Raw genomic sequence first — 64,368 nt, forward strand, 5'->3', positions numbered from 1 at the left:
GGGCCCTGGGAAGTTCAGAAAGGTAAACTAAAGCAGCTTTCTTTCCTCCCTCCTTTTCCCAACGAAGCCAAATGGTCCCCGATGGAAGATGATTAAAGAGCTGGAGGAACTAGTAGGGTTCACACATGAGTGGGGCTTGGTCCCCTGGGTGCTGCCACATCACAGCAGAGTCAGGTGGGGTCTGCCTTTAGCTAGGCGCTCCACCCCCTTCAAGAGGGAGAAGACCTGAGGAGCTGGCCTGGGACCACTGTGGACTCTTCCGGAGGGAGGGACTGCCTCTCTGGTGCTGGGGGCAGGGTGCATGGGGGTTTGCTTCTAGCCTATTTTAAGGGGAGGGGTGGGGCATGTGCAGGAAAAGGCTGGGGGGTGGGGAAGGGTCGCTTTTCCTTTGGGGTTAAAGGCTGTGCGGCACGTTTTACAGCAGCTCTGGAGCAGAGCTGTTTTTATATTCTTGTGAATGAAATTGCTCTTGCTAAATGATTTTTTTAGGGGGGGGGTGCACTTTCATTTTCAACTGAATTTATTAAATGAAAATCCGAACCTTCCATTCCTCCCCTTCCATTGTCCCCTCCCCGCCCTCCCCACCTTCCTTCTTATCCTCTTGCTAAGGAGGGGATCTTGAGGGTGGATTCATTATCTTACCCTTGCACCCACCCGTACATCCCACACTGTCTTCCAGGTCTGAGACATCTCCATTTTCATGGCCAGTCTTAGCATGTTTTCTTAATGTGACCTTCTCACCCAGGCCCAAGAGAGATTCTATGACATATATTACAGAGAGAATTCTATATAAATATATAAATATTATAGATTATATACACACGGGCATGGGCTTGGATGCTCATTGCCAATCTCCCTACCCAGGCTCAGTCTCTGTCCCTTGGCCTGGGGAGGTGGAAGGGATGCCACGAGGCTGGAGAAGGCCAGAGCTGTGTTCAACTACACTAAACAGACTGTGGTGGTACCCTCTGACTTCAAGTGTCTTATTTGGGGGATGGAAGAGACTGGGCACAGGGGAGGGGCAGGAGGAGAATGCTGGGGAGAGGACACAACTGCAGAACTAAATAAGGTAGGCAGGGAGGGAGGGTAAGGAGCCATGCCCTGGGGAGAGGAGCGGAGGTTCTGGATGCTCGGCGCACCTGGCATCTCTTTTAGGAAGGCAGGCTAAGGCATGCTCCACAACCAAGGAGGAGGATGTGACCGCCCCAAGAGTGGGAAGCACTAAAACAGCCTGCCATCTTCAGGGTGCCCTTGAACTCCACACCCCTAGAAGAATCCAAGGAGCTGGTCTAAGAGGGGGCCAAGGATGTCAGAGAGACCCCAGCCTTGGTTCTTAGCAGCAGCTTTAGCAGAGGGTTCTAGGGGAGAGATGACCCTTGTCAGACAGGTCAATCACTATAGTGGGGTAAGGGAAGATCCATTTTGTAGGGAGGAACCTGGAAACAGAGGGAAACAAGGAAATGGGGCCTTCTGCTAGAGGGAGTCAGGCAATACCATGGAGCCAACCATGTTATTTGACAGTAAGATACCTGCCCCTTCCATGTGGACCCTTTAGCAACCTTTTCCAGGCATCTGCCCTTGATGGTCTTTTGACACTTTTAACTCACTGCTTGAAGCAGGGGACAGAGGAAGGGAGGTGTGGTTGGCCTTTCCTGCCCTAGCAATGACCCTAGAGATAGGCAGTGGATAGGATCTGGTGGCCCATGGTTGGAGTAGATGTGTGCAAGCTGGGGCTTCCAGAGAAGCAGCTGTGGACAGTCTGAGGACACATTCTGGGGTGATCTGTCCACAAAGCCAGGAGGTAGTCCCATTTCCCTCTCCAATATGGCTCTTGCAAGGCCACCATCATTCTGGGCCATTGCTTAGTCTCCAGCTTTGGAAACAAAAGGAAAAGCAAGACCAGGAAGGTGCTGGGACAAAAGCACTGGAGAATTGGAAGGTGGTGAGGGGAGGCAGAGACCCCATCCATACAACAGGAAAACCCAGGAAGACCCATGGGAGATCAGGGGACCTTCCTAGGGATTAGAAACACCTGCCTGGGAATGGAGAAGTGTCTGAATAATTGACCCAAACTCTTCCCTGCCCCAGTTCTGACTCCTCCTTTAAGAACATCACATTTTAAAATTTCTGGGAGGGGCAAAATACAGGTGTCCCTTCAGGACATTCTGCCCACACAAGTCCACCCTCTGGCGTGGGCCTCTCAGCAGTCGCTCGAGGGCCTGGAAGGTGGTCAAAGGATCAGTTCATCTTCATCCTCCTCGTCCGTGGATCGCAGACTGGGGCCCTGCAAGATGTCAGCCAGCTCCTCTTCTGGTCCTGGGCTCTCCACCAGCTCCAGCTCCTCCAGCTCACCCTCTGCTTTGGCTAAGGCCATGGGGCGAGGAGTCTCTGGGGACGGGGGTGGCACAGGAGTCTCTGGGGAGGCAGGAGCCACATCCCCAGCTCCAAGGACTCCAGCTCCATCCTCGGGCAGGCTCCAGCCCTCTGCAGGAGGCGGGGGTCCCCCAGGGCTCTTTCGAGTTGAAGTTGTGTTCCGGAAGCTGGCAAGGGGAGGGCGGAGCTGCACCCCAGATTTGGTGTGGCCCTCAATAGCCTTCTGTAGCTGGTGAGGAGTAGGAGAGGGAAAGAGGCACAAAGTAGCAAAGAGAAAGATGAGGGCAGTGGAGGGGGGAGACAGGTGAGAACAGACTCACAAAAGGAAACAGTAATGGGAAAGAAACAGGGGGGCAGGGAAGGAGAAGTGGAGAGACAGACATCAGGAACAAAGGAAGGAGAAAAGGAGGAGACAAGAGCATGACTGACAGCTCTGCCTGCGGAGCGGCAGTGACTCTCCAGCTCCCCTGGCTCAGGCCCTCTGTTGACCCTTCCTTCCTAGTGACTTTCTTAGTCTCATCCACCTACCTCTTTCCCTCCCATGGCACATTCTTTGAAATGTGACTCAAGCCATCAGTGGAAGGTGATGTGGAGTCTCACCTGGCGTGGAGAATCCTGCCCCCTTGGCAACTGTAGCCATGGTAGGCTTTGTACCTCCCACTGGTTGCTCCCCCCACTTCCTCCAGTCTCTGAGTGAGAAATGGAGAAACCTGGAGGGACTTCCAAGATATCAATACCATCCCTTCCTCACTCCTACCCCCTTGTCCTAGGCACATCTGCCCCTCTGCTCCTCACGGGGGACCCATCATTGTCCATTACCTCTTCCAGTGCCAGGACACCCCTGAGCTTTCCCATGCTGGTCACGTAAGCAAGATGGAGGCCAAGAAGCGAGAAGAGGGTGTGAGTCTGAGTGGGGAGAGCACAGGTCAGTGCACCCGGCACACCTGCCTGTCCTCCCTACAGCCCTGAGCAGCCAGCAAGGCCTTGCCTTGTGCAGGGTCGTTTGCTCCACCAGCTGGAAGGGAGACTGGTCGATACAGCAGCAATCGAAACAGACAGGCTGGCTCAGCTGCTCCTGCTCCCAGGCTTCAATCTGTCAGGCAGAGTAGGACCGTCACCAATATCACAGAGGCCCAGCTTTGACCCGAACTAGCCTCCTTGTCCCTGCTCAGAACCCTGAAACACAGGTGAACCACTACTGACCCTTGTTCCCAGAGGACAGTGCCTCTCTCTCTCTCTCTCTCATCGGGCCCTAGACCCACCCTGCACTCTTGGATACCAAGGAAAGGGTTCCTTCTTCTAGTCTCCCAAGCCTTCATCCATGGGACCCCAAACACTGACTTCTGACCTGTCTTTCCAGCCTTATTTTCCACTATTCCCATAGACCCCCTGCTCCAATCAAACCCAATCGCTTTCTGTTCTTCAAATGCACCTTCTGGTTGTCTTTGCTGTTCTCACCAACCTCCTCCCCACATCATGTCATTCCTGCCTTTCCCAGCCAGACGTACTTTCCTTCTTTTTCTTCCCTGTGGATCTCTGCAAGTCTTTCCTTTTCAGAAGTGGCATCGGTTATGCTCACCCTTGCCTGGCATTTGTCTTTCCTCTGCTACCAGACACCTGCTCCTTGATAATGTTGCATGCACCAAGTGCTATATACATGAAGAAGTTAGCACAGCAACCTCTGATGAAGTCAATCACGCTGAATATGTGTTGAATTTGAGCAGACTGGCATCTCATGGCACTCAGGTAACTTGAGGAAAGCTGGTTTTAGTTTGTTAGTTTTTGAGTTTGGTCTATGATAGGAGCATTGAGGCACAAAGGCCAGTATAATAATCTTTTGTTTTTTTTTTTTTAAACTGGGGATCAAATGCAGAGCTTAAAGATGCTAGGCAAGCACTCTACCTCAGAGCTACATCTTCAGTCCTTTTTACTTTTTATTTTGGGTCTTGCTAAATTGCCCAGGCTGGCCTCAAACTTGCAATAGTCCTGCCTCAGTCGCCTGAGCTAAGGTTATGGCATTTTAGCCTGGCTCCAGCAATTCTCTTGACATTCGATGAACACATTGGAAACTCCAAGATTACAAACGAACCATTATGTCATAAATGGACCTAAGAGTTTCTAAAATTGTTCTTCAGTCTGTATTCTCTGAGTGATGTAGTGCTTTACCTACTTATTTCCCTTTGTGTCCAAATCTGTACCTCTAAGCTTCGGAGAATAACAACAAAGGCTGTCACTGAATTCTAGGGTCTAGTGTGTGGTCCACAGAGAGGCTCCCTCCATCTGTCCTTTCCTGAGGCTCCTGGACAGTGACAGTCATGCCTCCTCTAAACTCCTGAATAAAGGTTCCTACAAGGTTTAACCAGCACTCAGCACAGGATGGACGAGCACTTAGCAGGACTGCTGCAGGCAGGATATATTATAGGATGGATAGGGTGGGTCCTGTCCTCTTCCATGATCATTTCTGGCCTGTTCAGCTTCCTTTTTTGCCTCTCCAGCAGCAGTAATACACGCACTTCCTCTGTGCCAAGAATCATTCTAATTGCTTTACGTGTCTTAGCTCACTGAATGCTCTCCCACAACCCTATCTTCATCTTCATGTTGCAGATGAGGAAGCAGAGGCACACAGTGCCCAAGACTCCACAGTCAGCAATGGGTGGAGCCCGACTTCTAGAACTGTGTGGTGACCAAGGTACAGCCCCTGATTCTGTGTAAAGGGAAGAGGATGCTGCTGTAGGGTCTTGCAAAAAGCTCAGGACCAGTTAGAAAGCAGACCTCTAACCGTGTATACTCTAAACAGAATATGCAGAATTGCTGGGACATTGAATGAATTCTTACCATATTGAATTATTTTCATAATTCCCTTAGTTCCCTTATATTTTTTGTCAATACCAACATCTTGATATTGTCAAGGTTGTCATCTCATCTGATTTGATCTGAGAAATGTGTTAAAAATATCCTGAATTTGTACCTTATCTTTCCAAAATACCTCCATAACTTGTCACATGGGAGTGGGTAGTTTCTTAAAGTTTTCCTTGGGAAAGACAAGCTAGAAATATATGATCTATCTTCTTTTTATGTCTGGCTGAACTTTATTTCCAACAATCATTAAAAAGCCATATTGATCAGCTGGGCATGGTGGTGCATGCTTGTAATGTCAGTGACTCTGAAGGCTGAGGCAGGAGGATCAGGAGTTCAAAACCAACCTCAGCAATGATGAGGCACTAAGCAACTCAGTGAAACCCTGTCTCTAAATAGAATACAAAATAGGGCTGGGGATATGCTTTAGTGGTCAAGTGCCCCTGAGTTCAATCCTCAGTATAAGAAAAAAAAAAAAGACCACATTGATCAAATTAGCTGCCTTTCATTAATTAATTAATTAATTAATTTACTATCATACTGGAGATTGAGCCCAGGGGTACTTTACTACTGAGCCACATCCTCTTTTTTTTTTTCTTTTAAAACTCTGAGACAGGGTCTCACTAAGTTGCTGAGGCTAGCCTCAAATTTGTAATCCTCCTTCCTCAGCCTACAGGGTCATTGGGATTATAGACATGTGCCACCACATCCAGCTCTGGTTTTCACTTTTTGGTACAATAAAAGCATATGTATTCATATTATCGGATTTAGGAACTTAACAAAATACTCCTAAAATGTAGTCATAGCCCACCTGATTCCTTTTTGTGTCCCAAGGAAGGTTTCTTCTCTTGCCTCTGTGATCATCTATTTAACTTTTCCGCAAGTCATGTATCAGCAGGGCGTGTGTTTGGAGGAGTGGCAGGGGAGAAAGGGAAGGTTTCTTTCTTTCTTCCCACCAACCCACAACCTCCTCCCCTGAGCCTGCAGTACTTCTGATATGTAGCACATACTCATTGTGGATGTCCAATAAGATGTTTATTTTAAAATAGAACCCACCGTGGCCTTTTGTCAGCTACCCACTTTAAAAGCTCTGCCTCTTCAGGATTTGCAGCCAGCCTGTACTCTTCTATGCTACACGGAATAGTTGCTAATGGATTTTTTTGCTCCTCTACAACCCCTAGGGCCTGTTTTGATCAGGCTCCCAACCACTGCTCCACATTCTGTTCTCTCCTCACAAACAAGCACAGTCAGTATTGGGTTTTCTCTGGTGGACTTGGTAACTGCCTCTTTAGGAGATAGGCACCTGTCCCCACACATGATTTGTCTTCCATTTGCAGATCCCAGATTCACTGTCTGACAGTTTCAGGGCCTGATGGGTCTAGTACCGTATCCACCACCAGGGAAGATTCATCCATGATAGTTTTGATGTGGTTCTTCTCCATCCTTGCGGTTAGAGCTGGATCCATGGTGCCATTTTACTTCAGTTAAGTGCCACCCTTCTGAATGGCCTTTGCCTGTTCTAAAATGTCCCTTAACTCCAGAAGATTCAAAGCTCATCTTAGTACCATGGCCCCATCTTCCCACAGAGGCTCAGAACTTTAACAATTCTGTTCCTCAGAGAATACTGTTGGGCCCATCACATGCTCCCTACTCTCCACAATTATACCTTACTCCCACCTCTCAAAATGCTTCCTGTCTAGGAAGCATTGTTTTATCCTTAACAATAACACAATGAAGAAAGTAGGAAAAAAATCATCAATACCTCCATGGGGCAGAACCATCCACCCAAGGTTGCAGTTTCTCTTACTTACCTCTTCAGGTGACATGTTATCCACCAAATCTGTTGAATCCTAGAGAAGAAAGACATGAGTCAAGGTCTTTTTCTTCTCACACTAGCAACGGTTTCCCAAGAAGCAGGAGTCATCTCTTCCTGGCCAAGGCCACAGAAACCTCCTTTCCAAGTCATCTTCCCTGCAGGCATCTCTACCCCTGTTTATGGACCATGGTTTCCCACTTCTCAAAGACAAGATCCCTTTCCCCTAGTCCCTGTGAACACATCTCCTCTCACCTGGGTTGTTTTCTTTTTTGCAGGGCGAGCTCTGCCCAGCAAGCAGCGTAGCAGGCAATGGAAGATGGAGAATCTTTGACCTGAAAGGAGTGGTGCATAGAGAGAGGAAATGGCCAGGGGCTTCTGAGCGGTCCCTGACACTTTGTCACCAAAGGACTGCACTCCCAGGTGCCTCATTTCTGTAGACACGTCTCTTCCACCTCTGCCCCTAGGGGCAGTAATACGGAAAATTGGGCAATAAGACCTCCTCCCGCCATCACCAGTCGCATACCTCCTCATAGGAGTAGGCCTTAGGTGGTGAGCTCAGACTCAACCCAAGGCCTGAGTTAGGGGTATGCGAGGAGGTCTTCACCTGCAGGTTCGGGGGCTTCCAGGGACTGCTTGTGGCTGGGCAGGGGCCCATTGGGCTCTTCCGGGGCGGATGGAGCAGCAGGAAAGGGGGGAGGAGGAGGAGGAGGCAGCTGAAAGAAATAACAAAAATTCTCAGCCTCCGAAAAGAGGCCTCCCTGCCTTTCCCAGTGGGTGTCCTGGGAAATCTAACTTTTCCTCCCCGTGGCTCAGGTTCCCGCATCCCTTTGAAGTCCCATGACAGTCACCTACAACCTTATCTCCTTCAGGGACTGGACTCAGAGGACTGCCTTTATTTCACCCAATCCAGAATTCTGGCTTTCTCAGTCATCCATCCACATTTGGTCTCCGGTCTCCTAGTTTCCCTGCACCTGTCACGGTCCAGCCCAGCCATCGCCAAACGGTGGAGATGTCGCTAGCGACCCCTGCCGACAACTTTCTTTCCCTTCGCCCCCTCGGTCCGGCTCCCCCAGGCCCTTCCAGGCTCATCACCTCGATCTTCCCTGAGAGGTCCTCGTCTTCATCCTCATCCACAAAGGCGAAGGACTCGGGCCGCCCCAGGGGCGCGCCGCCAGGGAGCCCCTCCCCTGCCAGCCGCGCCTTGCCGTCGTAGGGCAGCTCGGACAGCTTCCGCGCCATGTCCTGGGCAGCTCGCAGCCTCCGCTCCGGACAAAGGTGGCGCTGCAGGAGCGACTGCAGCTCTGAGCGCTCCACGGAGCCCAGCAGGATCATTGAATCTGGGGGGAACCCACGCTCAGCCTGGGGGCTGCTCCGGACTCTGCTCAGCTACCTGGCACAACTGAGCCAGGGGAGCAGAAACCCAGTGTCTGCTTTTTTTTTTTTTTTTTTCCTCTCCAGCCCTCTCTTTCTAAAAACTAATTTCAAAAATCCTCCAGGGTTGACCTCACTCCATCCCTTCTATTTCACACATTTAGCACTTTACAGGCCCAATTGGTATCACATCAATTGGTGCTAAAGTGTACTTATTTGGATGCTGCCCTCATATAGAATGTTTGCAAATAGAGGAGCTCAGTATTAAAATGGATCAATCAACCCTGTGCAATAGAATGATCTGTGAAAAGTCATTCAAACAGGCTATGACCTGAGCACACTTTGAAAGAAGTACAAACAATGCAAGCATGTGTCTTCTACCCTGGAAGAAGGGAAACGAGGATGCTGCCTTTCACATTTGACATGTCATCACTTAAACTGGGTCTTTCTAGACATAAATAAATGCCTACTTTTTCTGGAAAGGTCAGGATATGTTTACAGAAATTCTGCTATAATAATTAACATTTTCATTAAATTTTAAGGTCATGAAATTGTAGCAGTGTTACTGAGATAAATTGTGCTAAATCTCAGTCATTACAGTGAAAATCCTGCACCTCATGGGCTGTACCTTTACACCAAGATCCATTGCTTTATAACATAATAGAACCTGCCTTAGTTTAGAGAAAATGTCTAAATTGAGAAATTTGGATATTCTGATTATTTGAAACCAGAACTAACAATCTTAATGGCTCCAAATAGCTCCACCTGATGTTTCTCTATTGCATAATTTAAACACTCACTAGAGAAGTATTTATTGAATATCCAGTAAATATTTAGGACAAGGCATGCTGGAAAGACAGAAGCTATAGCTTGTCTTTCTCACTATTCCTTAAAGGTAGACACTATTCTACCTTTAAGGAATAGTGAGGAAGACAAGACATAAATATATAAACCACAATAAAATAATACAAAGTAGGATGAGCTACCAAATCTGGGCAAGAGGTATGGTGAGGGAAGAGAAATGTGAAGTCACCGTTTACTAAAACCATTCATTCCTCCTTAGGGAACAGTTTCATCTCTTCCTTAAGTTGAACATTAAAAACAGATGTGATTTAGTTAAGTAGTAAAAGGCTATGATTCTCATTATTCATGTATTTCCTATTTGTGAATTCACCTACTCCCTAAAGTACATTTGTAACCCCATATCAATATTAGAGGTGCTTTTGCTGTAATTCACAGACACATACAGGGGAACAAAATATTTAAGTTTCCCAATGCTCATGTCCCCATCTGGGGTTGAACAAAATAGTGCTTAGCTTTCTCCTTTCAGCTTGAGTATTGTAAATAAGGATTCTTTTTGCAAGCTTCTTAAAGCCATGATTTTTGCATCTTCAAGCTTTGTAGTTGGTGATTTTGCTGTTTAAAATGACCCCCAAATGTAATGCCATGGTGCTGAAGTGCTGTCTAGTGTTCCTAAGCACAAGGAGGTTGGGATATGCCTTACGGAGAAAGTATGCGTGTTAGGTAAGCTTCGTTCGGGAATGATTACAGTGCTGTTGCCACAAGTTAAATGTTAATAAATAACAAATATCTATTAAATAAAGCACCTTTAAACAGGAACACATATAAGTTTATATGCTGATTAGTTGACAAAATACTGACCGGAGTCTCTAAGGAACCTTATTGCAATGTTTCCCCTAGGGGCAATTGTTCAGTATAGTGCTCACTAATTCTGGGCTCATGGTGACTTTATAGAACAGAAGTGCCTCCAACAATAAGAATCAACTGTATTTATTTAACTGGATTTTTGACCACTTCCTCATTGACCTTTTCCTCTAGGAAGATCAAGATCCCTATGAGTCCAGGCTGGGCCTTCCACAGCAGGAGGGTGGCTGCATAGGCAAGCCTGCTCAACAGAGCCACCTCTGCCTCTGTAAAACCCCAGTTTAGGTCACCAGCTCAGAAGTCTGCTTCTTTCCTTCCCACTAACCTTTTGAATCCACCAGTGGTAAAGTCTTGACCGTGGTTGTCTGGAGCAGGTATCGCAATTCCCCGTATGTGCAAGAAGCGGAAACAAACTTCACATCTCGTACCATGATGTCTTCAACGAAGATTGTAAATTTGCTATGGAGGGAGAAAGTAGGGTGGGTTAGCCCCTCCACACATGCCTATGCCTTTGCTGTCCCTTCCATGCCTCCCTTGAGGTTTGCCATGCACTAGTCACTCACAGTATTTATTAGTACATGGAAACACAAATGTAATTGAAAACAGTGCTTCCCAATATTGACCCTGATCTCCATCTCAACCTCAGAGCCCCATCTCCCTCAACAAATCTGTGCTAATTCCAGGTAGTGTCCCTGACCTGAGCTGGTTCCAACCAAGGTCAGGCAGGTAGGGTAGCTTCTTGACCTGGATGATGCTGTCATAGAGGGAGGGCTGCAGGCTCTGAGCCACCATGTTGGCCAAGATAACAGCTACCATCATGGGTAGGATGTGAGCAATTTGACCAGTTAACTCAAAGCAAATCACAGCTGTGGAAACTGTGTGGGACACGGCACCCGTCAGCGCTGCTGCTCCTAGAATGACATGGGAAAGGATCAGTAGATTAAGGCAGCCATGGTTAGCAAGGACACTTGGGGGATGTGATGCAAATTATACAGAATGAGAGACGGGACCTTGGCAGTGCCAACATTCCTGAGATAACAATTTGTCAAGTGTAGAGCTAAAATGCAGACCTGTTAGAAATCCATCCTTTAGACCTTGTTGTGTAATCTTCAGTAAGTCACAAAATCTTTTTGTGTGCCAAGATTTTAATTTACAAGATGAAGGTAGTAATGTTTAATCTATTCTTTGTTTTTGAAAGTTTGAATCTTTTTTTTTTTTTTTTTTTTTTTGGTACTGAGGATTGAACTCAAGAGCACTCAACCACTGAGCTACATCCCCAGCCCAAGCCCAATTTTGTATTTTATTTGGAGACAGGGTCTCACTGAGTTGCTCAGCAACTCACTTGCTGAAGTTGGCTTTGAACTCATGATCCTTCTGTCTCAGCCTTCTGAGTCACTTGGATTACAGGTGTGTGCCATCATGTCCTGCGAAAGTTTGGATAATTTTTAACTGAGCACTTTATTTTTCAATTTTATATGTATATATATATATATATATATATATATATATATATATATATATATATCATACCTGAGGTGCTTTCCCACTGAGCTATATTTTCAGCCCTTTTTAAATTTTGAACTAATTTTTTATCCTCTAGAGTTGCTGATATGATAGGCATATGCCACAGCACCCAGTTCCATAATTGGTTTTTAAAATACTATGTTAAGCTGGGTACTGTGGCATATGCCTATACTCCCAGAAACTCTAGAGGCTGATGCAGAAGGATCACAAGTTCAAAACTAGTCTCATATCTTAGCAAGTCCATATCTCAAAATAAAATAAAAAGGGCTGGGGTGTTGCTGGGTGGTAAAGTGTTCCTGGGTTCAATCCCCAGTACCAGAAAAAAAATTTTTCTGTAATAAAATCATGATGTTATTTTACTTTGGGCCTTGATGCCAACAATTAATGAAAACCTAAGAATCATTCTGTTGACTTGGAGCAATGAGACCTGATCAGATCCTGTTTCTATGCCTCAACTGTATGAACAGAAATTAATTTCTCCGTAATCCCATGCTCTCTCCTGTACAGTAAAAGCATCCTTAAATAATTTCTAAAGCTGTTGCTGATTCAAAAATCTTATGATTCTATGAATCTATCTTAATTTTTTTTAGTTGTTTTCTCCTCAATCCAAATAGTCCCTCCTGCACTGACTACATTTTTTACTTAAATATAAATATTAGACAGCCTATGGTAAAATGTTGGGATGGTATATGTGAAAATGGAACAAGAAAAAGTCACAGAGGGAAATATTGGGAGGAATGACACTACTGGGTGATGCGTCCAACATACTTCAGAACATTGTCTATCACAGGACACATAAACCGGGAAATGTCCACCAGGGAGGATGGGGAGGGACACCTGAGAGGCATGAAGATAAAGGATAAGAATAGTTGACTCTAAGGGATGAGTGGGTAAAGAAAATGTGGTGTATGTACACAATGGAGTTTTATTCAGCCATAAACAAAAAATGAAATTATGTCATTTGCAGGAAAATGGAGGAATTAGAGACCATTATGTTAAGCGAAATAAGCCAGACTCAGAAGGTCAAGGGTCATGTGTTTTTCTCTCATGTGGAAACTAGATAGGAAAAAGGAACAGAAAGGTGGAGGAGGGAATCTCACAAAAATTGAAGGAAATCAGTAAAATAGAGGAAAAGGACCAGGAGGAGGGAGAAGGGGAGAGAAAAAGGAAATACTGGGGAAGGATATTGGGCAAATTATATTGTGCGAATGTGTGACTACGTAATAACAAGTCCCACCATGGTGTATAACTATAATGTAACAATAAACAGTATGGGGAAAAAAAAGAATCCTTGGCTCTAAGTGGCAATGGAAGACATTATAATGAGACTGGGAGCAAGGTACTACATGAGCCACAAAGCTGGTTGGTGCTTCTGGATTTGGGTGAAGAGGGGAGGGTGGGAAAAGGCATGACGATCCAGGGGATTATATCAGTCCCTTTGATGGCTCCATCCCAGAAGTCACTTCAGAGTAAAGGAACTAAGGCTCAGGCAGCTTTCTCCATGGCTGTCCAGGTAACAAGTAGCAGGGAGAACCTAGCGCTCATGTCTCTCAGCTGTTGCTCCTGTGTCCTTAGTCCTTATTAACATTAGCCCCTTTCAGATGGAGTTTACCCGAGCCAGTCACCTGCTTTATTGGTTCCATGATTCTTAGGAAGGAAAGAAAAAACCCTCACTGAATATGCAGACAGGATCCAAGATGTTTCACATTTAGTCCCCATTATCCCTCATCCACATGAGGGAACTAAGGCCTGCAGAAGTATAATAGGAGCTGGTGTCAGAGCCAAGGGTTGTTTATTGGCACAGAAGTTGAATTAGATGGCCTCAAATTGAAACCATATTGTGTACATTGCAATGAAGACGTATTCGGAGAGTTTGATTGTGGGAGTTTGGGGTACCCAATGTTTGTTACCAGAGGATGGGAAGTTTCTCACCAATAACTGCATAGCCCCCAGGAAGGATCTTGTAGATGATGTCATCAAATAAGATACCTTCAGGGAACAGCATGGCCATTATCTCTCCTACCAATCTTCCAAATGCAGCTCCTAGTGGGAAGATAAAAGGAGGAACTTGCCGTGAAATCCAAGTTCTTTATTCTCTCTGTTTTCAGGATAATCTCTCATGAGTGTTAAGGGCAAATACAAACTTCCAGCATCTCAGGTTCTTTCTTGATTCTCAGAACCCTAGATTGCAGCTACCGGTTTGATGCCATCAGAACTTACCTAGCACAAACACAGGCATGAAGCCTCCACAAGGTATGGGCATAGTGGTGGCCACGATGGACATCCAAAACTAGGGTAACAAAGAAGTATTAGAACCCCCTCTCAACTCTGCCCAACACACACATTCACACACACACTCTCACTCATTGTGGTCCTTCCGACCTCAAGAGTCATCACAGAAATCCAGGGATAGCTAATCCTCTGGAAGCCATCTTGCCTGCCATCTTTTCTACAAAACCAAAAACTTGGTACTTTTGGGATGAGGGATCACGAAAGACAACAGCATAAGAAAGTTCCTGCAGATGGCTAAACTAAATCCCTCCTACTTTGAAAGACTGTTTCCCTTTTGGCAATCTGCAATCAGGAATAGAGCCCCAGGGGACCCCCCCTTTCAAGCCCCAAAGACGCTGAGCCCACTGTACTCACTTAACCCAGACAGTTCACCTCTAGAGCAGCCTGAAACTCTTAAAGCTAGATTTATTTTCCTGGTCAGGTAATATTTCTGAAAAGGAGCCCCAGCTCTAACTGGTAAGCACTTAAGTCCTAGTGACTTATTGCATAATGAATTTAGCTTCCATGTGTCTTTACAAAGCCCCCCATATGGCGAACCTCACAGAGAAACCTGAGCTATTTGCTTTGAAAAAATTAGATCTGGGGACAGGGATGTTACTCAGTGATGGAAAATGTGCTTAGTATATGTGAGGTCTTGGCTTTGTCCCCCACCATGCACACACAAAAAAATCAACCTGTCCTGAATGTACTGAAAGGAAGAAGCAAGAGCCCAATTAGGCAGCCAATACAATAGAAAAGATCTCCAAGGTCAACTTCATAAGGTAGTATTCCAAAAGAAATTGGGACAATTTTAGCTAAAGCAGTATGCACATTCTAAGGCAAAGAATACAAATGAACTGAAAACAAAATGAAAAGAAAATAGTGGTTGAACATTTGAAATATCTGCAGAAGAAATAAAGGCATGAGACTAATATAATAACTCAGCAACAGGTTTATGATTGCTTCCAAAATAAGTAAGCCAATTCTAGTTAAGGATCTCAAACTAATTAGGTGCAAGATGGTAACAGCTAAAGGTCAAAACAAACTGCCATGATTAAAGGATTCACATTTTTTTAAATTGCTCCAACTGCACTGCAAACTAATGAGAAATAAAATTTTTAATCTTCTGGACCTTAGAAAGACTTCCCATCAGTCAAAGCTGAATTGAAGAGACAGTAACGAAGACTCTGAAGAAGCATCATCCCATAAGCTCTGAGATGAGACAAAAGATACACTTTTTAAAAAAATGTTTTTTTAGTTGTTGATGAACCTTTATTTTACTCATTTATTTATATGCAGTGCTGAGAATTGAACCCAGTGTCTCACACATGTGAGGCAAGCACTCTTCCACTGAGCCATGACCCCGGCCCAAAACACACTTTTTCATGACAGAATATGTCTGTTTAAAACAGTTGAGAACCGTAACGTTAATTGCTCAAAATGAAGAAAATATACACTGAGAATTTCTTTGGGGTAGAGAATGCATCTTGTGATTGCCTTCTCTGCACTGGCACAGTGCTCTGTGAAAATTGGCAGGATTGAGGTAGGAAGAAAGGAAAGATGATAGGCTGGCCAAACAGTGTTCATATAAAGCAGAAAAACTATTGGAGCTGAGTCACTAAAATACCTAACAGAGTGATGCTCATCCAGGGGCACTTATTTAAAATGCAATGACAAGACCCCACTGGAGGCCATGCATCAGACTATCTGGAGACAAGATTCTAGGTAATTGTAGCTTAAGCTTCTTAAATTATTATGACATTTAATAGTTTGAGACCTCTTGAATTATTATGAACATCTTTTTGGAATAAGTACAACAACACCACAGGGATTTTGAAGGCTCAGGTTAAGCCAAAAGCTCCAGTAATACCGATAATCGATGACTGGTATGTCTGATTTCAGAGGATGAACTAGATTATCCTCCAAGATATGTGTAAGAACACGTTCAGGATTGGGGGGGCAGGACTCTGAAGTTATCAACCTCCATAGCACAAAGAATGACATGAGATTAGCAAGACTTTTTTTTAGCTATTGACACATGAAAGAAAAGATCCAGAAGTGATGTGGAACACAACTCCCAAGACTTTAATCACCAATTACAGAGAACTAGGAAACTAGAGACTTATTACCACAGATGCCACTACATACAGACTCTTTGTGAGACAGAGTGATATATGATCAGGCAGAAAGAATTCTACAGAGAACATAATGTTCTCAGGCTACGCTGCAAACATATTGATAGTAGGTAGTAAAGTTAGACTTATTTAAAGGGAAATCGAGAAGCTGGAATCACATTCATAATCATTTGATTTATAACAAGATGATACTTTCCATGGTTCAAGATGGAGAAAGGTAAAAATTCCCTTCTTCAAAATTATGAAAGAGCTGAACTAAGAACCCCACTTGTTTGTATGACACTGCCAGAAGTCCACAGGCACTAAATTTTAAATCCAACTGTGGAAAAGCAGTTTTATTCACTGCTTTGTTTTGCATATGGTGTGAGTGCCCCAAGGTTTCATGGTTTGAAATTTATTTCCCATTGTGTGGTATTGGGGGTGGGTGGCAACATGACTATAGTGTTTAGAGGTAGGGCCTTTTAGAACTGGTTAGGATGAGATAAAGTCATCTAGGTGGAGTCCTCATGATTAATTCCTGGTGGCTTCATAAGACGACGGAGGGAATACAATTGACTGAACACTGAGATACATATGTGTGCTCCCTTTTGCCACAAAGCGGTCATCACCCAATGAAGCCCCTATTCTTTGGTTGTCCAGAACTGGGGGCCTGAAAGAATCTCTTTTCATTGCAAAGTAGACTTCCTAGGTATTTCTTTACATCAATGAAGAACAGACTAATATGATAATTTTCACATTTTAAATTGGCTATGTTTGCTATTTCTCAAACTTTGGAAAAAAGAAGGGCATGGTTGTGAGTCCAATGATTAGGCAGTGAAAATGCTGGGAAACATCATGGATTTGTAGCAATGAGTGCTTTTATGTTTATAAATATTATAGAAGGGCTGGGGATGTGGCTCAAGCGGTAGCGCGCTCGCCTGGCATGCGTGCGGCCCGGGTTCGATCCCCAGCACCACATACCAACAAAGATGTTGTGTCCGCCAATAACTAAAAAATAAATATTAAAAATTCTCTCTCTCCTCTCTCTCCTCTCTCACTCTCTCTTTAAAAAAAAAATATTATAGAATATTATGAGCTTGCTGCAAACTGTTGGACTTGAAATATAGCCCAGGAAGTATGTGCTACTTTTTCTGATACATTTATGATGTAAATATTATCAATAATATTGTGAGAAATTAATTACAATTGAGTTTCTTCTATAGCATCCAAATTGGTTTCTCAAAATAAGTTTTAATCTGTGAAGAGCAATCCAGATACATAACTAGAAATCTGGGGAGGTGGGAGGTGAAGGGAAAATGTTGAAAAATATACAGTATATTGTTTCTATAAAACTTTTCAAAATCTTGACTCTTTAACAGTAATGTAACTCCAAAGTTACAAAGTAACTCAATTTAGAGATATGAGAAAAATACAATTATCATCACTGGACAATAAATTCTGAAATATCATTCAAACTGCAATCCACCTACTGCAGATGGACTTGTAGACTCAATGACCAACATGGGGGGTGGGGGTTGGATTTATAATTAGAGAAAACAAACTCTGTAATGAAAGTCTAGAAATCAAATACCTAACAAGATGCTGACAACTTTTTTATAACAAAATTCTTAAATATTTTGAAGAAATAAAGAAGAATTAAATTAATAAAGTGTGCAAAATATGGAACTGAACGTTTCAAATGAACTGGGGGAGAACACACACAAATACTGCTCAAGAAACCTGTAGCGGATCTTGAGAGTATGAGTTACAGAGTGGAAAGACCTGGTGTGTAAAATACTTGATTCTCATACTTATAATAAGATCATTGAAAAGCACATTAAAGGAGCAGAAAATAAAACAAGAAAGATCTTTGAAAATAAGTTTTTTCAACTGCAAGCATAAGATTAGCTAAAGATCAATGATCAAATATTACATGGTGGCACATAGCAAGTGTTTAGTAACATTTTTTGAACAAATGAATAAATAAACCTACTGTATTGTAATAACAATATAAATATAACTTAGTGACTTGTGTCCTGGGCAAATATATATTCATAAAATGTTTTAATGAACAAGTTAATAGAAAGGTATTCAAAAACATGAAAGTTCTATATAGGCAGACATACATATGAGAACACTAATATAGAGAGAAAAATGTTGGGTTATTTAAGCAAGACACAGTGTTAGTAGAAGGATAATCATAGAAAAAGGAAAAGAGGCAATCAGCTGTTGTCTAGATGTCACACCAGGGCTGGAAATTAAAAATGTCTTTGTACAGGGTAATAATTGAGAAGGCTATATATATATATATAACCTTTGATGGGCAAGTATGAAAAAGAATGGATATAAAAAAGATCCTAATTGAAGTTAGGAAAAAATGGTTTGAGTTGAAAGATCCTAATAACTTAGCTACCTAAATGAAGAATAATAACATTTATAACAATTATTTATAGTCAGTATTAAAATTAATTTAAATATTTTATCTCTTTTGAAATTCTAGAAAAATGATTGCCCATAATCTGGGGAGAAAAATCTATGTGCAAATCACCTGAAAAATGAATCATCAGGGGCTAGGGTTGTGGCTCAGTAGTAGAGTGCTTGCCTAGTAAGTGTGAGGCACTGGGTTCAATCCTCAGCACCACATAAAAATAAATAAATAAAATAAAGGTATTGTGTCCATCCACAGTTAAAAAATGTTTTAAAAAAGAATTATCAGTTACATGGAGAATGAAGTACTAATTATCTAATATGTGGGAGGAATTTGGTTAATTAATGCAAGGTTTCTACACAGCCATCTATATTGCCAAGCTCTGTTTACTTGGCTTCTCAGATGCCTTAATAAGAGAACAAGTGGAACCTCTGGAAGGGTGATTATAATTATGTCGAACATCGCGAAATTGATATGAACGGAGCAATTAGCCCAGATCTGGGTTCACTTCTGCAGCTTCTATGGTTTCTTCTGTAAGTTCTGAGAAAGACCAGAGAATTTCTGCCCCCTCTTACCCCATGCAAACCCTGGGTACCTAGATTGAAGACATGTTTACGAGGTCTGCAGTGGGGGAGCAGTACCTTCATGATGAAGAAGAGAAAAATGACGATGACCACGTTGACTTGGGGGTGAATCCACACAGCTGATCGGCCCAGACTTTCAGGGTCACCTATGTGTTTTACCCACGTATTGTTGTCAAACAAGGTACTGATGGCTTCGCGAGGCATCAGCTGAGGGGAAGAAGCAGAGCAAGCAGGTTCTCCAGGGAGAGACTGTATTTCCTTTTTCACATGGAGAATGAAGAACTCTTTCCCCAGCCTCTCTGTTCAAGGATCCCTTTTTCCCTTTTCCCAGGAGAGTCCACCCATGGGCGAAACTATTTAAGCTTCACAGCCTGAGCTGTCTCCTCCCTTCCTGATAGAGGGACCTAGTCCCTGTGCAGCGACCTGACCCCCAACCCCCAACCCCCACCCCAGTCTCCCTGGGGCTGACCTCTCCAGCCATGAATTGACCCATTCCTGGTGGAAAGGTGAGGGAGGCGATGACAAAAGTGACAATTCCAGGATACAGCAGGCGGCTGAAAGAGAAACAGAGTTAACCCTCCCCCGAGCCTAGCCACCCATGGTGAATACCACAAGAACTTTGGCAAGCTCAAGTTTCCTGCAGTCCACTCTAGTCTCTCAGGTCTTTCAACAAAGAGCATTCTCTTTGCCAAAAAAAGTAATCATTATAGAGGAGCCCACACAACTTGCCCTTCTAGCAGTATTCCTGCTCCTACACGCCACCTAGAGGCGTTTACTGCCTTCTACAAAGAGAAAGGGAGGAACTTGAGAAATCAGAACATTTAATGGGTAGGGCAAGGGAAGGGCAGTGACTCACTGCTTAGCAAGAAACTGGCTGAGGGCCTTGTTCTTTCGGACACCGAGCATGACTTGGCGATGCAGATACACAAATACGGCTCCCAGGAACCCACAGCAAATCCTGAGGGCGTAAGTTATCGGGTTGGAACCTCACAGGCGTGAAACCCTTATCCCTCCAACCCAGCCACTGCAGGGAAACAAACCCCACACTCCCTCCTTCCCTTCCACCCACCTCCCCGCACAAGCCACACCTCCCCTCGCCCACCGCACCTCCAGGCCTGGTCCCTTCCAATCCATAGCTTCACCCCACACCCTGCTCACCACACCTAAAGCAGCTGGCCCCACTGACCCGATGACAGCAAAGGCTGGGAGCTCCTTCAGGTCAAAGGGGAAGTCCATTCGGAAGTTGGTTCTGAACAGAGCAGTGATGGTGACTGCAGGATGAGAAGGCAGGGTTCCAGTGGGGGCTCCACCGCCAGCCAGATGCGGGGTGGGCCATCAGGGTTCCTGCCCCTTTGCCCCCAGCCCTGATTTCTCCCTTTCTTTGTGATTTCCATTTTTCTATACACAATCACTCCATAGTTGTACTCCCTACCCCATGACCTAGGTCCTTGTCCTATAACCTTGGGCCTGCTTCTAAATTATGCCACCCACTCCTTTCCTAAATTGCCCCCCATGTCCTTTCACCAGCAGCCTTAGGTCCCAAGGCCTCCACCCAGGGCCTCGCTGTTACCAGCATCCTTGTTCCACACTGCCAGCACGCGGAACACAAAGGCGCTGAATGTGGCTGCAAAGAATCCTCGCCAGTAGTTCCGAACAGCAAAGTAGGTAGAGGTGACCTCGATGCTGAATAGCACTCCTATGGGGACAGGGAAGCGGGGTCAGCAAACACTGCCCCACTGTTCCACTGCCCCACTGCTCAGACATGGGGAGTTTTTGCTGAAACTTAAATCTAAATCTGGGACAGGCCAGTGTAGAAAGGAATGATCTCTTGGTGTTGCAGGTTGCACACCACAGGCCTGCCAGGCTGGAGGAAGAGGTGGGAAATGGATGTGCCCGCCACCCCCAAACCATAAGGCTCAAGTGGCTGTGTCCTCCCACCCCTTAGTATGTAGGTTTGAGTAGTATGTAGTTCACAACTATTGAATATCAATAGATGTTTAAAGGCAGTTGAAAACACTCTGTAGGAAGGTTAAAAGGAGGAAGCTTCTAGGGCAGGTACTCAGCAGAATTGCCAGGCAGAGCTCAGAATTCACTGGGACTCTCTTTTGACACTGCCTACCTCCAGGGGCTGGAGTTTGGAGAAGTAAGAAAAGCAGGAGGGGATTTACACAAGCTGACAATTCCAAGAAAAGAAAGAGGACTCGTGCAAATTAAAACAAACAAACAAAAATTAACATAGAAATCCTGACTGAAAGGGACCAAAGCAAGGGGGGTAACCAAGGCTGGAAGAAGATTAAAAACAATCATACTTAAGAAAGGTGGGTGGGGTAAAAGGGTAGTAGTCCAATTAGTAGTCCTCATTAGTAGTATTGCTGAGAGTAATCACTGGAGTAGAAAATGAGGAGGGAGATCTATAGAATAAGAGTAAGGGGCGTGGAGACTAAGGAAGGAATGCTAATGAGTTTATAAAAACAGCTTTCAAGAGATTCAAAAGAGATAAACCTTTAAACATATTAAGAGTGGGTTAGACTTAGTAATACACTGTCTCAAGATAAAAAATAAAAAGGAGCTCAGTGGAAGAGCAACCCCAGGTACAAACCCTAATATGAAAATAAATAAATAAGGTTTTTTTTTTTTAAAGTGGTGGACTTTAATTACATGCCAAGTAAAACTTGATAACAAAATTAACTAAAACAAGGCTAAGTCTCATCTTTAGCAAAAAATGAGGGAGGAGACCCAGCATATAGTAAGATGAATGGAGATGAGGTTCCAGTGAACATGGCAAGATTTATCCCTTTTCTTCCTACAATGGATGGTAGGTTGTTGGTGTGCCCACAACCCACAACCTGCCTTCCCCTTTGGACAGTATCACAGATGTTAGGAATTTCTTCTCCCTGTTCCTTATCTATAAGTCATATCTCTCAAATCCCACAAGGGCCTCTGCCTCCTCTTCAGCAGGGGACAGTCAACTGGTTACACTGAGTTAAGTGTGCCCAGGACTGGAGCCCTACGGTCAGCCCCAATGTCACCTCCTCTGGGTAACCACGCCAGCTAGATCTTTTCTTCAGGTAAAAACTACCCATTTTCATCTTACTCTCTCTGAATTTGGATTATTACAGTTCTCGTTATTTGTTCAGATTTATGAAACCAGTTTAGTACCTGGCACAAATCAGAGAGGAGTGAGAAAGGCTAAGATGAGGAAGGGAGAGAACAGAGCCTGTGTGAGTGGCCTCTCAGCAGGCAGCACCAGCCAAGGGGACCTGGGGCAGCTTTGCTGGCCACTCTGCTGCCTTGCTCTTCAAATCCCATCAGGGGATGCAGATGCCTTTTGCCTAAGAGGAGGCGTCCCCACAGTGGGGATCAGGTGGAGCAGGCTCCCTCCTTTCCTCTGTCAGTAACAAAAGCAAAATCAGCTTTGAGTGGCCTCGGTGAAACTTTCCAACTTATTAATATTTTACAACAATTTTTTGAAATCCTGGGCTAGTTTTCTTTCCTACCGTGTGGATCTGGGACACTTTCCCTAGCAGTCTATCACTGTATGCTCAAGAATGAGAGCTTATTTTAACATTAGCCTGAGCCAAACACAAAATGTGCTTTTAAAAGGAAACAAAGCTTTAAAGAAACAAACTGCTCACCTCTTGGGTCTGGGATACTGCTCTCTTCTACTCTGAATCTTTCTCTATTTTTCTGTGGGTTTCTATGACTCTATCCAACTCAGGGTGTTGTCCTTGGTCTCCTTCTCTTGCTCTCAATTTCACTTTGCCTGCAGTGCCAGCTACACCTACATACCAAGATTAGCAAACCTGTTTTTGGCCCAGTTCCTGGGTTTTGGACTTACCTAGCTAGCTGTCTACTTGGTATTGCTTGGATATGCCACAGGAATGTCAAGTTCAACATACTCAAAGTGATCTTTATCAGCTCCCCAGCTGTTTCACTTCCCATGTCCCCCGCCTTGGTTACTAATACCATTGTTTTGCTGCCTTTGCAGGAAATCTCGGTGTCAGCCTAGGCCCCTCCTTCTCTCCTATCTCTCCAAACCTCACATAAATCACCATGTCACACCCATTTTTCTTTCTACCACTCATATTTATCAACCTCTTCTCAATCTCTTCTACATCTGCCCACTTCAGTCTTTTGTCATCTAGCATTGGGACTATGACAATGGTCTTCCTGTTAATCTTAGATTAATCCTGTTAATCCACAGGCCAATTCTATCCTGCACACATGTGCCAAAGGGATTGGACAGATATGCAAAGCTGGTCATGTCTCTTCCTTCCTCGAAATCCTTCCATGGCTTCAGAGCACTTCCCAAAGTCAGGTCTGTGTGATACAAGTCCCCCAAGACAGTGGCTGCCAAAGGATTCTGTGGGAAATGTTTCCAGCCACATTTGGGACATTCACCATGCAAGTCAGCATCTCAGCTGTTCTAACAACCCTTCCAGTTTTTTTAAAGAAAAAAAACTATATGTTTAACCAGGCATTTTCCAACGGATTTGGTCTTGAAGCCATTTTTTAACACCACGAAGAACTATGTTCTGTAAAGTACAATTGGGCCAATCCCAGTTTAGAGAATAAAACCTACCTTCCTGTGCATGGCCTGTGAAGACCTTCAGGTTCTGCCCATTTACCTTTCCAGACTCATTTCCTATTTTCCTTTTCCATGCCCTCTAATAGCACTCACCTATATAATGGCAGTTTCCCAGATCTTTGACTTTGACGCTATTCCTCTGTCCAGTATACCCTGCCTCACTGTCTTTCTTGTAATTTCCTGCTTATTAACAAAACCTCATATTAAACACTGCCCTTTGTAAAGCCTCACAGGCTCCCCAGGCAGCCTAGGAGTAGGTTCCCACTGCTGCCCAGGCTGCCACTGGGACACTTAATTGGGCTGTGATGACCTGTGTGTCTTTCTTCCCTTTCAAACATGAGCACCCAGCAAGCACAGGACTAAGCATGGTGCCTGAGAAATAATGACAGCAAAAAGATGTTTGTCATTTCAGTAGACTACTGAATGATAATTCATTCATTAGTGTAAGGAACTGAGTTGCCTACGTGGTGAATAAATGATCTTAATACTAACTTTTCTTTCAGAATTATTCTATATTCATGAAAAAATAAATCAAGTAATGCCATCTGCAGAGACCTTTAACATTTATCATTTAATACAAACAGCCTGAGCATAGTACCTTCATTTCCAAGTGCTTAATAATTAATTTTTTCCTTCCTTTTCTTTTTTCTTTTCTTTCTCGAATAGGTGATTGAACCAGGAGCACACTGTCAGTGCCAGAACTACATCCCCAGGCCTTTCATTTTTATTGTGAGACAGGATCTTGCTAAGCTGCCCAGGCTATCTGTAATCTTTCTGCCTCAGTTTTCTGAATAGCTGGGATCACAGCTAAGTTCTTAACAATTTCTGTGTTCAAAACAATGATTTGTAACTTTCCTATGGGTTATGCCTTTTCTGTACTCTACACAGGACCAAAAAAACCTTTATCATTCACCTCAGAAATTCCGGTTTTACATAGAAAATGTAGATTCTTTACTTAAAAAAAAATCTTGGCTAATAGAAACAAAATTAGAATAACAAAACTTTTTGTCTAAAAACATTCTTCAGATCTTCTGAAGGTTAAAGAGTAAGTAAAAGTGAACATGAATATAGAAGTAAGTGTGAACTTACTTAGTAGAGGTTCAAACACAGTGCCCTCCACTGACTAATGACTTCAATGACTACAGCTGACAACAGGAGTGCAAATGGGTGCCTGCTGGTGTGCTCACCCAGTCTCCCATGCTGTGTGCTTTGACACAGGGTCAGCAAAGGCAGCAGGGTATGTTTGCATTGACTTTGAACTCTGACCTGTGCCCTCTTCCTGAGCCAAGCCATTTTAGTGACCTGAAAGACTCCTCTAGGGAAAGACCGATCACATTTTCATCATTGAAAAGAACCTCTAGCAGGTGGTCATTTGAAAAGCATATGCCCTTTCTGTAATTTTGTTCCTTCAGTTATCAACTTGGTAACCTTTTTTGTTTTTTATCACCAATGACTCCAATGAATGATCCATATTATCCCTGCCCTGTTAGGGTGGCTATACCTGATTTTGATGACTAAATAAACAGAACAGCCTCTTCAACCACATCCATGATAAGAAAAATTATTGGAAAGACCACTGCTTGCCTCATATGGGTAGAAAGAGTCAAACTAAACTGTAATTTGTTATCAGGAAAAAAATTCCACAAGGACCCTCATTTAGAGATTGTCCTTAATCTAAATAAAGTCCACTTAAATTCCCACATCCTTAATAGAACACAGCAAAATGTAAGCTTTCCCTTGGAGAAAGAAGTGCATGGATTCTATCACAAGACATGATACATGGCAGCAAAAGATTTGATGATACAAATGGGATTTAAATAAGTAGAGGACTATGAAGACTGCCTTGGTTCGGATGCCCGGCAGCTTACCAACAGATGCCCTTGCTCCAGTCACTTGCCCTCTCTGATTCAGTTCAGTACTCTCCTCTATGACATCTCACTCATACAGCTTTTAGCAGGAACTGAACTTAGACACTGGTAAAATGTTCACTAAAAGCTGTCCTCATGATAATAGGAAAATGGTTAGCTCCAGTACTGGGTGAGGCTGACAGCGAGAAAGGCCAGGCAGGTGGCCTGATGTGGGAGGGGGAACTTGCCTCCAAGTGGTGTTCCAAAACAGCAGCCAACCCCCACAGCACAGCCCACCGTCAGGATATCAGTGTAATAGTACGGCTGCTACTAGGGAGAGAGAGAGAGAGAGGCAGGAGGGAGGAGGAGGGCAAGGGGCAGAGGAGGGGGAGACATGTAGGGACAGCAAGAAGGCAGAGTTAGAGGCCTAAGTCATAGGGAATCATCATGGTCCCATTACCCCTGTGACTCCCAGGCCAGGAGAAACTCAGTGAGTATGACAAACAGGAAGTGACCTCGTGGCTCAAGGCCCAAACTGAAGATGAACAAAAGTTAAGCCAATATATACCAGGCAGGTAAGACTATAAGTGACCAGAGAGGACTAGAGATGGGGACACTCGTGATGAGAGTGGGAGTAGCAAAATAGTCAGGAGAGGACAGGCAGAAAAGTGTCAGCAAATTCTGCATGAGACAGCAATTATTCTCAGAAGACTATCCAGCCCTTTGATGAAAAAACACAAGGGACTGAGGTTAGGGGTGATAATCTCTGGTCACTCCCTGGATGCCCACCCACCAGCCCCTTTGGTGAGCATGACCCTCTCCACCCTTAAGCTGTGACAGCCACTCAAACCTCTTCCAAGTCTGGCTCAGGCAACTGGGGTGGGGAGGAAGTGAAACTTGCCTCCAACAGGGGCTGCAAAGCAGCATCCCACGCCTACCGCGCAGGCTGGCACCAGGAGGTCAAGCTGCCCAGGCACGGTCTGCAACAGAGAAGCACGCGGGGCCAGGGGGTGGCAGGGTGGGACAGGCGGGAGGGATGTAAGCAAGATCAGGGTGGGGGTCAGGAACTGCAAAGGGACAAGGGCAGCACAGGAGGGATATCAAGGGGGACTGATGGAGGATCCAGCCATGTGGATTAGCAGGGTAACATGAGGGCAGACCAGCCCAGTCACCATGAGGGGGGCCGGCACGGATCAGGATAGGTGTGCACTAGGAGGACAAGCACAGGCTAAACGGAGGCACTAGACAGCTCATGTGGGCAGGCAGGGCCAAGGAGAATAGTAGGGTGGTTAGTGCAATGTCCCCTCCAGCATCATGGCCAGCCTGGAGCAGAGGCAGCCCTCCCAGCCCCCTGTGCACACTCGGCTGGCTTTCTTCACAACTGGCGCCTACTGTGTTCCACTGTCTCAACCTTACCTCATAGACCCCACAGAACATGGACATGAACTTGCTCAGGACAGCAGCACAGATGCTGGCGATGTGAACAAAAGGGCCCTAGAAGAGAGGGATAGCCAGGGCTCAGGGTGAGAGGCTGCAAGGCAGGGAACGTGTCAGAGGGTTCAGTGAAATGAATATTCCCTGCTTCAGGCACTGGATGAAGTGCTGGAAAAGGGGCAGACGGAAGTTCTGCCTCTGAGAAGCTTCATCAGAGAGCGAGATGATAGACCTGCATGTTTTCTTTTCAGATAATGCCAGCTAAGAGGCCAGTGAGGGAGGGTGAGAGAGAGATGGGGTGGCTGAGGGCAGGTGGTGACATGTGCTTAGATAAAGGTAGCCTGGTGAGGCCCCTCCTTGGGCCTGTTGAAACAGAGTAGCACCTTGAATGAAGTGAGTGAGCCACAGGAGTGTCAGGAGGAAGAATGAATAGAGCAAGTGCAGGAGTCCCAGGTGGGATGAGCTTGGTGTGGTGGAGGGATGGGAAGAAAGCCCTGTGAACCGGGCACAGGGAGCGGGGCAGGCTGGGAGGCTGGAAGGTTAGCAGACGGGAGGGTGTCATCAGCCCGGATCTTGCAGTCTAGGGTGAGACCTTCAGATTTTAAGTGGTATGAAAAGCTGCAGAGAAGTTACTGATCAGAGGTCAGATGTGACCTATTCCATTTTAAAAAGATGACTCTGGATATGTGGAGTGTCCACAGCAGGGGGCAAAGGGTATATGAGGATGAACTGAGACCAGAGGGTGACACCTTGAAGAAGCACAGCCTGTTTCTAGGTCTCTGTTTTCTCATGTTAAAATAAGGGGATTGTGGCTAAGGCAGTGGTTCTCAACTAGGTGGAGGATTTCACCCCCCAGGGACATTTGGCAATGTCTGGGGGATTCTGGTTGTCATAACTGGGGTTGCTATTGACCTCTATGGTTAGAGGCTAGGGATGATACTTAATACCACGCTGCACAGGACAGTACCTCTAGCACAGAATTTTCCAGTTCCAAATGCCAACAGTGCCCAGGTTGAGAGACTGATCTAAAGGAAAGCCCCCCAGCTATGACGTTTTTGACCTGCATCCCCAGGAGAGGACCTTCCAGTGTTTCCCCTCCCTGTTGCCTCTTGGCTTTGCCTTTAGTCCATAACTGCTCCCAGAGTGCCCCTAGATTGTTCTCTCTCTCTCCTCAGCTCTCTCCCAGTGCACACCAGACCCACCTCTTTTCCCACAGGGATGCCGCTGCCCAGCCCAGCAGTCAGGGCCACCACCTTGGCCACAAAAGCTTTGATTGTGAGGTACTCCTTCAGGACAACCCCACGAAGGATTGTCTTCATTTCAGGGATTCCAGAGCCTGGAAGGGTTAAAGAAGGGTCATGGGCAAGTTTGAGCTGGAGATTAAGCAGGAGATGGAAGGGAAATGGGGGTTGGGAGGACTGAAGAAGTTGTCCTGAAGGGAATCACGGCAAGGCCCCCAAAGGGCTGGAAGTGGGGCTGAAGGATGGGAGGAAGCCAGAGTGGAACAGTCTGCAGGCAACAATACTGTGTGGACTCTTCTAGAAAGTTCTCACCAACAGCCTGGGGAGAGACGAGCTGGCAGAAGAGGGCGCTGAAGAGGATGAGAATAAGCGGGAAGGTGACCCAGGCCAGGTACTGCAGAGGAAGGTTGGGCTGCATCTGGGCGTAAGTCCACTTGTAGGCTGCAGGGACACAAGCCTGGGGTCAGGGAGGAGATGCTGACAGTTATGGTGATCACTGCCACCCCACGTCTAAAGCACTGCATGGCAGACATACTGCTGGTTGTGCTACCAGGCTGCGGACATCCTGTTTGCCTCTCCTCAGGGATACTACTTTCATTTTACATGTGGGAAACCTGAGTTGCAGGAGGTGAGTGCCTGCTCAAGTTCCCTCTGCCAGTGGAGGCAGGTGTTTGGGCTGTAAGTCACACTTGAGAATAGACTGTAGCGCATGGCTAGAGGCCATGGGGTGACAATCCACCTACCTGGCCAGAACTGAGGGGTTCCTGGGACTCAGAACTAAAACTGGGAAGATCCTGGGGAAACTGGAGCAAGTGGGTTAACCTATTAGAGGGGTGTCCACTGCAGGTGGAAGGGATATGGATTTGGGCCTCGAGCCTTGATGGGTTTGGTCTTGTCTGAGGCCAGGTGCTTCAGACAAGTTGTGTCTGCCCTCCGTACAGCATCCCCTACCCAAACCTGCCCTAGGTAGAAATCCTAGGAACAGCCTCCGTGTGGGGAGAGGCCGAGGGCACCAGTCCCCAGGAGCGTACCCTGAAGGCTCTTGGCACTGACATAGTCCATGCACCAGCTGACCAGAGCCATCAGCAGGCCCAGGAGCACCAGAAAGATCCAGTCTTCCCCCAACTTCCTTCTCACCACACGTCCCAGGCGGTGGATACAATCTAGGAAGAGAAAATGTTTAAAAAAAATAGACAAAAGCAGCCCACCAGTCTCTACCTCAAGTGTGCGGTTGAGGAGTAGAGGGGAGGAATTGGGCTCTAGGGTCTTGTGTGTGTTGCTGAATTCTCCTTACACCTCTACCAACTCCCCATAAATCTGTGAATTCCCCTATAAAGCTCCTGTTTCTTGGGAGGAGGGGGAGACAGTAGGGAACAAGGCTCAGTGTGAAGGAGGTGGGTGAAGTGCTTTTCCCTTAGCACCTAGAGGAGGGCTTCTATGAGTGTGTGGAAGAGGGAGGTACGTACAACAGAGCATCCAGGGTACTCTTGCAATCCCTGTACCTCCTATTCCAGAGTCCTTTACTCCTCAGTCCCCATCACCTTGACATTTAGAATAGTGGTCCTCATCCTTGCTGTCCACCGTAGAACTGGAGCCCATCTTCTTGGGCATCCCCATATCCTGTTCCTTGTCTGAGAATTGCTCTTTTTGATGGCCATAAATCTGGATGGAAGGAGAATGGTCAATGTCTATTCAGAATAGACAGAGGGCAGCCAGGAGACTCACAGACAAGAAATAGAGCTCTTTTGGATCTGGGGTGTTGAGGGCTGCATGCAGGGTACTTTGTGGTCTCCCTACTCTTACCTTTCCACTCTCCAGTCGCATATTTTCTGCTCTTTCCTGTCCATCCCCACCCCCAACACACAAACACACACACACATACATGCACCCCTTCTTTTTATCCCTTCCTCATCCTGTACTCATTTTGGTTCATGGTAGCCTTCATCAGGGAGGCTAATTCCCACTAGGTAGTGGAGACACAGAGAACCGCACTTAGATTGGGCATCCATAGCTGGTAGGTATTTTAAGTGTCACTATGCTTTCTGTAGAACTCTATAATTTCCAAGACCCCCAACTCCCTGACACTGACTTCCCTCCTAGGGTCACTCTTTGCACCAGGTGAGGATGAACTGGCCTAGCTAACACATGATTTTATTTTTCATTGACTCATAAAAATTGCACATGGGTACGGAGACAAATGACTTGGTTATATTGCCTGCTGTGAATGCCTTCCTGTGGCACCTGGATTCTCTGTTGAGCTTGGATAAACCCCATCCATCTCATCCCCCAGCCTTCATAGGCATAATGAGGAATCAGGTCTGATAAGGGAAGTCAATCAATCTACTTCCCAAAACAAGGTAACCAGGCCCCACTGTCATGTGAAGGGGGTGGAGAGGCACAGTCAGATCCCAAAGCCTCCTCTTGTCATTAGAATATGTGACTGTGAGGTGCGTGTAAAATGATCACTTTTAACTGCCCCCTTGCCCCACACTACACTATCTCCAGCCTCTGGGACCAGGTGCAGGCCAGGCCATTTTGCTGATTCTGGGAGAACCACCTAGAAGAGATCTGATTTCATAACGTGAGCATCTGTTTTAACCTGGTCCGGAACCGGCACACACCCATTGCTCTGCTCCCAGCTGTTTCGTCTCCTAGGATGAGGCCGGTGGCCCAGGGAGTCAGTGTTTCCCTCAGAACCCTGCCTGGGACCCAGAGCTAGAAGATACTCCCAGTGGAGGTCAGAAAACTGGGGCTGCCTCTGCTCCCTGAGGTCCCAGGCTGGCATAGCTTAGGAAGGGTGTGCTTCCTACCAAAACCTAGGCTGGGAGGTGCTACAGGACCAGATCCATTGTGCTGGTCCAGCACTAACCACCACACTGAAGCAGGGGAGGGGAAGGCAGAATCAAAACCCAAGTCTCTAAGTGATGCCATGCCTGGGACATGTTGACAGTCCTCTGTGCATGTGAAGGGTTGATGAAATGAGGTGGATGAAATGTGGAAAACTGTCATGTACTTGGGGGTTCATTATACCATCCTCCCTGCTTTGTGTAACTCTGGAATTTCCCCTCATAAAAATCCAAACTAATTTTTTGCTTTCAAAGACTTGTGGAAACCAGCTGAACCCCTCTCCAAATGAATTTGTCATTCTTTCCCATGTGGTTTCATGCACATTTGGCCAGTGTCCTCACTGTCACCAGAAAGTGCCCTAACTGCACTTTTCCTCGATTTGTCTCCCTCCCCCTCTAGAAATGACCAGTACCCTGTTGAGAATGAGGGAACTCACGCTGTGTTCCAAGGCCTGGGTCAGAGGCCACAGTCAGGTGCCACCATCTCCAGAAACCACTATCTCACTATTGCAGCCTACATGACATTTGTGTCCTGTGCTGCCTCCACAGTTTCCCTGGGGGACTGGTCAGGGCTGAGGATCCTCTTGACTCCAATGCTGTGAATCACCCGCAGAGCCCACCCCTCAGGCTTCCAGCCTCACACCTACAGAAACATAGGCTCCCTGTCAGCAAAACACTTTCTAAGTCTGATCTGACCCTCAGGACACCTTCCGCTCTCCGTCTCTGCAGTTTCTGTGGTGAGAGGTAGACTTACCAATTGTGGCCTGTAAACTTTCCAGGGTGATTTCACCACCTTCCTTTCCTTGGGCCCAACTCTATTTCCTCTCTTCTAGATGTCTGAACCCACTGATCCCCACCCCTGGAGGATGCTTCTCCCTAACTAGTTTGCCAGTTCCTTTCTAGGACCAGCACCTTTCTAAGTGGTTCACACTTACTAGGTTCTTATTTGCTCAATCTTGTCATCTAAGAGCTTTCCCCCACTCCCCACCCCCTGTGGTGCTAGGGATGGAACCTAGGACCTAGTGCAAGCAAGACAAGTGCTCTACTACTGAGCTATGTCCTCAGACTCCTAAAAGTTGAATGCATCTCTCTGCTCATTTTGACACGGGTAGGTTTTTGAATACTGGCAAGACACCCAGCCTGTTTTCTCTCCTTGTCTCGACTCCTTTCTTCTGCTTTCTGTAGAAGAGTTTGTGTGTGTGTGTGTGTGTGTGTGTGTGTGTGCGTGTGTGTGTGTTCTGTGGTAGGTTGCATGGCAGAAATCCCCCAGGGTCTGCATGTGGGAGATGCTGGTAGCACAGAGCATGTGGGCCCCAACTTGGATCACCCTGTGTGGGTTACGTAAGCACGAGCTCCTCCTGGATCTGTTTCTGCCAGTTCCCCACAGGAGTTGGTTATCCTGTTAGTAAAGGCTACATGAATATGCACATGTATTTCTAGAGTGCACACTTAGGTGAGTCCATATCCTTGAAAGGGTTTTATAATTTGAACACATTACCATGGACTTTTACAAAGTTGAAAGGTGCTCCCTCTTTTCACCTAATTCCTAACTCACCCATCCCTGGCCCCACCTTCTCCCCTGTCCACCGCTTCCCTCCCCTTAGGACTTTACCTGTGTGGGGTGGGCGTTGTGCCGGGGGCCTGCGTCCTTTCGGAGCCGATGCTGAAGGCCCCCGTTCTCAGATGGCAGTCCATAGCTGGTGCAGTGTTCAAAGGGCATGTACTGGTACTGGGGGGCACTACCCCACCAGCTTTGTTCACCCCCATGCCTCTGTGACTGGGATGGCTCCATGTGGCCTGCCCCCCAGCCCTAGCCAGGCCTTGGCCTGCTTGCCCCCGTCCTCCCCCCAGGGCAGCTCCTTAAACTTCTGCTCTCGCCTGTCCCCAAGGCGTCTGGGGCAGCATGCCCACCTCCAGCTATTTATAGATGCCTCCCCATCACATGACATGCCCCCCCCCCCCAGCCACATCTGATCTGCTTGGGGTCGAAGCAGGTGTCAGTGTAGTGCTGGGGTGGGGGTTGGGATAAGAACCTGTGGGACAGCCCCACAGGGAATTCCCTTCACAGGCCAGCAGCATTGTCCCCTCCCTAGTCACTAGTAGGTTTCCAGGCCCAGGTCAGTGATTCCTCTATAAATATCGCTGGGGCAGGGTAGGGAGCTGCTCAGTGTGTTCTCCAGGCTGTGTGCTGCACTGGTCTGCACTAAAGGCCCTGGCTCCCACCTCTCCCTCAGCATGTGGAAGGCCAGGGGTGTGGTGCAGAAGTAACTAGAAGGTCTGGAAACGCTGGCCAGGAAACTCACCTGGGAGAGCAGCTGGTGCCTCTCTGCCATCTCTCCCTGTTGGGTGGTCTCCAGCTCGGTACCTTTGCAGGGTTCAGTTCTCATCTAGATCCTGTGCTTCTGTCTGGCGGCCTCTCTAATCCATTCCATTCCCTGCTGACTCCTTCAGCTCTCTGCCCTGGTCTGCCAGAGGCTGCTAATAACCTTTGGTGCCACCCCTTGATCCCATCCTTATCACCCTCTGGGTGTGGAACACTTGAGGGAAGCACTGGTAATAGCCTTGGGTTCTCGAACTTCTCCCCTTTCCCAGACCCACATGTATCAACCACATGGCCAGCCCAGATCTACGGGGAAGGACTGAGCTCCCACTTAAACTGTGGTGCCCATGACAGCTCTGTCAGCACAGGCAGATAACAGGGAGAAGCGGAAATAATCCAGAGGCAAGGTGGTGGGAAAGGAGTGCTTCCCATGATGAGCCAACAAGCAAAAGACAAAGGGGAAGTCACCTCTTTATTCTTCCTCTTTTAGGCCAATAAATAATTTTTGACAGAGGCCAATCTGCTCTATCCAGCATTGTGTCTATTTCACAGACTTTCCTAAGAAGATTCCTTCCCAATGATCTCATTATAGACGAAAGCTATAAACTGAGGCAAAATTTAGGATCCATTCAAATTCAAGGACCAGAAGGTAGGGACACCAAAAGTCTAGCCTACAATGTTTAATTTTGACCTAAACTAAATGGAATCACCCAAACAAGATGGATACCATTAAAAGTACCTTTTCCAGGTGCTCAACATTTCTAACATTCAGAGAAATGAAATCAAAACCACGAGATATCACCTTTTAGGATGGCTACTATCAAAAAGTGTTGGAGAGTATGCAAAGAATAGGGAACTATTGTGGACTTGGGTGTGAATCTAAACTGGTACAATACTTATGGAAAATAGTATGGAAATTCCTTAAAAAATTAAAAATAGAAATACCATATTATCTAGCAGTCCCACTTCTAGGTATCTGCCCAGAGACAAATTAATCACTCTAAGAGATATCAACACTCTCTTGTTCAATGCAGGACTGTTCACTACAGCCAAGATATAGAAACAACAGATCAACAGATGAATGTGATGTGCATATACAATGGACTATTATTCAGCCTTAAAAAGAAGGTAACTCTGTCATTTGTGACAACTTGGATGGATCAAGAGGACATCATGCTAAGTAAAATATGCCAGAAACAGAGAGACAAATGATGGATCAAGAGGACATCATGCTAAGTAAAATATGCCAGAAACAGAGAGACAAATACTTCATGATCTCACTCATGGGGGGAATCTAAAGCAGTGGAACTCACAGAAGCAGAGAGCAGGGGCTGGGCTAGGGGTATAGGTCCTGGGGTCAAAGGATGTAAGGTTTCAGTTATCAAATGAGTTCTGGAGATTTAATGTGTGTGGTGAGTATAATTAACAATACTATACTAAGTGTCTGAAATATGCTCAACACACACACACACACACACACACACACACACACACATGTACACACACTCCCGAGTAATTTTGAGATGATGGTTAACTACCTTGATTATAGTGATCACTTCACAATGTATACGTATACCAATACATCAAGTTGTATGCCATAAATATGTAAAATCTGTATTTGCCAATTATATACCAATAAAATTTGAAAAAAATCTCATCTTTTCTATCATTAGTCCCATAAATCCTCAGACCTATCATCCACCCTTCGAGAATGACAAATGTTTGTGATTGTTTGAGGGACTAAAGGTTCTGTGAGGCTACCTGCTCTTACTGCAGACAGTAGATAAGGCAAGCTCCAAGGAACTGGTGCAAAATGAAAGGAGTGCTTCCTCAACAAAGAAAATAGAGTGAAAAATGACATTATATTGTTGGAGGCCTTCAGAAACAGAAAAGATTTTTCACTTGTTTGTGAGGTCTGGCTCTTTTAAAGGTAATTGGTTTTTGTACAAAACTGATACAACTATCAGATGCAATTGCTATTTCCTTCCTGCCCCTGAGAAACTCAGCCTGATCTCGATTCTCAGACTTGGAGGCAGAGACCAGAGGGGGTCAGGAAAGTGCTCACACTTGCCAAGTGGAAACATGTAGTCCTGAAGGAAAGCAGACTGCCACTCCAAGAACCAGATTCTTGTATTAGGAGAATCAAGAGCAAACCTGCCGGCTGATGGAACTGCTGTTTGAAGGAAGTTATACGGAGTGGCCACAGGGGGCATAAGTGGGAGGGAGGTTTGTTTGGCGGGTAAAGGTGCTTGTATAGGATAGTCCTATGCATCTCCCTTGGAATTTAGGTATGGATTTTCTGAGTTTTTCTTATTTTCCAACTCCAAGTCCAGCCTCCCCAGCTGATGGGGAAATAAATCCGACAGTCATCGTGTTTTCAGGCGTCACTTTCCCTCTGCATGGCTGGCAGCACAGCATTCATGCCCCGCTTTCTAAATTTCAGCAAAGCAACTACAACTACCTCTGAGACACTTTCTCTTTGTAGAAGACCCCACGGGTGCTCATTTCTCCTCTACTCCTTATTGGGCTTTGCTCTTTCAGGACTCCTTGATCCTAGGCTGGGGATGTAGCTGTCATTATGATAGAAAGCTTGTCCAGCAGTTTAAGGGGCCGAGTTCTGGGTTCAAGTCCCAGCACAGGGTGAAAAATCCTTGGTCTTTTTCTGTCTATTCCCAGCAGATTAGGATTTCCCTGTAGTAATCAGCAGGCCTCTTTCTCCCTCTTCTGGCTTTCTAAATATGATAATCTTTTTCCTGCATCACATTTAATCCTCATTGGGGCCTTTGAAGACAGAGAACTTTTCCTCATTTTTAGGTAAGGACAACTGAGGTTCAATGTAAATTATCTTGGCCAAGGTTTCTAGTATCTTCAAAGGCAGGGCCAGATTTGAAAATCATACCTAGAAAGTTCTAGATTCCAAGTTCTTAATGCTACATTTCATTTATGATAAATGATAATTGAATCTCTGGGCCTTGTTTTCCTTCTGAACAAACCAAACCAAAAAAACAGTGGGAAGACGACTCCCTGTGGGACCTGGGGAGGAGGAAAACTCCTTGCTCAGTGCCTCCCTAGGCCCTGCACTCCATCCCCAGTAGCCACTCTCCTGTCTTCAGACAGCTCTCCCTCCTCTTAGGATTGCAGCTCTGGTCTGGTCTATCATTTGTTTCATTTCTTCCTGTTTTCCTTTTCCGTTTGTGAAAACAGGATGGGGAAGGGCGGCAGAGGGCAGCCCCCAGCTCAGGGAGGGGGATAATTTTAGAAGAGAATCCCCTGGCAGAGGTAAGTGGGGGAAGGGAATTGAGTTGTGAAATTCAACCTGATGCCCTGATTCAAGGGCAGGTGGCAAGGACAGGAACTTCTGCTCAGCAAACACTGTTCTGTAATTCCCAAGCTTTCCCGTCTTGAAAATGGGTTCTTACTCCCATGATCCCTGCAATTCCTTAAAGTTTCCTATTCTTGTATCCCTGACAGCGTGACCAACTGGTTTCAGTCCATTTTTTGTGCTCTTTGCCCCTGGTATTCTTTCACACTGGATCCCCTGTTTGGTGACATGCTTCAGCTTAACTATGCCCTTTCCCTCTTCTTAGACAATTGCCCCACCCCCATCCACTCTGTACTCCTCAGCAACTTTCCCCAAGTCCCACAGCTATTTCCCACCCAAATGCTCCTACAGAATTTTTAATCTCTTGCTAAACCTCTGAAGCCCACCTGTACCTGCACATTTGTCTCTAGACATATACCCCAAGAGCATAACTCAGAATCCAGTGCTTCCATGCTGCCCTAGAATTCTTTTTTTTGGTACCAGGAATTGAACTCGGAGGCACTCAACCACTGAGCCACATCCCCAGCCTTATTTTGAATTTTATTTAGAGACGGGGTCTTAGTGAGCTGCTAAGTGCCTCGCCTTTGCCGAGGCTAGCTTTGAACCCGAGATCCTTCTGCCACCTTGTGCCACCATGCCCAGCCCTAAGTCTGATACAATCTCTGCTCACCTTAAACCTCACTTGGCCCATGTGAGAAATGGAGTACTACTATTCCTTCTCTCCTATCCTCCTATTCCAGTCTGTCACTCCAGCCTCCATCCCATAATTAAATAAGCTAGAACCAACACTGCTTGGTAAAGACTCATCTGAACATGAGAAATCAAACCCAGGGCTATGTCAACGTATGAGAAAGAGGGGCAGCAAAATAAGGGGTCTTCAGTTCTAGGTATGCCTCGTGAGGTGGCAAGGAACGACGCAGGACAAGGCCCAAGAAAATGAAGACACGTGGCTCTGAAAACTGAGCATCTACAGAAACAGACACCAGGCAGGCAACAGTAACAAATATGAACATTTATTTGGCACCTCATGGCAATACAAATCTTGGCAGTGGGAAGTGGAAAGGCTATATCACTCAAATACGCCCAACCTACACTGACCCAAAGGGAGCAAGTCTTCAAGCCACCCGCTTGAACAACAAATGTTTATTGAGCACCTTGACTATTGCATGTGTGCATTCTGCTAGGCACCATGCAGGATGTGAAAGAAGCTGTCTCACAGATGGTATGTCTTCAAGGAGCTAAAAATACCAGTGGACAAAAACAGAACACCTGGAAAAACACAAGTACAAATACTCAATTGTATAATGTCAAAAGGGAAATTTTGTCAAAAAGTAGGATTCTAGAAAGGGTTGGCTGCTGGCCTCCTTTCTTCATTCAACGAACATTTACTGAAGATTTAGTAAGCGCCAAGCACTGGGTCCATACAGGTAAGAGAGCCAGGGTTCCTGCCCTCTTGGAGCTTATAGCCTAGTAGGAGATATAAAAACAAACAAGTAAAACAAACAAATATGTAATTACAAGTTGCAATAAGTGCAAGTAAAGAATGAAACGAGCTGGACAAGGTGGTGGACACCGTAATTGCAGGTTCTTGGAAGGCTGAGGCAGGAGGATCAAAAGTTCAAGACCAGAATCAACAATGTGGCAAAACCTCTTCTCAAAAAATAAAAAGGACTAGAGGATGCAGCTCAATGGAAGCATGCCCCTAGGTTCAATCCCCAGAACCAAAGAAGAAGAATTAAACAGAAAGCAGTAATAAACAGAGAAGACTGTTTATAGACCACAGGTTGGGAAGGCCTCCATGAAACTCGAAGAATAAGATGCTACCGCAGGCAAGAGCATTGGGATAGAGAGCTTAGAACAGCTGAGACACTAAGAGGCCACGGGGTTAGAGCATAGTGAGAAGCCACTACTTAGTAAGGTTCAAGTGGAAGACAAGGGCCATATCTCACAAACCAGGGTAAGGAGTTTGAATTTTATGAGGTGTAACAGGAAGCCAAAGAGTTCCAAGCAGGAGAATGACATCATCAGATTTATATTTAAAAAACAAAAAGTGGCCAGGCAATGGAACATGCTTATCATCCCAGTGACTTACGAAGCTGAGGCAGGAGGATCAAAAGTTCCAGGCAGCCTCAGGAACCTAGAAAAACCCTAAGTAACTTACCAAAACCCTGTCGCCCCCCCCAATAATAAAAAGGGCTAGAGATGCAGCTCAGTGATACAGTGTCCCTGAGTTCAATCTCTAATACCAAGAAACTAAAAACTAAAATAATGTCCCCCAAAACATAATGAACAAACAAAAAAACCCCAAACCATTCTGTTATGTGAAGAATAGACTGGAGGGGGTAAAATGGAAATGGAAAAGAATGCCTTAAGAACAGGAAGATTTCATAGAAGCAGAAATAAAGTTTCTAGGTTTGAAAGAATAATAATGTGTGTGGTAATATCCTCACTGAAATAGAATGGGAGGGGAGAGAAGACCACATAAAATCGAAACAAGTCTGACAAAGAAGCAGAGTGCAGGAGCCAAAGGACCCAGTAAAAGGGCACCACCCACTGACATGGCAGAACTGAACAGAAGGAAACGCAGTGAAAGGAAGAGACATGAAGGAGGCAGACAACAGTGGGAAGCTATTCCAGAAATCCAGATGTGAGGTTCCCTTTGACTGCTCGGACACGAGAAGACTATGGGAGAGGAAGGGACATCTCGGAGGAGAGAGAAAGCAGACACATGGCAGGTCAGTGTGAGGAGAACACCACCCTCCTGGCCTTTTGCCCACTCTCCCCACACACTCACTTCAGTAACCGCTCGGGGAAAGAAGGCCCAAGGAAGTTCTTTAACACTCCCAGGAGCAAAGCATGCAGACCCAACTGCTGATGAAAGGCTGGCTTCCTGCAGCCCAAAGGGCGAAGTGAGAAGACTGCTGTCCACAGGGACCCGCGGTCCTGAAGGGAATGTACAGGCACTTCTGCTCACAGTAGAGGGTGTGTCTTTCAGTCACATCTACCTTTTCAAAGCCAAATGAAAATGCCTATGTTAACTTAGGACACCCTCCAAACTCTCTCTGGGACAAACGGTGTTGGGAAATGGAACACAGAACAGATATGAGACCATCTCTGAGACATCATTACTACTGTAATAAGAGTGACGACCAAAGTGCCCCACAGAAGCCCTGGGGGCCGAAGTAACAAACACTAAGAAACCTGCATGCCCTCCCCCACAATGGTACTGTTCATAGCACTGCCTGCCAGGCTCTTTGATTGCAGCCAAAACATTCCTGGCAACAAGTTCAGCCAGAGCCGGCTCCACAGGGAGAGCTTCACACAAGAGGAGCTGGCCTGGAGTCCCACACACAAAGGCGGAGATGATGGGCACTGGAAACAAGCCTGGGGGGTCCCCATATCCCTGAGGGGGCAGAACAGAAACTGCATCTGGAAGAAAAAAGGCTCTATCGTGCCTCTGGTGGTCCAGTGGCCGCCAACAGCATGGACGATGGGGAGGTGGCATCACGTGGGAGGGTATCCTGGGAACAGGTAGAGGTGACGGCACAGAGTGCTGCAGTACTCAGACATCTCCTTGCATCGGTGGAACTCTGTGCCAGGGGCGTAGCCTTCACGCTCCTTGATGAGGGCATTCACCTGGAAAGGCAGAGCCAGTGGTCCAGAGACTGAGATCAGCTTGTGCTTTCACGACAGCAGTCCAACACAAGAGAAGAGAGCCTAAGAGAAGTGGTGCAAGGAAGAGGAAGGGAGAATGCTACGGAGATGCAAGGGCTTATGGAGCCAGCCCATGCTGACTTACCTTAACCAGCATGTCGGCCACATGCATGTCACAAGCCCTCTCAGAGAACACCTGAGCGAGTGCCTCAATATACCAGGAACCCCGTTTGGTATTCCGCATGGCAGCAGTGCCTGCAACCACAAGGCATGAAGGTCATGGGGAATCCTCCCCAATACAGGTGACTTCCATGGTATCTTGTATCCTGCAGTATGAAAAACTCAAGCCCAGAGTATATCTTCTGGGTTACCTACTGGAATTCCAAATACCTTTGAGGCAGGCATAGCCACAAATCATGTCAGAGCGAGTGGGCAGTCTCATCTTCAGCATCTCCTCCTTCCCAGCATCACTCTCCTCACACCCGGGCTTCTTTCCATCCTGCTGGTCAACACCGCGATCAGTCTCGTCTGTAGAAAGGCACACAAAATGAACAAAGATGTTACTTTCTCCCATCTCTAGCAGCCTGTCACAGGTAAGCCCAGTTCCCTATAACCTTGAATGGGAAGAGTCATCTCCAGCTGTTGTCTCCAACCTATGATAGATGAATTTAAAAACAGAAGTTATTACTTTCCCAGCATGCCTCATTATCCAGGGGGTGCCTACTAGGCCAGGCACTGCACTCAAACACATGCATATATACACAGCGAGACAAAAAAAATCATCTAAGTTCAATTGGAAAAATACCTAGAAGTCACAGTGCTTTGACTGTAAAAAGCAATAGAATATTGACACACTCAGTTTTATTACATAAGCAAAAACCAAAAAATGCTATATAAAAATCATAACTTTAACTTATATTATCGGTGAAATAAGCTATAAAACTAATCATGATCAGTAGTTCCCATGGTGATTTTGATAGCTTTAAAGCACTTACTACTTGTTTAATTTTATAAGATAAATTATAGCAGGCATCTAAGATTTAAGAGAAATTTTAAAAAGGAAGAAATTAAAATAGGAATAATTTATTTTTTTCCCTCAAAACTGAAAAAAGAACACCATTATTCAAGCTCAGTGGTAGTGTCATAGCATCACTGAGCACATGCCCAAACTCTTGACTTAGAGCTTATGTATCCCAAGACAGATTCTTATTTTCAATATTGCTGTTTCATTTGGGAGGAGGCAGGAGTCCTGTTGGTAGAAAGGGAGACAGGGAAGACCACAGGTCAATAGCAGAGGTGTGTGCTCTTTCATAGTATTTCCTGCTCCATGCAACATTCAAGAGCCTGGTGAAAAATTGTGGAAAAAAGGACCAAGATTCATTGATTCAATAATAGGTCACTGAGCAACGGCCATTTATCAGATGCTGTTTTATATGAAGCCCTAAGGATATGGTAAAGGAAAAGTCACCTTATGAAACTTCCACTTCAATTGAGATGTTAGTCAACTTGGCAGGGGTCATACTTTCATAGACATTAATTATATTATCAAATGTAGCAGAAAGATAGCTCAAATTTTCAAAGGAATAATCAACTACTGTTCATCCTTTAATGAATACAGTTTTGAGAGACAAGAGGAAGAGGAGGAGCAAAGATTCAGATTACCCCAGGAAAGAGCAATTGCCCTATCCAGATTCAGTTCTGTATTCATCTCTGAATTCAGAAGAAAATGACCACTAATGTCATATTTATTTCACTTTGCTGGTTATGACTCCTAAAGGAAATGGGCCAAGATAAGTATGTCCTTCAAGAGACAGGGAACTCCTTTTTTGCCTTCACATCATAGATCTATCACTCAGTAAATGCTACTGGTTCTTTCTTTACAACATCTCCTAATGTTTTCTATATTACTGCTACAATTTCTTAGGCAGGTAAATTTTCATTCATTCATCAACATTTGTAAGTGCCACCAGGGGCAGGCAGTGTTCTGGACTTGGGAAAAGCACAGTTAATGCAAAACTAGGTTTGTGTTCTCATATGCTCTTAGAGCAGCTCCCTCACATGGTGACCTTCCTGGGGGAAACTCAACATATTATTTCTTTCTTAAGCTCCCAACAGCTCCATACTGTCATCTGTTGAAGTTCAAAATCTCAACTGTGAGTAAAAGTTTGTAATCAGCTGGACCCACTTCCTGTGATCATACACACCACAGGAAATGTCAGCTTTTTAACTGGATCCCACAACTGGGGTTAGGGGGAATGTGTCCTTTTACTCTCAGGTGCTTGTCACATTATACTGTTCCTTTCCCTCGGAAAAACTCTCCAAAGACTTTACCAAAGATTTACCTATGTGAATCATATATCCTGGATCCAAATTAAGCCTTACCCTAGCCACAAAAGTCTTTTCATACTAACTGCACTTAAAATGATGTATTCTTACTAAGTATTTCCTCATATGTGTGGTTTCTAATTTTGCTCATGCTTGAGAACTAGTCTCAAGCTACTACGTGTATATTTGCTTTAGTTTCCAAAGTAACTGCTAGGCTCTAAAGTGAGGACACATCCTCTTTTGCTTCTGTGATAGTATCCGGTGTAGTATTAGTCATGTTGTAGGGCCTCAGTAAACTACATCTTTGGTGATATCAGATTAGGAAAACAATGTTAGCTATTATATAACAGCTTCAAAATGTGAATGGTTGGACAAAATGGACTTCATCCCAAACTATAAGCCCCTTGAGGGCAGTGACCACATTCTAACAGTCACAGCTAGCTTTGTAGATTTACCCTACATCAGGTACTGTGTAAACTTGCTTTTCCATGCACTATTCTATCTAATCATCACAACCACCTCATGAAATAGGTATAACTGCCTACATTTTATTTAAAGAAAACTGAGGCGAAGGAATGTCAAGTAACTTCTTTAACTTCAAATAATTACTAAGCAGCAGAGTCAGAATTTGACTCCAAATTTAGAACTCTTAATTACTACTGTTTTCCTCCAGGGTGAGAAGCAGGCCTGTTGTGTCTTCTGAGCCTTGTCATGCAGGCCTGCCTCTTAAAGGGGTAGAACAGACTGCAGGAAAAAAAAAAGAGGGACAGAAGCAGCTCAGGAAAGTCCAAGGTTGAAATGGAGTCTGTATTGTTATCCTGTGTGGTCCATGAATGATAAAAAGGAAGCAAGAATGGAAGTATAGGTGAACAGAGAAGTACAAGGGGGAAGACAGAAGGAAAGAGAAAAGAGGAAGGAGATAAAATGTGAAGAGAGAGACAGAAAATCCTTAACTGGAATGAGTAACAACAAAAAGTGTATCAGAGTTAATAAGCACAGAAAAGAGTACAAGTTCTCAGAAAAAGGGGCGAAGACACTGACAAGAGAACTCTGAGAACAGGCTATGGTGGTGCACAGAGAACTGACCAGCCTGAGAGCCAGGGGCTGCCCAAGTCCCAGCACACCCCATGCATTGGGAGACACTTACAGAGCAAGAGAGGCGGTGGCAGCAGTGAACAGAAGGAGGTGCCCAAGGGATCCAATAGCACCTGAGAGGAGCAAACAGGAAAGTGAGAGCTGGTGGAGGCTGCCCAGGAGCCATCACCCAGGTGCCGGTCTGCCAGGGCACTCACCTCCACGGCAGGCCTGGATGAAGAACATTTTCGGCTTGTTCTGTAGGCTTGGACAGTTAGCGTTGTCAAAGAGCCGAAAAACCTCTTGGAGCTGCGGAGAGAAATAAAGGAAAAGAGAGGATAAGTTGTCAATAAGGACTCCGGAAGTCCTACACATACAACAGTAACTGCTGCTATAAAGGAGGGCAGGCGGGAAGTGACGCAGCTTAGGTCCAACTGTCAGCTTCCCCTAGATTACACGCACCTGCAGCAGTTTGCCATCCACACCATAGATGCTGCCCTCCACACCATGTGAAAGGAGTGCCACTATGCAGGAGTCTGTGACACGGTGTGCAGGTAACTGTGCAAAATTCTGGAGTTTCTCTTGCATTTCCTAGAAGAAAAACACCTTTCAGACTTGTTTACTGACATCAGCACCAATATAAATACCAATCTCTAGTTTCTGTTTGAAACCCTAAGCTATTAAAGATAAAATGTTTTCTGTATATCCCTGTAGCAAATGATAAGTCAACCCTTTGAGAGGCTAAAGAAAACTATGCACTTGCCAGAAAAATGCACAAGAATTCAGACACAAAACTCTGCATATAGATTCACAGACTCACTGGGAAAGGTTACAAACTCCTAGACTAAAGCAAGTCCCTAATGAAGCTATTCCTGAGCTGGTCAACTGTAATTTGTTCCCTGACAATGAACCAGATCCTTCATTTGAACAAATGACCTTACAAATGACACAAGGGGGACCATTATTCAGCTACAGGTAAAAAACATTGCTCTGTGACAGGGTTAATATCATCATGACAGAAAGCACAGCAGAATTTATATGCTTCTTTCTGTCAGGGACTATAAATATCCAAGAGACGATGACAACGTCTGCATAAAACATTTTGCTTAAGGAAAGCACACTGTGATGGACGATTCCACACAGGGCAGACTACATACGTGAATTCCGATGTTAGTCACCTAGGAGTGAACCAGGGTCCGTAGATTAGAACAATGGTTAGCCTCTTGAGGCTCCAATTTCCACATAATAGGAAAATAATTACAAGCAAATGTTCTTAGTTTGTGAAGATTAAATGAGCTATTGCACAGAAAGGAATCAATCACTGTGTCTGTCATTATAACACGCATGTCTAATAGAGTAATCATGTTACTTTAAAAAAAAACCTATTATGGATCAATCTTGTAGTTTGAATGAAGATCTTGTTTATCTTGCACAAATGCCTACAGGAAAATCACTAACTTAAACATTTGGTTCATCCACCAGAGAGTTATATATTGTCTTACATTATAATAATTTTCAAACCTATGTCTCTCTGGGTCTTCTCTCGTACCTGAGATAAGCAGAGAGAAAACAAATTCATTTGATTATGAATTTGAAGGAAATTTAATGAAAATATGCTATTCTAGGCAGAACAGTTATTTCCCATATATATTTACCATCCACCCATCCCATAAAGACCACATTAGTACAACATATTTTACTGGTTCCCAAAGTGTGATCCCTAAAGCAGCAATAGCAACATCAGATAGGAACTTGTGAGAAAGTTTCTGCTGCAAACAGTTAACAAGCCCTCCAGCTGATCCTGATGCTATAAGTTTGAGATGTACTGATCTATTTGTTTGGAATAATACTTCTGTTTGCATATAATTGAAATATAATATAAAAGAGTTAAAATGCATGGCAATATAACTTGAAACAGACAATCTTTAAAAAAAAACAACTATTTTTCTATCTTTGGGGTAAATAGAAGCCAACTATAATGGAAATCTTAAATTAATAAAAGATCCAAAATTAATTTGTTTATGAAACACATAATTTCAAGAGATAACATGCTCGTGAATGTTCCTTTAGAGTTGACCACTAGTAAAACTGAACATGTAATAGTTAAGAAGTTACTTTTGCTTGAAGAATGGAATAAAATATATACCTGGGCATCTAGTCATAAATATTTTCAACTTCATAAAATTATTAGGCCAGTAAATAGAGTATAACAAAACCCAAAGTAAGAACATACATACTTTGAAGCTAAACTTAATAAGATTAAACTATTCAACAAATGCAGATTAGTTATTTGGAGGAATTTTTCCACAAGTAGAATAGCTTAAAATAGGATCTGTAGATTTATTTCTGCAGTACTTCTATAAATAGCAGGGTTCTTAGCTCTTGGGTGTGTTTTGGCTGGGGGTTGGGAGACATATGAAAAGAACCTGTGAATCCTCTGAAATCACACACAAAATTGTAAGGATGACTGCATTTTCCAGGGATGATCCAGCCTGTCCCTACATTCTCAAAGCAGTCTGTGATTGGAATGTAAGTTAGACGACATTAGAAAAGGAACTTTGCCACTTCAAAATGTATCTCCATTTCTTAATGTCAGCATTAGGTCTAGCAACCTCCTGAGGTACAAAGTAGATGCAACAATGCAAAGAGATACTGGAAATAAACCTGGGCGGAGAGAGTTCTGGTGTTCTCTTTGGCACGATCAACAGAAGAGTGTTCACTATGATTAACTGTATTATTCCCTGTTTTCTAATGGAATTTAAAGTAAAAAATGTCTGACAGGCGAAAAAGAAGACCTTAATGTTTTTTGGTGCTGAATAATTACACAAGAGTAGTCTCTTGAGAGGTTTACCAGCAAGTAGCATGCCGGGCAGATGCCCAGTGCATCAAATTATGACACCAATGGTGATCACCTAGTTTATGACTCACGCAGCTCTTGCCTACACATTCTTCTCCCTGCCTAGATGCCACCACTCTCCTCTGCCTTAGTAGCCTCCTTAAGTCTCACCTGCCTCATTTATCCTTCAGACCACATCTTCCCAGGGGGTTCTTCCTCTTTGCTCCTACAGAAAATGGTGTCTCTAATCCTGTTTGGTCTTTAGGAATATAAAGGGATGAATTTCCTTTTTAGATGACATAAAGACTCCTTAATCTCAAGTCCCTTGAATTCAAGGCCCACATTTTAAAAATTTCTGATAGCTAATAGTCCCCCATTATAAGGTGCTCAAAATTAAGCCTCATTGCAACTCTAGTTATAGAACACTGTTCCCAGAGAATGAGAATTCAATAGGTCCTTGAATCTGCATCAGGTTTGCCATAAATGAAATGGCATTTATTAAATCTACTGAATGTATCAAAATACAGCAGTAAACAGCTGATTTGGTGACTCAGTATTATCTTTAACTATTATGCATATAAAATCCTTTATCAGTTGTGTATGATTTAGAAAACCATCACATAATAGGCTCCTAGTGAAATGAATGGCTGAACCAAAACCTCTGAGGAAACATACACAGTGTACATTTTGTGTCAGTGACCTTGTCACAGGGCTCCCTCTGTAGTGACTGGTACACAGGCTACCCTTGTCCCTGCATGGCCAGCAGGCCTCTCTGGCAAGTGTGTGACCTACTTCAGTACAAGACAACCGAAGATGCTGTTCTGCTTGGCTCTTATGGGGAAGCTGGCAAAAACACCAGAGGACAACACCCAGGTACCCACTGACGAAAATGGCCACAGCCAAGTGACAGCAGATGCATAACTATTCCCACAGAAGCAGGACAGCTGGGGAACAAACAAAGGACACAGAACAAATGCTAATCACAAAACCAAGATTCTTTGCCTCAACAGGACAAAGTGAATCTCCTAGAAATTTTAATGTCACCACTAACAACCCCAAAGGCAAGTTTAAGGAAGTATTATTATGGAATCAAAATAGTTCATAATAAACTTGTATATAAGTGACTGTTAATTTCAAGAGAAATTCTAAAGGCAATGAAATCAGTAGTGGTGCAGCTTGGTCACTGAGGTTAATGAGGAATAAACCCAATGAAACTGCTTATGGTCTGAGAAGCTAGTTGGAAGCAATCTACCCACAAAAGGACTTGGGGCCATAACCCCATAACATATGGGGAATATGATTTGAAAGAATTATACCTTCTAAAGTAATCATTTAACAAATAATTAAGCTCCTAAGCAGTGATATCAAGCAAGAATAAATGTCCTGCATAGTCCCAGTTTATAAATATCTTTTCTGAGTTAGTTAGGGTGAATCCCAGTATCTCATCACTTCCTGAGAGGCTGGGAATCAAGTTTCTGAACATGTAAAAGTGAGAACCTAACCCTGGACTATTATTACTCCATGAAAGCACAGCTACTCTGAGATGTCAACACTGATAGAGCTGGATGGTTCTAATTCTTTTTTACTAGATTGCAAAGTGAAGAGCACAACAGTAGTGACGCTGTGAGTACATAACCTCTAAGACACATCCTCGCAGGCACAAAGGCAGCAGACTTGTCTGGCCCCCACGTGTTGCCCAGTCATCTGATTTACATGCCAGTCTTAGGTACCTGTGCAGTCTGGTCATGCAGGACATGGACACTGTAGCCCAAATGTTTGAAGAGGGTGACTAGAGTACTGTGGTCCACATCCCCTCCAGAGCGAAATTCCAGTTCTTTCTCTCCAGTGAAGAGCACATTACTCAGCACCAATGCCAGGCCACGAGGCCGAGACTGCAACCTGTAGGCCTGGGGAGTGGGGGCAAGTTAGACCATGAGCTTCTTAATGACAGGAACTATGATACCCTCACTAGATTAGGGATCCCCCACTCCCAAAGACATAATCTTCTTAACTTCACCAGGTGAATAAGAGACCCACTCACAGAAGGCATCCAACCAGCAATGACTTTCTGACTAATAAGGCAGTTAGAAAATGCACATGAAAACTAGGTTCCAAGACTCATGAAAGTGTATCTAATTTCCAACTTTCTTGCCATTACGCAAGACTCACCAACTGGCAGTGTGTTTGATAAAACTCAGGAGTGCAAGGCTTCACCTGAAGGCAAGGAGGACCATCTCCATTATCTAGGGAGTGTTCCATAGTGTCTGTGATACAAAAAGAAAGCAAAAAAAAAACTTGTATATAATTCAAACATCAATTCTAGCAGTTAATTATAATATTAGACACCCCTCTGAACTGAGGTTTTGATAAATTTTGGTCTCTTATTCCCCTGACTGGTAAACTCCAAAAGGGCACAGGTCCTGTTAGCTTCAGCTCACTGGGGATCCTCTACACTGGGCTTAGGAGTAGTAGGTACTCAACTTGTTTAATATCTGAAAAGGTGATCTAATAAATGCCTGTTTTTAACCACCAGGCTACACAATTAGTAGGTTGGTAGCCCCAAACATAGTCTTTTCTCATTCAGTTTTAAAGAAAAGACAAGTTAGTTGGATAGAAATTTTCTACCAATATAAGTTGCTCAGCAGGCCAATCATCATAAAGAATATTAACTGTGATGGAAGGGAAATGGGCCCAGCTAATGCACTATTTAAATTATCCTACTAGTCCTTAACAAATTCACTGAAGGAATTATTCCCAGTATGAAATATGTCTTAGTTAAGGAAAAGCCAAACTCTAGTCAAAAAAAGAGAAATCGATGTGTGAGACTCCTTTTAACCCATTAATTCTCACCTGATGACAGGCGGAGCTGCTTGTGAGGGGTACAGGACTCACATACTGGGAAAGGGAGATTCATGTCGTAGTCACAGCTCAACTGTAAAAAAATTTTAGGACTCACCATGATAGGCCTTAGGTAGAAGGTTCAGTCCAAATAAAATAAAATCTAGTTTCCCCACCCTGTCCCCAAAAAGTCCTTTCCAGCCAGAGTAACCCTTCCCCAAATCTCAACATGTGCAGGGCTCCATACCGATGGGAGTACATGCTGAAGACCAGAGAGAGTGGTGAGTAATAGATCCTCCAGGTGCCCCTGCTTGGTCTCCCTCAGTGCTGCACAGAAAGCATCAAAAGCCTGGGGTCCCCTCTTGGGCAGCAAGTTGAGGAGTTCCACATTCTGGCTGAAACTGCCCACTTTGGCCTGAGAGACCAGAACAAACTATGAAATCACAATTATCTAGTTATTTTTTTTTATTTTTTTTTAGAGAGTGAGAGAGGGGGGAGAGAGAGAGAGAGAATTTTTTAATATTTATTTATTTTTTTAGTTCTCGGCGGACATAACATCTTTGTTTGTATATGGTGCTGAGGATCGAACCTGGGCCGCAAGCATGCCAGGCGAGCGCGCTACCACTTGAGCCACATCCCCAGCCCCACAATTATCTAGTTATAATCCCATTTTTTACATAAGCTTTCTAGTAGTTTCCTCATTCATCTTAAGAATTCCTTTTACAGAAAAAGTTATGTACAGGTGAAGTCTTTTCCATTATGTCTTTTCTTTCAAATTCTCTATAGTTAGGAAGGCACTTGCATATTCTTAGCAAGGCACTATGGCTTTCCACATTTTATCATCTTCTATTCCTACCCCTAAGATTAATTTATCTCCTTGCCCCTCTCTTTTGCCTCCAGATACCTGGATGAGCTCCCTCATTTCCAGAGTGATGATGTCCTTCTCCAGGAGATGTTCCAATAGTTCACTCAGCAACAGCTGTTTGGCTAGCACCACTCGGTTCTTTTTCAGAGTCTCCTGATGGTCAGGATGCATACCATAAACCACTGATATCCTATAGACAACAGTAAATGAAAAGGCAGTCGAGTACAAATTGGGACAAAGAGTAGAGGAAGAGCCATGGACAAAATAAACAAAAAGGGGACTTACAATAACAAAGATTAGGCTCATTATACTGAATTTGGTAAAATCAAAGATGCAGTAATAGTACACCAATCCTAAGAGAATAATGTAAAATTCTTTGGGGAGTACATTCAACTGAGGCTATCTGAGATGAATTGTCTGACTGTGGGATAAAAATATCTTGATACCAATTACAAGCACACATATATTTAAGAGAAAGGATATATCTCTGTCAGACAGACCAATATTAAGAGAGTTCCAGAAAACATTCATATTATTAATCTAAAAGTAATGTAAGTTTAAAATGACCTTGGGTGAGGAATAAAATAATTTAATACAAAGGCAAAATCTGAAGCCAATGGCCAGATTTAATAGTCACATGCTTTCTAGATTACTTACACAAACGAAGTTTTTTAAAACCTTTAAGTTACTGTGACAAAATGACACTAGAAATGATCAGAATCCTATCAGATGTAGTGATGAACAGTGTCACTTGAAATTATACTGCAAGGTTAAATTACTTTGGTAATTTATTAGAGATATCTGTATTTCAAAGATTTTTTAGTGTTTCTATCAATTTGGGAAGAGACCAACTTCTGCTTATGAATTAAAGACTCCTATTCCTGATATATTATCTAGGTGCCCTTGTATGTAAATGCAGAGGTCTGCTTAGTTTTCAAATGCACAACATTAAAGGCTTGTTGGCAGTGAGAAAAGAATAAAAGGTCCATCACACAACCTAAAACCTAGTTAATTAAACCTTCATCCTGACTTCAAAAAATAATAAAATTTACAAGAAAAACATGCATCTATAAAATGGATGTACTTGGACTAAATATTTATAGTTTGAGGGAAAAGCAGAGTCTGAGAGGAATTCAGATATCCAAGAAGAGAACAAGTGGGCACCTAAGACAGAGGAGATATTTAGAATACGCCTGCTATTCCAAATGTGGTTTCATAAGCAACAGATCTCTTTTCAAAGCAGCAGATCTCTTACAATTGGTAACAACCCTAAGGAATTTGAGATAAAGATCAGTCTTTAAAACTTTCTCTTCCGTTAGTTTTCACAAGGGCCATTCCCTCTAGGTCCTCTCTGCCTACTATGCTTCTATTTCTTTTGGAAGACCTTTGGCCTGTCCTTAAAGTTGATACTGAATTAGGACTCCCCAAAAAGAGTCTCCTCCCTAGGCAATCTTATCCATTCTCAGAATTTATTCAATTTCCCTCAAGTACCAGACTTGGTACTTGAATTTTCAACCAAAAACTTATCGGTTTTTATTGAAAACGTGGTCCACTAGCTCTGCACACCTGCTCCCAATGTGAACTTTTCAAAAGTTTCCAAACCTTCAATTTTTTTTAAGACACAGTTGCAAGGTGGGGGCAGAGAACCAAGGGAGTCCTAAAGTTTTGATTCTGTGTGCCTCTGAAGGTGCCTATTCCGAAATTCTGGGTTAATCCCCAGTCCTGGTCCTGGTTTGGACCAAGACCACTACAATATATCTTTCTCATTACATCTGTCTCATTACAGGAAAGATCAAGGCAGAAGTGGCGACTTGCTCTGAGACTCAGGAGCCTCCCAATCTTCCCAGAGTACTTAAACTTCAATGCCTATGTTGAATTCTTCTTAAAAACTTGGTCATTATATGGAAAGCAATGCAGGTCATGAAACTGTCTATCCAAATCAAATGTATATCAGGCAGAACACTTATGTCTGCAGAAAGGCTCATTGGTTTTTAAGGAGAAGAGAACAGTTAGTTCCTCCTCATCACCCAGAAGAAAGGATGGAGACTAGCAGGGCTGCAAAGAGCTATCCTTATGCAGAGCCCTCAAGAGGTGGACAAAGGGAGGCTGGGGCAGTCTTTGCCCACGAAAGGCAAGGCCAAGAGGGCTGCTCGCGCGCCCCTGCGCGGGGTTTGGCTCGGAGCGGCCCCGAAGGCTCCTCAGGGCCTCCCACCCTTGGCAGCTAGCCCGGACACGGCTACTTTTAGGGCTCCAAGAACAGGGGGCGACAAGACTGCACGCTGGGACCGCGCGATCCACTCTCCTGGACGCCATGAAGGCCCCATTGACCCCTTCCCCTCTCACCTGCGCCTCCGGTCAGCAGCCATTAGCCCCTTTTGCTGCAGGGCGGGAGGGGACCCCGCGCTCGGCGCCGCCATTTCCCACTTTTCCCGGGCTGTGCACGCACCGCCCACAACCCAAACAAACCCAGGGCCGCCACTTCCTCCGCATCCCTCCCCCGACCTCCAGGGCAATCGCGCCTGCGCCTACTGCCCCTAGCCCCGCCCCGACTTCAGGCAGGTCCGCCTTCGTGATGGTGCGTGCGCAACACAGAACTCTTGCCGGGGTGGTGCCGTCCAATGGGAAGAGAGCAGGCGCCGGCGGAACTGGAAGGGGCGGGGAATAGCTGAAGCCCCTCCTACTGAAGAATCCGACTGGCCATCGGCTCCCGCGGAAATCAAGGCCTTCTCCTTTGGCTCCTCCCCACCTCCCTGCCAAGCCTGCTGCAATAACTTCCGGAGACCGAGGTAGTGAGACTTGTCGCTTTACTGGAGTTGCCCCCAGGGGCGGGATGCAGAAATTAGAGGGCGAACACTAGAAGGCGCTAGACAAGACCCCCCCGCGACGAATGTTGGTTTGCGGGGGAAGTGAGGAGCATCCCAGTCGCAGCACATTGGGGGTCTGAAGAAGCAGGACACGGGGCTGGGGTAGAACCCCAGCAGTCAGTCAGAGTGAAGCCGAAGGGGCTGGGGACACTCTGCAGGTGATCCCGCGCTCCAAGATAGATATTCAGGAGAGAGTCTCCTTGGATACTACCCTTCACCCCTTGCCAAGAAACACGTTGTTAACCTTTCTGACTTTTATCCATTGTCAAAACTTGGAAGTCTACCTGGGGCAATTTACTCCACTGCTTTCAGACAGGATGAAGACCCTGCGTGGGGACTGCACTGTAGCTCCTGGGTAGGGGAGAGGCACAGTAACTGCTTCCCACATGGAGCAGGGACCATCAGAGCTATGATTAGCCTTACTCCTATAGGAAGCTGGGTCACTCCTGATCCTGCCCAGCCCACCCTATTAGATGTAAGGATCCTGCATTCTGTTTGTATGAAGTCCTCTGTATAGCAACTGTTCCACGATAGGGACTGAGACAAATGTGGAAGGCCTGGCTTCCTGGTCCTTGCCTTGCATTGAAATCAGGAGTTCATTCAAGTTATTTTTATGTTATTTACTAGCTGTATGTCCTAGTGCATGTTTTATAACTCCTCTGACCCTTGAAACCCCATTTTTCAGTGAGGGTAATAATACTTAATAAGGCTGAAAGCCTGAGAAAGCTAACAGAAGTAAGGCATTTGGAACAGATGGAAATATATCTGTCATTCAGATATTACTTTACTTCCTTCCTCAGCTTCTCTGGATTACCCCACCACCTCACCCTAATTTAACTCTGGAAATACTGGGCATGGGGTATGTCATAAAATGTTGCCAGAAGACTCAAATTCTGTTACCCATTTCTTCACTGGGAAAGGCTTACCATAGCCTGACTCCCCTCTGGATTCAAGTCCCCATTTTTGATGTCCAGGCAGAAATGCGGTTCCTGACACATGGTGGGTGCTGGGAAATGCTGGTCAAATGAATGAATGGGTCTGATGTAGAGCCATAAGTCCTGAGAGAGTTGCTTAGGGGAGTGTCCAGTTGTTTTCATAGAAAACATTATCATCATCAGGGTGAGCAAAGCAGACATCATAGGCAGGGGGTGGAGTAAGAGGCTCCCTTTTGGGAGTTGCCCTCAAGCTCTGCAGATCAGGAGCAGTGGATATGACCCGCGGTCCCCGAAGCCGAAGGCTGATCAGAACTCTTCCAGGGTTTCCTCCTGGGGTCATAGCCCCCTCTGAGCCCACTCTTCTTTCCAGTCTATGTGTCACGGGCCTTTCTGATTGGCTAGGTTGTCCCCCATCAAGTTCTGTGGGGATTACAACACTGCTGTAAGGGGGTGGTTGATCCGGCTGTTGGGGGTGGCTCTCTGATTCCAACACTACCATGGCCTCTTCATATGTTGGCACCTCAAAAGCTTCATTGTCCCTGAGGGAGAAGAAATAAGGTCATTAGTGGCTTCCTGAAAGGGCCCCTTTTCCCCTTTCCTGTTTGCAATCCAGACCCCTCTACTGGTCCTTAACCCCTGCTCTCATTAGTACCAGTGAACGAGGAAAGCAGAGTCTCTTAGAGACTAAAGGTGTAGAGGAAGGATGGTCCCAGTGTGTATTCCTGTCATCCACCCACACCTTCACTCACCGTGCATTGCTTGGGGTCTCTGGGCTCTCTGTCTGCATTGATCGGAGCCCCCGTTCCAGAAGACAGGCCAGGAGGGAGGCAAACAAGAAGAAGCCAGCCAAGGTGAGAAAAAAATAAGCAACAGGGGCGATGTCTGGCCGTATGCTCAGTAAAGCCAGCCCCAGGAGTAGGGAGGCACAACTCAGGGAGAGAAGTGGTTTCTCCAGTCTCCCCCATAATTGGCTTGGCACCATGGCCCTGCCCAGAATGCCTGCAAAGAGATACACAGCTATGGTGTGTAACTAGAAATTGGGATCATGGCTGTACCAGGTAAACAAATTATATTCCTCGGGTGGGTTCCATGTGCTTCAGTCTCAAATAATGACCTGCAGGATCCCCTCCAAGTCCACAGTTCTCTCTAGGTTATCATGTGGCAGGAAACCAGCCCAAGAGTTCTGACTTCCAGCATTCAAGCGAGTTTATTGTGTCTTGGCTCTGCCTGCATTCCTTTCTTCTTACCTGTAGTCTCCCTTCCATCTTCCCTATAAACCATCCAGAATCCAGTGCAGGCCACCCTGCCACGGCCTCAGTGCACACCGGCATCTCTGGAATCCAGGTGATTCTGGAATCCAGGTGATGGGGCAGGCCCGCCTTTCTCCATTATTGCACCTGTTGGACCTCCAACCTTTGTTTCTCCAGCTAGAGGCTTTCAGTCTGATCCAGTTGGAAAGAGAAGGGATATATCACTTACCCTGTCTGTCCCGGTTATCTTCCAATGTCCCCACAGTCAGCCATGCTCTAGTAAAGAGAGAAAGTACACATTGACACAGCAGAGCCACAGGGACACAATTATGTGAGAAAGAGTCTTACAAAGGCCTGGTAGGGGACAAGGCCCTGATCACTCTTGTCCTCTTTGACCCCATATCTGCCAGACACCACTCCATCCCCAACTCACTAAACTGGGGTTTCAAGTTTCCTGCTAAGAGTCAGAACGGGGGCAGCAAGTTTAGTGGACAAGGGAAAACTTTTCTCTCACAGTAATAATCCTGAAGCAGCCCAAATCCCCAAACCAGCCTGCCAATTCCCTGAAGTTTATATAGCAGAATGTTATAGACCCCCTCCTGACACACCAGTCCTATTCCTCAACCCCAGCCCCGCCCCCCAAGCGGCCTCAGGAGTTCCTGCTCACCTGTTTCCATAGACTGCAGGAAGCTGGTCTGTGTGTAGGGTGGGGGTGGGGCGGGGGTGCTGGGGGAAGGAGGCGGAGTCCACTGGCCCCACCCTCTCTTCTGCTCCAATCCCTTTGTCCTGCCCAGTCTTCCTCCTCCCCTCTCCTACCAAGGCTGACCTCCTCCTAAGATCCCCAGGATTTCCTTTCCACTTATCCATACAAAGCCTTGTTGAGCCGGCTGCCCCCATCCTAGTGATCTTTGTACTTAGGACCCAAAGTAGAATTAACCTTTCTCTTATTTTCAATGCACTGGAAGTTAATCAGCCTTGGGCAGTTTGCCTTTTATTTAGGTAATTTATTTTCTGCCTGTCTTTCTGACCAGAGTGGTTATTTTGTTTCTTATTTCACCTTTGTGGACCACATGGTGCTTGGCACTTAGTGAGCCATGGTGTGGGCTTGGAGTGGGTGCTTAGCTTCTGCTGTTGTTGCTGCACACTGCCTCTTTCCTGCCAACCTGTCAGAGGGGTGTGTGTGTGTGTGTGTGTGTGTGTGTGTGTGTGTGTGTTTCTTGGCCTGTTTAACTCTTGATTCTTCAAAATTCACTTAGGGGTGATACCTGCTTTGGAGCCTGTCTGCACTGTATAGCCACATCATTTTTTTATTCCTTTATCTGGGCCTTTTCCTGGTTAAATACTTTTCTTCCACTGTTCCTTAAGGAGAGTTATTAGTTTCAGTCATCTTTGAAACCCTGAAACTAGTACAGTTCCTGTCACAGGGTAGGTATGAGCTCAGTAGAGTTGATTCCAGTATCAGAAGCCACCTTCCTGGAGGCCTCATGACACTCTGTGGATCCAAAAGCCACTCCTTAGCTTTGGGTCAGGCAGTAAGTCTCTGTGAGGGAGGTGCTGGGAAATGGAGAGTGGCTGGAGTCTATGATGTCCTGGAGCCACTCAAGACTGGACTCTTTTCCTTCTGCCTGTTAGCTGGGAATAAAGGGGGAAGCTGGAGACAGAGGGGCACAAATATAATCCAGAGCCCCCAGGAACGGTTGTGGGGGTCTAGCCAGGCTGCTGTAGCAGAGGGTATGTGGAGTGTTCACCCCAGGGCTACAAATGTTCCAGCCTACTGTTTTCCAGTCCCAAAGAAAGAGTTTGGAAGACTCAACAGAGAGGTTTTGGACATTTTATAACTTACTCCTTAGCAGCAGCCATGGTGATGCAACGGAGGGATGCCAGGGGAATATGCACGATAGGCTGCAGCCCATTGTACAGGTGGGTTTCCCCAGATGTATTATGAGTACATTCCTTTATTTCACAATCCTCTCTTCAGATGCTCTCCTAAAGATAGAAGATAAAATGGCCAATTTCCCCCTGTCCATTTCCTGAGGTATCACATTCCTTAGAGACTTTATCTTACTGTAAGCTTTCCTGGACACTGATCAGTGTTTAACCCAACAGTGGTGTTTGTGTGTGTGTGTGTGTGTGTGTGTGTGTGTGTGAGAGAGAGAGAGAGAGAGAGAGAGAGAGAGAGAGAGAATATGGATATGTATGCAGTATTAGCTTCAACATTTCCTTTGTCTCAGATCATTATGGGAAGAGGGAAGAGAGTGATGGTAACCACTTGAGGTGTGTCTATACACAGTAGACATTGGAAGTGGAAGAAGAGAGTGGTTATTTTGTTTCCACCAATATGGCTGGAATCAGGATTTTGACCTTCAGTTAATATATGAATAGAAGGAAATTGACCAGGCTTTCCTCTTTGGTATGTGTGCTAAGTTAGGGAGCTTTGTTGGAAGGTGTTTGGAGAGGGAAGAAGGTACAGAGTAAAAGATAAAGGTCAAAAGGTGTGGGCCTGAATGTCTGCTGTGTGAGGGGGGGTTCTGCTGTCTGGGAGAGGTGGGGACATTCATAGCTTAGGGCTCTTCCAAGTCAGAAGAGGGTGCTGGACTGCCTGCTGGCTGTTCCCTTTATTAAAGCAACAATTTAAAATAGTTTTTTAAAAATTGCATTTGTTAAAAAAAAAGAAGTTACAAAATATTTAAAAGCTAAAGGAAAGTGATTTGAAATATCCTAATATGACCATTTAAAATTTTAAAGTTCCTTCCAGGTTGTCCACATACAAACTAGACTGTTCTTCAGTTGAGATCAGATTAATTTCATCATTTGGTATTTTAAAAAGTTTCAAACATTATATAGAGTATATTTTGCCAGTTACTATAGTTCTTTTGCTTTTCCTTATATATAAATATTTTTTGGGGGGGTTGAATACTAAGCACACATTCTCTACTGACCTATATCCCCCATTCTTACAATAGTAATTTCTAATAACCATACAATATTTTATTGAATGGATATGCCATAATTTGGCTAACATACCCTTATGATGTATTGCTCTATAACACTGAGCTTATTTCATTCAGTTTTCTGGGTTATTAAAAATGAAGCCACAAGAAAAAGAAAGGTGGGGGAGGGTCCTGTGAAAATCAATGGGGGATCAGTAGAGTAGAGGAAAGAGACCAGCAGGGGAAAGAAAAGGGGAGGAGAAGGGGAAACCCCGGGGGAGTTTGTATATGTATGAATATGTGACCATGAATTCCATCATTCATTATGTACAACTATAATGTGCCAATGAAAATATGGGAAAAAAAATGATACCTCAAGAAGCAGAAAGTAGCTTGAGGTTGCTGGGACCACAGTGGGGGAGGGAAGGTTGAGGAGTACTTGCTAAATTTTTTTTTTTTTTTTGGGGGGTGACAAAAATGTTCTGGAGTTAGTGGTGATGCTTGCAGAATTCTATGAATATACTTTTAAAAACCCCAGTGAGTTGTACACTTCAAAAGAGTGAATTATTTCTCAGTAAAGCTGTTTAAAGATAATGTAATGAACATCTTCTTACAGGTAGTTTTTCCTTCTTTTTTGGATTGAATGATGAACTCTAAGAGGAGAACGAATTATAAGTTATGTCATCAAGAGGCAAGCAATATGAAAGATTTTACTGCTCTGAATACATGTGGCCAAACAGTTTCCCTTTTTTCTTTTCACTAACTTAGTATCTTAGAAATGCAGGATTTGATTAAACTATCATTCCACTTTCTACTTGGCTGCCTTTGACAAACCTGTGAGAGGCTAAATCACTCCTCTCTGCCCACCCACGATTTCCACCTCATCTTGGGGACAACAGTGGAGACCCAGGAACGGGGAACAAAGGAGGAGACAGATGATTGTGACTGTGGTGAGATCTGGGTGTCCCAATGGGTGCTTGTCTCTGCTATGCATTTCTGTGATCTTGTGTTTCTGAGTCTGGGTCTGCTTCATAGTTGTGGTCAACATGCATGGGATGTTTGATGTGTACTGCTCCCTGTGCTTGGAAACACAAATTAAGTAATTTGAAGTACATTAGGTAGTTTCTGTGATTATGTCCATTTTATGGATATGGTCAGAAACTCGAGGGACCTGAGTCTAATCAGACTGACCTAATCAGAGTTGGGATCAAGGTTTGAATCCACATCCAAGCTTAGAACCCTGGCTCTTAACCACTGTATCATCCCCCTCCAAACACTTTTAGTGGCTGCCCACATAATGATAATTTAACAAAATACCTACAGCAGTCTGGTCTCCCTGAGGAGTGGTTCGTGGTTCATTGCTGTTTTTTCCAATGTTTGACATATTAACAGAAGGCTGTTCTTGAGGCAGCAAGGTCAGCACAGAAGACCACCAGACAATAAGGGAAGGTTAGGGACACATAAGGCAGGAGGGGAAGTTAAGACTGCAGCTGTGCACCAGGATGCTAACTTTCCATCATCTACTTCAGACCGAACAACCCGAGATCCTAATGCCGAGGCCACTGGCTTCTTCTGAAAGGATATTGGTGGTCATAGCTATTTATCTGTGTAGAAACAATTGATTGGACCCACATACGAAGAGCCTTAATAATAAACATGAAGGGTAAGTCTGATCATCATTTTCATTTTACAGAGGAGGAAACCAGTTCAGAGAAAAATGCATGATTTATTTAGTTAGAACCAAATTCAGAGCCGTGACCTTTTAATTCAGACAGATTTTCTGCTCCACAATTATCTTATTTCTTCCAAAGAACCATAAATCCTCCAATAATGGAGGAAAACTGTGTGCCAGCGCCCTCACTACTAGTTTCAGTATCATACAATGCTCCCTAAGAGAAAATGTGAACAATGGTGTTTGGGCAGTTGCCTCGGCTCAGGTGTACAGCAGGACGTCACCAAAAGCTCTTCTGAAACTTGAGAAAGTGAGTGTGGTTGTTGCTGAGCAGCCGCAACAACAAAAGCACCATTTGTTAGAAATGCCTTCAGATGGTAGCAAAAGTCCCACATGTGTGCTCCCTAAAAATACCAGCAAACAGAAGGCATTGGGGTTAAGCACGTGTGTTTTGGAGATGGCCAAACCTGGTTTTAAACAGCTCATTTCTGCAAGTTGTGGGCCCTTGCTTAAGTTACATAACCTTTTGAGCTTCAGTTTCTAATCCGTAAATTGGGGAAATTAAGCCCAAGCTTACTGCCACCTTTCTATTTGTATTCCTCACCTTGGTGAACTGCAGGTTTTTGGTTTGAATGTAAGGGGCACATCTGTATGAGACCAGGGTGGGGGCACCATCCTGTGACTGGGCACCTGATGTCACATGGAACATTTGTTTGTTAACATTGCACATGGCCTGGTGCTAACCTCCAAGAGTCCCTACCCAGGAAAGGTAACATTTGATCTTGATCTTTGGGGTTTTTGTGATGTGGGTAGGGAGATAAAACAGCATATGAAAGAAATAATGATTGAGGACAGTATCGGAGAATGTATCTTGTGGATATTAATAAATCTTGAAGAACATAAAAGTTAGAGATTACTAAAACATAATTATTTTATTTAGTTAAAAATAATTTAAGTTGTAGTATAAAATTTAATAGTTAACAAGATTATAGTTGAAAGCATCCTTATAGTGCTAAACTGGTCTCTTGGATCCCTTCCCCAGAGGTAGTTTCCTGGTGTTTTCTAGGTAACTGTGTTCACACTACCCTGACAGAGACCATGAGTATGCAAAAGCAATATGTAGCCAGGAATGGCGGCACACATCTGTAATCCCAGCAGCTGGGTGGGGAGAATGGAGAGGTTTTGAACTAGCCTTAGCAACTTAATAAGGCCCTCAGCAACTTCTCAAGACCCTGTCTCAAAATAATAATAATACAAAAAAAGGCTGGGGATGTGGGCTCAGTGGTTGAGTGCCCCTGGGTACCAGGAAACACACACATACACACATACACACACAGAGAAAAGAATTTTGTAGTGTATCCACGACCTAATCTTGCAATTAACATTATATATACTTGCTTTATTATGTGTTTCTCCTTCTATCTATGCCTTTGTTCATTCATCAATGTATCTTTGTTTTGATGGGGGGAGTACTGGAGATTGAACTCTGAGGCACTCAATCACTGAGTCACATACCCAGCCCTATTTTGTATTTTATTTAGAGACAGGGTCTCACTGAGTTGCTTAACACCTCGCTTTTGCTGAGGCTGGCTTTGAACTCTCAATCCTCCTGTTTCAGCCTCCTGTGCCTCTGGGATTACAGGTGTGTGCCACCACACCCGGCTCATCAATATATCTTAATCCTTAGTACATTTCAAAGAAGTTTGCAGACGTAAGCACACTTCTGCCTAAATACTTCAGCATGCACAAAAATGGAGTTCAATATTTGCTTTGAAGTAACATCGGTATAGAACAAAGCATATAGATTTTAAGTAGCTCATGCTCCAAATTTTGACAAAGGCATACACTTGTGTGACCTCAACTCCATTTAAAATGTGAAACATTATTATTGCCCAGAAAGTTTCTTCATATCCCTTCCCAGTCAATTCCATATGCGAATATTATTTTTTCCAACTTTTGAAAGACATTTTTATATTATAAAACATGTATTTAATTTTATTGTATTGTGTGTGTGTGTGTGTGTGTGTGTGTGTGTATATGTGTGTGTGTGGTGCTGGGGGTTGAACCCAGGGCCTTGTGCTTGAGAGATTTTATTGTATTTTAGGAAACATCTATTAATGTGTTTAATGACTTTCCAGCTGATAACCATTTAGATTGTTTTCAGGATTTTGCAATTAATATTTTTCTCCATTTGTCTTTATTTACAAGTATATATAAGAAACATTTCTCAAAGTGAGGCTTTTGATAGGTATGACCAAATTACCCTTCAAAGTAGGTGTAGCTGGCCACACTTCTGCTGCTGGGGCCCTGCTTACTTGTGCTCTGAGGGAAGGAGTTGGCAAATTTGTATCCTGCACTGGCAATGTGGACAATCTAAGGGGTGCATTGAAGAGGCAGCTCAGAGAGGAATCTCACTCACTGGGAGCTACAGACCAGAGAGGACAGATGCCTGTACAACTAACTGTAAGACAAAGTTCCAAGTGACCAGGGCTGGGAGTGAGGCTGGGGTGGGGGGATTGGGAATATGCCAGGGAGGAAGCAGAGTTTGTCCACACTCCTTTTATGCATGGCTCGGTAATAGGCATGGGGCAGGGAATAAATACTTGTCATATATTTTATTGGTAATTAGTGAATACTTACTGATTTAATGAGTCATGATCTTCTGATCCCTTGGTTTCCCCTCAATTGACACACACCCTATTCAAATCTTTTCCAGTCTGGCACAAGCTAAAGCCAGCCACACCCTTGAACATGGGCTTGGCTATAAAAAGGAGTTAGGATTATTTCTTTAGAGGTGGTAACCTAGGACAATATCAAATAATGATTAAAAACAGACTTACATATTAGTGATTTATTTAAACTGAGATTCAATTTTTTTTAATATAGATTTTGAACTGTGGGCTGAGTCTGGAGTACTCTACCACTGAGCTATATCCCTGGTCCTTTTTATTTTTATTTTGAGACAATGTCTCCCTAAGTTGCTGAGACTGGCCTTGAAATTGCAATCATCCTACCTCAGCCTCCTGAATTGCTGGGATTGCAGGCATGTGCTACCGCGCCTAGCTGAAATAAATAAAAATTTCTTATTTATAGTACATATTTTATTCATTTATTTAAAACATATAGTACATGTCTTAGTCAGCTTTTTTGTTGCTGCAACTGAAAGACCCAACCAGGACAACTGTAGAGGACAAAAAGTTTATTTGGGGGCTCACAGTTTCAGAGGTCTTAGTCCATAGAAGTCCTGTGCTATTCCTCGGGGCTTGAGGTGAGGAAGAACACCATGGTGGAAGAGTATGGGAGGAAGCAGCTCACATGGTGATCAGGAAGTAGAGAGAGACTACACTTTCCACATACAAAATATATACCCTAAAGCCACGTCCCAATCCCTACCTCCTCAAGCGACAACCACCACTTCAGTTGCCACTGTTAGTCTCTATCAGAGGATGAATTCACTGATTAGGTTAAGGCTCACGTAACCCAATTACTTCTTTTTTGAGCCTTCTTGCATTGTCTCACTTGGGAGCTTTTGAGGGACACCTCACATCCAAACCATAACAGTAAAAAAACATCATTGTTCAAATGGTAGCACATGAAGCTAGCTGCCCATTCCACTGCCAGTTCTCTAGTCTTGTATCATGTAAATGCTTTCCATGCCTTTAAAATAAATTAATAATATTTAAACAATTAAATGATATTTAAAAAATTCAAAAGGTGTGTTGATCCAAGCCAAGGTTTTACTTTTCCCCAAGATTAAAGAGACTCTCTTAGCTGGGGTTAAGGGGATGGGACAATTAAGCAATGATCCAGTTGGCCTCTCAACCTCTGCTGGCCTCTGGCCACCTTTTGGTGCTTCTACTTTTGCTTGTGCATAGGAATAGCAGTTGAATGAAACTCCTTCGAGAAGGAAAATGATGGGTAATGGGTGTCCAATGCTTACTTCCACCCAGACTCCCACTACCACTCATCTGCCCTGCTTTCCCAGCAGCAGCATTTCCGGCACTCTCCATTTGACTTTTCAACTTTGTAACTTCATCCTCCTCTCCTGCGACCTTGCAGTCTCCTCCTCCTTGCTACCTCCATCTCTGTTTTGCTTCTCTCCCTGACTCTCTTCCCTCTTTCTTTGCTCCATTTATTCAGGAAGCATTTTCTCAGCATGTATGATGTGCTTACAGGATCAGCTACAGCCACAGAATGTGTGAGATTTAGTGCAAAATGAAAAATTCAGGACTGCATGTTAAAAATTATGAAGAATTTCAAGACAGTGACTGCAAGGGTAAAGCCATTTGCAAGGCCATGTGAATGTGTAGGCTGCAAGCCCGTGAAGCTGGTCTGTGCGCATAGTACTGTGGGGATAAGGCAAAACATGGAGCATCACAAAATTATAATCTCATTACATCCTTTTTTTTCCCCTGACAGTACTTATGTAACATTTTAATACCTTTAATTATGTTGCAAATAGTTGTGTGTATTTATAAGGCACAATGTGATATTTTAATATAGTACATTATTCCATATCTTGGCA

General features: G+C 44.5%; 3 protein-coding genes across 6 annotated transcripts; all 3 read right to left on the minus strand.

Annotated features, from left to right (window-relative positions):
• Window positions 1-783: 783 nt before the first annotated feature.
• Window positions 784-32,836, minus strand: Clcn1 (chloride voltage-gated channel 1). Its single transcript, XM_026409404.2, has 23 exons — window positions 32,571-32,836; window positions 29,654-29,774; window positions 29,144-29,275; window positions 28,425-28,553; window positions 28,074-28,207; window positions 26,854-26,931; window positions 25,686-25,764; window positions 20,573-20,698; window positions 20,189-20,273; window positions 19,859-19,960; window positions 19,472-19,556; window positions 19,060-19,209; window positions 13,826-13,895; window positions 13,538-13,648; window positions 10,779-10,992; window positions 10,407-10,540; window positions 8,138-8,382; window positions 7,650-7,758; window positions 7,298-7,377; window positions 7,041-7,079; window positions 3,362-3,466; window positions 3,193-3,279; window positions 784-2,602 (listed from the first exon to the last, which is right to left on the minus strand). Exons 1-23 carry the CDS (start codon window positions 32,748-32,750, stop codon window positions 2,231-2,233), a joined length of 2,967 nt encoding a protein of 988 aa, XP_026265189.2. The 5' UTR covers window positions 32,751-32,836; the 3' UTR covers window positions 784-2,230.
• A 4,793-nt stretch (window positions 32,837-37,629) lies between these two features.
• Window positions 37,630-52,672, minus strand: Casp2 (caspase 2). Of its 4 annotated transcripts, none has more exons than XM_026409399.2 (11): window positions 52,536-52,672; window positions 50,232-50,382; window positions 49,575-49,742; window positions 49,340-49,421; window positions 48,659-48,753; window positions 48,220-48,396; window positions 44,116-44,244; window positions 43,872-43,962; window positions 40,645-40,782; window positions 40,400-40,509; window positions 37,630-40,236 (listed from the first exon to the last, which is right to left on the minus strand). In XM_026409399.2, the coding sequence occupies exons 1-11, from the start codon at window positions 52,607-52,609 to the stop codon at window positions 40,105-40,107; spliced, it is 1,347 nt and encodes a 448-aa protein (XP_026265184.1). In that variant the 5' UTR covers window positions 52,610-52,672; the 3' UTR covers window positions 37,630-40,104. The 4 variants fall into 4 exon arrangements, with proteins under 4 accessions (XP_026265184.1, XP_026265183.2, XP_026265185.1 ...); XM_026409398.2 differs by having other exon boundaries at window positions 40,121-40,354; XM_026409400.2 differs by having other exon boundaries at window positions 40,189-40,317.
• A 1,221-nt stretch (window positions 52,673-53,893) lies between these two features.
• Tmem139 (transmembrane protein 139) lies at window positions 53,894-55,513 on the minus strand. The gene is made up of 3 exons (XM_026409393.2): window positions 55,471-55,513; window positions 54,741-54,990; window positions 53,894-54,530 (listed from the first exon to the last, which is right to left on the minus strand). Exons 2-3 carry the CDS (start codon window positions 54,971-54,973, stop codon window positions 54,128-54,130), a joined length of 636 nt encoding a protein of 211 aa, XP_026265178.2. The 5' UTR covers window positions 54,974-54,990; window positions 55,471-55,513; the 3' UTR covers window positions 53,894-54,127.
• Between the last annotated feature and the right edge of the window lie 8,855 nt (window positions 55,514-64,368).

This window comes from Urocitellus parryii, chromosome 3, assembly GCF_045843805.1.
Source record: "Urocitellus parryii isolate mUroPar1 chromosome 3, mUroPar1.hap1, whole genome shotgun sequence".
Taxonomy (NCBI): Eukaryota; Metazoa; Chordata; class Mammalia; order Rodentia; family Sciuridae; genus Urocitellus; species Urocitellus parryii.

Excerpts from the sequence above, each read along its gene's own strand:
- Clcn1 (XM_026409404.2), bottom strand. The coding sequence starts at position 32,750 with ATGGAGCCATCCCAGTCACAGAGGCATGGGGGTGAACAAAGCTGGTGG. Across the intron at positions 29,775-32,570 it reads ACAACGCCCACCCCACACAG|ATTTATGGCCATCAAAAAGA; the intron begins GTAAAGTCCTAA and ends CCTTCCATCCAG. Across the intron at positions 19,557-19,858 it reads AGCCAGTTTCTTGCTAAGCA|CCGCCTGCTGTATCCTGGAA; the intron begins GTGAGTCACTGC and ends TTTCTCTTTCAG.
- Casp2 (XM_026409398.2), bottom strand. The coding sequence starts at position 52,609 with ATGGCGGCGCCGAGCGCGGGGTCCCCTCCCGCCCTGCAGCAAAAGGGG. Across the intron at positions 50,383-52,535 it reads GCTGCTGACCGGAGGCGCAG|GATATCAGTGGTTTATGGTA; the intron begins GTGAGAGGGGAA and ends TGTTGTCTATAG. Across the intron at positions 49,743-50,231 it reads AAATGAGGGAGCTCATCCAG|GCCAAAGTGGGCAGTTTCAG; the intron begins GTATCTGGAGGC and ends CTGGTCTCTCAG.
- Tmem139 (XM_026409393.2), bottom strand. The coding sequence starts at position 54,973 with ATGGTGCCAAGCCAATTATGGGGGAGACTGGAGAAACCACTTCTCTCC. Across the intron at positions 54,531-54,740 it reads GAGACCCCAAGCAATGCACG|GGACAATGAAGCTTTTGAGG; the intron begins GTGAGTGAAGGT and ends CTTCTCCCTCAG.